A 72,089-nucleotide genomic window follows, 5' to 3' on the forward strand; every position below is an offset into this window, starting at 1 on the left:
CCACAGATTCACCACTCGTCCAATGCTTGTCCTTTCCTTATTCTTATCCTTGATTTCCTGCAACCCTCCATTGCTAGCCATGCCTTCAGCTGCCCAGGCACGAAGCTAGGATGATGAGGAATTTCTTCTTTCAGAGGTTTATGAGTCTTTTGAACTCTATAGCACTGCTGCTTCGATTCCCGGCTTGGGTCACTGCCTGTGTGGAGTTCGCACATTCTCCCCGTGTCTGCGTGGGTTTCCTCCGGGTGCTCCGATTTCCTCCCACAGTCTGAAAGACGTACTGGTTAGATGCATTGACCCGAACAGGCGCCGGAGTGTGGCAACTAGGGGAATTTCACATTAACTTCATTGCAGTGTTAATGTAAGCCTTACTTGGCCATGCTTAAATTGCCCCTTAGTGTCCTGAGATGCATGGGTTAGAGGGATTAATGGGTAAAATATGTAGGGATATGGGGGTAGGGCTTGGGTGGGATTGTGGTCGGTGCAGGCCCGATGGGCCGAATGGCCTCTTTCTGTACTGTAGGGCTTCTTCTTGTGACTAATAAATAAACTTTATTTTTACTTTACTTTACTTACTGTGTCATTGAATATATTTAAACCTAAATTGGAAAGATTTTTCATTGACACAGGAGTCAAGAGTTATGGGGGACAGGCAGGAAAGTGGAATTAAGGCCACAATCAGATCAGCCATGACCTTATTGAGTGGTGGATCGGACTCAAGGGCTCAGTGGCCTACTCCTGCTTCTGGTTCTTATCTCTGGAATTCCCTTCAATGGAAGGGGATTTCTAACCAGCTAATAAATTTATAGGCAAATTGCAGTCTTTTAGAGGACAAGGAATCAATAAAGAGTTAAATGATTATTGGGCAAGCAAACACAAACAGCTGTGAATGCAGTAAGTGAATCAAAACAAGTAATTATGATTTGAAAACATATATGCTAATATTTTAAATGCATTCCAATGCAATGTGCGCTTTAGTCAAGCACAGTTACCGAAAGCCATGGTGGTCGGAGTCAATAGTTTAAAGCCAAAGGTCTGGGAACAGGTTAGTCAGCAAGTCTTATCGGGTGGCATTCCTAAGAGGGGATGCATTATACAACATTGAGAATGGTTCCATTCATTGCCCAGACATGAAATAGATATGAACCTGGACGCAGGAACACATCATGGAATCATAGAATCACAGTACAGAAGGAGGCTACTCGGCCCACCGAGTCTGTACCGACCACATCCCACCCAGACCCGATTCCTGACCACATGTCTATTCAACTTGGCAGTGAGCCGGTGAGAACATCCATTGCAGTAGTGTCTGCCGTTACCAAGCGACAGGGAGTTAGTTAGTGCCAGAGAGGAGACTACGTCTGGAATCAGTTGAACGAACAAGATGTCACCATGCTATTAAGAATCTTATGATTGGCTGAGGTATTTGACAGAGATGTGTATTGATGTATAGCTGTTAAATTAAATTGATTTTAAGATAATGAAAGGCAGAATTATTGATTATGAAAAAGTATAATTGATCTGTATTTGACTCTGCAATCTAGATCTTTCGGAGAGGTTCTGTTGCTCTATCCTTAGAGCTATTTAACCCTTTGTGAGACTCTGGTCAGCTGTACATTTGTGTTGTATTGTCTTATGTTTTATGTTTAATAAATTTGTTACGACTTTTACACAGAGATATTTGCCTTGCGAGTTTTGAATTGTCTTAGTTTAAGACACAATTGGCCACCTCTTGAAATTTCCTCACAACACCTTCCTAAGCCTCTTCACCTCTTAACTCCTTCCTTAAAGAAACTCCTTAAAGTACCTCATTGACCAAGCTATTGTCACCTGTCCTAATATCTCCTTATGTGTCTTGGTGCCAACAATAAAAAATGCAAATGACGCATTACTTCAAGGACATCTTGAAGAGATGAGAAGTGAAGGGTGCTGTTCCTTCCTTCAGTTGTACAGACTAGCTTCTCATTCTCTGTTAATATGATCAATTTTCCTGTAACCCAGGGATTGCCTCAGCTCATTTCTTTCCATGTTCCCTGTGGTGATATTATTCAGAAGGATGGGGTCAGCTTCCAAGTGTATGCTGATGACCTCAGCTTCCTCTCCAGGTCCGCTTCATTGCTAAAACCATGTCTTCCACTTCCACCACAATATTCATTTCTATCTTGATCTTTCTTTACAGGACAAACCCTGCCTCATGCCTACAAGCCCACAAAACTAAGGTTCTCTCATGCCTTTATTTCTCGTCTCTTGCACCAATTCTCCTCAAACATTAATGCATCAGGACTGCTACAACCAGATTTATCAACATTCCCATCCCTGGGCAGCACGGTGACACAGTGGTTAGCATTGCTGCCTCACAGCGCCAGGGACCCGGGTTCAATTCCCAGCTTGGGTCACTGTCTGTTCGGAATCTGCATGTTCTCCCCATGTCTGCGTGGTTTTCCTCTGGATGCTCCAGTTACCCCCTACAGTCTGAAATATGTGCTGGTTAGGTGCATTGGCCATGCTAAATTCTCCCTCAATGTACCCAAACAGGTGCCAGAGTGTGGCAACTAGGGGAGTTTCACAGTAACATCATTGCAGTGTTAATGTAAGCCTACTTGTGACACTAATAAATAAACTAAACTGGTTCTCTATGCCCCACAAGTCAATTTCAACATCCTTGTTTTCATATCTTTTTGTAGTCGTGTCCAACTCTACCTCAGAGTTCTGTCCCAATCACACCTTAGAACTACCTTGGATCAAACCTTCCGTTACCTTTGCTAAGTCAATTCATTTGCCTCCAGCTTTGTCTGATAATGTACCTGTGAAGAGCCAAAGAGGACATTTTATACTAATATATGATGTCGCTCGCTGTTGTGCCACCAAACATTTGCTCTTCCCTTGGATTCCTTCACCAATGACAATGCTCATTAAGCCACAAGGCTCCAGCCCTCGGCAACACTCCACCCAGGATCATGGTTTTCCCATACAGTATTCCACTTTAAATTATTTTATCTCTTTTAAGTCAATTACCCTTTGACTCCTGTTATATAACATTCTTGAGTGCTATTTCCATATACTGTACAGCAAATGTTGTTTTGGTAAGTGTGTTTAACATTGGAGCGGCACGGTGGCACTGCTGCTTCACAGCTCCAGGGACCCAGGTTTGATTCCTGGCTTGGGCCACTGTCTGTGCAGAGTCTGCACATTCTCCCCGTGTCTGCATGGGTTTCCTCTGGGTGCTCCGGTTTCCTCCCACAGTCCAAAGATGTGTGGGTCAGGTTGCTTAGCCATGATAAACTGACCCTTAGTGTCAGGGAGATGAGCAGGGTAAATACGTGGGGTTATGGGTATAGGGTTTGGGTGGGATTGTTGTCGGTGCAGGCTCGATGGGCCAAATGGCCTCCTTCTGCACTGTAGGGATTCTATGATTCTATGATCAATTTGCCCATCTGTGCTAACTGCTTTCTTCCCTACATGGCAGTTGATTCTTTTTCTGTCCAGTTGTGGAAAGCTGCTCAATTCCAGTTAAATGGTTGAATTTCACAACTCCCTAATGCACATGATGGAGCTGTGGTGTGTCATGAAATCCATTGACCTGTGTGACCCTAGGTGTTACATTAGCAATCTGTGGAGATTGTAACATTTAAGGTACAGGATGTACCAATGCTTGCCACATTGGTTCTTGCCTAGTTAATGGAATGGGACCCACTCGGAGTCATTGGATAGGTCACCAGATCAATTCAAGGGTCAATGAACAGCTCTTCTTGAGGCAGTTGGTTTTTGGAAAGACTGCCAGCCAAGAAGCGTCACAGAGACAGGGACAGGCAGAGGCCCCAGTAAAGTTAAGTTAAAAATTTAAAGAGCTGCAGGGGGCGGACTTTAAGTAAAGAGGGCCATTAGAGCAAAGGTACGCCTTTCGAACAGTGGTGTTCTGCTTGGCATGGTCAGAGATCTGAAAGTGTGCTTGTAAGGTCATGCTGAGCATAAGCAGGAATCCATGGAAAAGGAGTCTCAGAAGGCAAGATTGAAACCTGTGAGGTGGACCATTGTTAAAGCTGTCCAAGGGGGAGCAACTTGTGGAGAATCTTCAAAAGTAGAGATTGGAAACCTTTGTGAGAATATCAAAGTTTCAGTGAGATTGTTTGACTCACAATGAGTCGAACATGTGGGTGACTTGAGAAATCCAAGGAATCTGCTTTGGTTACATCTGTCATTTACTCTTTAGTGAGATGAGTCTGACCACAGTTTGTCTGTTAATTCACACGTATCTCATACTTATCCTGTATATTAAAGTGCAAGATACATATTGTAAATTGTTTCATTATTCTGAACTTGTATAGTAAAGTTTGCCTGCATTTGTTCAAATCCCATGGAATCCTGTGGTTTTATTCCAAAGGCAGGTGTATTTAATCTCAAACATTATCTACTTTAAACAAAATGTTGTGGTTCCCTAACTGGATTCCACCTCCACAAGACCATAAGACATAGGAGCAGAATTAGGCCACTCAGCCCATCGAATCTGCTCTGCCATTCAATCATGGCTGATATTTTTCTCATCCCCATTCTCCTGCCTTTCCCCATGTTGTAGGGCAATATCAGGGATCGTGTCTTTTATATTTTAATTTATATGTCCGTTTACTTTTTATTTAATTTCAGTGCAATACATGCAGGGTTACATAGAGCAAGCCCAGACAACCAGGCCTCACCAGAGGGAAGGAAAAGGTTAACACAGACAGCTAGAGACCTGCTCTGCCGACAGATAACAATTAACACATGCTATCAACTTCTGATATGCAGGAGATCGTCCCGAATTATCATGACAGTGGGAGAACCAGCATTAAGACAGTCAGGCTTCATATAGTCAAGGGAGGGCATAGTCTTCTGTAAAACACAATCACCTGGCAGAGAGGGGGAATGGTTAACACATCGTTGTAAATCAGTTGGGCAAATACAACACTTTGAAATTATAATTGAGGAAACGGAACTGTCCAGAGAATTGATTAACAAAGTTGTATTGAATAATGCAGTCTGCATAACGAGATTAGAAGAACCATTTCCTATCCAACTCCAGGAATTAATATGCTCATATAAATCTTTGTGACTTGAAAAAGTATAATAGCCTGTACAAATCTACAAGGGTCAGAGAGGACTCGCAGGCAACCTGAGATTTTAGGCCAGAGTCCATCTCTCCCTCATGCATGTGAAATAAAAACTTTTCTTGAAGTTCGACACAGCGTCTCCAGAGCTCGACTCATTTTATTTCCCTCCTATACCACATAACCTCTGATCCCCTTATTAATCAAGAACTTATCTATCTCTGACTTAAAGACACTCAATGACCTGGCCTCTACAGCCTTCTGCGGCAAAGAGTTCCACAGATTCACCACTCTCTGGCTGAAGAAATTCCTCCTCATCTCTGTTTTAAAGGATTGTCCCTTTAGCCTGAGGTTGTGCCCTCCAGTTCTAGTTTTTCCTACTAGTGGAAACATCCTCTCCACATCCACTCTATCCAGGCCTTGCAGTGTCCTATAAGTTTCAATAGATCCCCCCTCATCCTTCTAAACTCCAACGAGTACAGACCAGAGTCTCAACCGTTCCTCATACGACAAGCTCTTCATTCCAGGGATCATTCTTGTGAACCTCCTCTGGACCCTTTCCAAGGCCAGCACATCCTTCCTTAGATACGGGGCCCAAAACTGCTCACAATATTCCAAATGGGGTCTGACCAGAGCCTTATACAGCCTCAGAAGTACATCCCTGCTCTTGTATTCTAGCCCTCTCGACATGAATGCTAACATTGCATTTGCCTTCCTAACTGCCGACTGAACCTGCACGTTAACCTTATGAGAATCTTGAGCAAGGACTCCCAAGTCCCTTTGAGTTTCTGATTTCCGAAGCATTACCCCATTTAGAAAATAGTCTATGCCTCCATTCATAGAGTCATCGAGTCATAGAGGTGTGCAGCATGGAAACAGGCCCTTCGGCCCAACTTGTCCATGCCGCCCTTTTTTTTTAAACCCCAAAGCTAGTCCCAATTGCCCGTCTTTGGCCCATATCCCTCTATACCCATCTTACATGTGTAACTGTCTAAATGCTTTCTAAATGACAAAATTGTATCTTCTCTACTACTGCCTCTGGCAGCTCGTTCCAGACTCTCACCACCCTTTGTGTGAAATAATTGCCCCTGTGGACCCTTTTGTATCTCTCCCCTCTCACCTTAAACCTATGCCCTCTAGTTTTAGACTCCCCTACCTTTGGGAAAAGATATTGACTATCTAGCTGATCTGTGCCCCTCATTATTTTATAGACCTCTATAAGATCACCCCTCAGCCTCCTACGCTCCAGTGTAAAAAGTCCCACCCTATCCAGCCTCCCTTTATAACTCAAGCCATCAAATTCTGGTAGCATCCTAGTAATTTTTTTCTGCACTCTTTCTAGTCTAATAATATCCTTTCTATAATAGGGTGACCAGAACTATACACAGCATGCCAAGTGTGGCCTTACCAATGTCTTGTACATCTTCAACAAGACGTCCCAAATCCTGTATTTAATGTTCTGACCAATGAAACCAAGCATGCTGAATGTCTTCTTCACCACTCTGTCCACCTGTGACTCCACTTTCAATGAGCTATGAACCTGTATCCTTAGATCTCTTTGTTCTATAACTCTCCCCAACGCCCTACCATTAACTGAATAAGTCCTGCCCTGGTTCAATCCACCAAAATGCATCACTCCGCATTTATCTAAAGTAAACTCCATCTGCCATTTGTCAGCTCAATTGATCAAGATCCCATTGCAATCCTAGATAACCTTCTTCACTGTCCACTATGCCACCAAACTTACTAACCATGCCTCCTATATTCTCATCCAAATCATTAATATAAATGACAAATAATAGCAGACCCAGAACTGATTCCTGAGGCACACCGCTGGTCACAGACCTCCAGTTTGAAAAACAATCCTCTACAATTGGCTTCTGTCATCAAGCCAATTCCCCCTTCCAAAGTGCATAACCTCACACTTTTCCACATTCTATTCTATTCTATTTATTTATTTATGCATTCTATTTATCACCCCTCAGGGTCTGGCAAAGGATCGTAACAAGTGTTAACCAACCAGGCTAATGCAGGCGATTGTAATGATGCAAAATTGTGACAATTGTCTCATCCTGCATTGATTGTTTGGTTAATACTTTTGTGGTTCTGTGATGCGTAGTAGACAGCAGTGAAACTAAACCACACACCTAAAATTAAACAGCTTCAATTGATCAATAACATTGGTTATTGATTTAAGTTTTCAATATTCAACAAGTAGTGCTCTTCAGAGTGGTGGCTCCATATAGCTGTTATTGTAAATGTTGTAAGAAGTCTCACAACACCAGGTGTTGTCAGATGTTTGAAACACGTAGTTAAATCTATACGCCTTTCTGCACGTAATTGATGATAACAATTGCTTGGCAATGGTGCCTTCATCTAAACTGCTTCCAGTCTTGAGGCATTAATTACAGGACAAGATTTGCCTTCCTTTGTGTGATTGAACTAACATGTACACATGCAGTGTGAGAAGCTGGGATCATTTTATACATTAATGTTAATGGAACATACTCTAAACTGTTCATGATCTGAAAACTGCTACTGGGGCATTGCAATGTGTATCAATCCGTTCACCCTGTTTTTAACAACTTTTGCCAGTGAAAGCCTCAGTGAGGCATCACTTCCCATTTTCCTGAGGCTTATTCTAATGGACAGGTTACGGTGAGGAGAACAAAAGGGTGTACAATAGATTCAAAGAGAACAATGGATTGGAAGTTTCGACAAACGCCTGGGGGAATTTAAACTGGAAGAGCATGTGGGGGCTAGTGCAGGTGGGGTGTTAAAACTGGGGAAAATGCAAGCACATTGGAAAACTAGCTCCAACCTGCTTTCTACTGCATATCATGTAAGATGCTCGGTTGCATGCACACAATTACACCCTCCCTATTGAGAGCAAGGTGAGAACACAGCACTAACTGAAGAGGCTGTAGCCGTATTCGCATAATTTTTCAATACTCAGTACTCACGACTATGATCTTACCCGACTGTGTGACAAGATATGTTTACAGTACTTGTGCTGAGGGGTTATTTCCACAACTTTAGAGGTTACTTTCAAATTTAAATGTTTATACCTCTGATTAAATAGAAATAGCAGTCGTTGCTTAGCAACTGAGGCCCTTAAGTTTTAATTTTAGCTGGATATTGCAGCTGGGGACAGAACACCAGAGAGTGAACATTTCTCAACAGAAGGAAGACTGGACAGGTAGCTACAAAGAGGTAGATGCCCTTAATAACCAGAGAATTTGGACAGAAATAATGTCTAAGGTGACTGAAGTTAAGAGAACAGAGACTAAAGTATTGTTTAGAAGAAATCAGGGAAAAGTAAATAATGTGTCCTGAGTTAAAGAGACAATTCCAGTAACCAACTTTAAAGTGGGACAGCAGACTTCAGAGATAAATCAAACCACTGATGCCATTTTACCAGAGTCTGGAAATCAAGTTAAAGCAATTGTAAGCAGTTTGTGCAGCAGTCAAGATAAAGAAATCTGAAAGGGACTAGTGTAAATCCTGAACGGGATTCACTATTAAAAGTAAAGTGGAAGCTTTGTTGAAAGAGCTATTTGGAAAACCTGGGCCACAAAGGGAAAATTGTGAGGAAAAAAGTGGAATGGAGTTTGGAAACTCTCATGTGACAATCATCTGGGGGGATTCTGAAGGGAAATCCACAGACACTAACTTGGGTTCAGGGTGGAGTGGCTCTGAAGCTATCTTAAGCTACAATGGTCTCATTGACACACATAATCATCTTGTGTGTCAATGAGACCATTGTAGCTTAAAATATACCTTGTAATCCATGTTAATCTTAAAATCTGTGTGTAATTGTTAAACTAAGGAGGAGAAAAGGCGTACTGTAAAATAATCCATTTTTTCATGTCTAATAAATATTTTCTTTGCTGTTGTTGGAGCTGTGGGACTGCAAATCAGATTATAAATTTGGGTTCCACAGGCACTCAGGAGAATTGCCTTGTGCTTTGCCTCCTCCTCTATTTCATTTGAACCCAAGGCGTTCGATGTATTCTGTCCACTCGTCCGCGGAGGAGTCAAATAGATCTGTCCATCCAGAGAGGAGCATCTTGTTAAGTACTCTTTTCTTTTCTCACCTTCACTCAATTTCCATGTAAGCTGGATACTCACAGTCCGAGGATAGTTCTTTTTTTCTTTGTTGCCAAATGTAAAGATGCTTGTTCACCTGTTTCGGGAAAACATGACTCATTTATTTACAGGTTAAAACTATACAGGGACTTGCAGCCTCGTGGTTGCAATCAGCTCCTGAGGTGACTCTGAATACAGAAGCCGGCGCTTACCAGAGTGATCCCCTCACCCTGCTCCCCGATTGATTCTCCAGGTTATGTGGCCCTTGTTCTGCAGCTTGATGTTTAAATGGACAATCACCACAAGAGGATTGTAAAATATTGATCAAACTAATGGACATGTTAACATGAAACTGTATTGCTTGTAAGGACGTAAAACTGTGCAAAATGGAAGTTTCAGTTCTGCAAACGGCAAGAGGGAGAATTATTATGAAAAACAACATGTAAGCTATATAAGACCCACTTGGAGTACTGTGCTCAGTTCTGGTCGCCTCACTATAGGAAGGATGTGGAAAAGATTGAAAGGGTGCAGAGGAGATTTACAAGGATGTTGCCTGGATTGAGTGGCATGCCTTATGAGGATAGGCTGAGGGAGCTCGGTCTTTTCTCCTTGGAGAGACGAAGGATGAGAGGAGACCTAATAGAGGTGTATAAGATGTTGAGAGGCATAGATCGGGTGGACTCTCAGAGGCTTTTTCCCAGGGTGGAAATGTCTGCTACGAGAGGACACAGGTTTAGGGTGCTGGGGGGTAGGTACAGGGGAGATGTTAGGGGTAAGTTTTTCACACAGAGGGTGGTGGGCGAGTGGAATCGGCTGCCGTCAGTGGTGGTGGAGGCGAACTCAATAGGGTCTTTTAAGAGACTCCTGGATGAATACATGGAGCGTAATAGGATGGAGGGTTATAGGTAGGTCTAGAAGGTAGGGATGTGTTCGGCACAACTTGTGGGCTGAAGGGCCTGTTTGTGCTGTAGTTTTTCCATGTTTCTATGTTTCTATGTATTTGTTTTACACAGGACATTTCAAATCTCAGAGTGTTAGGCTGGAGGTTTCAGTATCAGCCCATCAATACTGGCAACTAAGTGAGGGGTTGCTGATATTCTAAATAAAATACGAATAAATTAATTCCTCAAATGTTGACAACACAGGGTAGGCTAACTCTTAATTGTTTAACTGTATTAGAGGAGTGCATTACCGCCGTGCTTCATTTATTAAGGATACATAACCAGTGTCAGTTTTCAATTATTATCCATGTCGATTTACATGAACAAGCATGGATATTTTCTAGCTAGAACGCGAATATGAATCCTAAAGTTTATTTATTAGTCACAAATAAGGCTTACATTAACACTGCAATGAAGTACTGTGAAATTCCCCTAGTCGCCACAGTCCGGCGCCTGTTCGGGTCAATGCACCTAACCAGCAAGTCTTTCAACCTGTGGGAGTAAACCGGAGCACCCGGAGGAAACCCACGCAGACACGGGGAGAACGTGCAAACTCCACGCAGGCAGTGACCCAAGCAGGGAATCGAACCCGGGTCCCTGGCGCAGTGAAGCAGCAGTGTTAACTACTGTGCCACCATGCTGCCACTCAGACATCCTATTTGACAATTGTCCATCACTGATAAATGCTGGGGTCACTGGCAAGAGCTTCCATGATCCATGATCATTTCTTTAATAACCGTGTTCAGTTATTATTGATGATGATTTTAAAATTCATTCTATCAAAGCATTTAATACTCCACCCAAGCCATGAATTGATTTTAATAGTCACTAACAGTGAACTTTCTGCACTGCATAGCAACAGTTGCCACGTAACAATAATCGTTGCGCATCTTTGGTAATTCATTGTATGTGAGTCACTTTAAGATGCTTTTGAGAAATGTGTGCAGGTCCAACGTCAGTGCAAGTCTTTATTTTCCACTGCTCAGCATGATGTAAAATCAATATGAATTATTAAATTAAATTGCATTGACTCGTCTTTTGGAACGTAAGAAAGTGAAATGAAGATAACTCTGACCTGACAAGTGAATTTCTATTGGCCCTTACAGAAACCTGAAGAAAGACACGTTCATATTTTAACTGGTGTGAGATCATTTACTTACTTGTGTACCTGATTATTTCAATCTATTATTATACATTGTAGGCTCTAACTTTTAAATGTTATTTACAGCATTTAGTGTAGTATAATTAATTTATATCTGGTTAATTATAAATCATATGATAATGTAAAATTTATCTTCTCTTCTTCATTCATTCTTCAGATTTCTACAGTCCCCGAATGAGTGAATTCTACTCAAATTCTTTGGGGGTGATCTTACCAAACAGATTCTAAATGCCGAACGAGGGTGAAAATGGGAGAGAATTGCACTGACTTTTTGGGCAATCTCCCAGTCGCAATTGTATAGCACACAGTTAAGAAAAAAGAGCCCAGATGTGATTCTCTCCAGTAGAGGGAGGGGCAAAGCCTATTCTCACCAGAAGCAGGCTGCTGAGCTCTAGGGGTGCCATTGTGCAGACTTCCCCATCTCCCACCCGGGGGCTTGAATGGCCCCCATTCCCACTGGTGAGGCCATTGCGTCTGATCCTCGTTGGGGGGGACCATATGTGATCCTCGCCGGTGAGGACCTCGACCAATGAGCAGGTAAGGGCAATGAGCCCAGATTATTGCGTCCAGGAATCACTAATTATATGCAAATTAACTAATGAATCAGCGTGAAGTTGATTTCGCTGGCAAATTATTGCTGGTAACATCGCAAGAGGCAATAAACCAGGCGCGAACCCAAGTTTTCACTTCTCAATCAACCAGCGGTACAATCCAGTGAGATCACCCCCTTTGTTCAATTTCCAAACAAAGGATGATGTCAAATTGGAGGATTATTTCATATTTTTTCAGGGAACTTGTCTGTAATGTGTTTTCTCTCCCAGCGGAGGTCTCTGAAGGAACAGGTCTATTTAACCTGATTGAATCTAAGAAATCCCAGAAAGCAAGACAGACTCACTTGGCTCACTCATCCCACTACCAGCCATTATTGAGAGAAGATTGCAGACAGGCTTTGGGGAGTCAGGAACTGAATTATTCACCACAGCATTCCCAGTCTCTGACCTGCTCTTCTCACTGCCGTATTTACCTGACTGATCCAGTCCAGTTTCTGGTCAATAGTGAGCCCCCAGGATGTGGATGGCGGATGGTTCAGCAGAAGTAATGCCTTTGAACATCAAGAGAGGTGGTATAGATTCTTTCTCATTGGGCATGGTCACTGCCTGACACTCTGATGTGAATATTAGTTGCCACTTATCAACCCAAGCCTGAGTGTTGTCCAGGTCTTGCTGCATATCGGCTGCTTCGATATCTGAGGAGTTGCAAAACGTATTGAACATTCTAATCAAGCCATGAACATATCCACTTCGGACCTCATGATGGAAGATAGGTCATTGATGAAGCAGCTGAAGATGTTGTACCCAAGATATTGTCCAAACCAGTGGCGTGTTTTATTCCCGTTGCCATTTTAAATAGGGCTCCTTGATGTCACAAGCAGTCAAACACAGCTTTGATGTCAAGGAAAGTCACTCTCACTTTATCTTTGAAACACATCCCTTCTGTTCACGCTTGGACCAAAGTTGTACTGAGTTCCCTGGCAGAACTCAAACTGAGCTGGGTGGCACGGTGGCACAGTAGTTAGCACTGCTGCCTCACAGCGCCAGGGACCTGAGTTTGATTCCGGCCTTGGGCTACTGACTATGTGGAGTTTGTCTATGTTCTCCCCGTGCCTGCATGGGTTTCCTCCAGTTTCCTCCCACACTTCAAAAATGTGCGGGTTAGGTTGATTTTAGTTAGGTTAATTTTAGTTTCCCATCATTAACACTCTTTATTGTGCACCAAAGGAAAAGGCCACTCCTGTGTCTTACAATCAGGTAGTCTTCACTTTGTGACCTATAGGTCCTGTCCAGGTAAAGTTACAGGCTTGGAAACCCCCACAGCCTGTTTCCAATTGGTAAAACCTCCACTCACTCAATAAGGCAGCTTGCACTCCACAAAAGCCATGGGTATTTCTAATGCTGATTCCCTGTGGGCTTCGTGGTCATCATAACGCACTGGAGCAGCTTGGCTAGGGGTTTTGCTATTTCTGGAACACAAATCTTCAGTGTCATATTATCAGGGCCTACAGCTGTTTCTTGATTCACGTGGAGTGAATCAATTTGGCTGAATACTGGCATCTGTAATGCTGGAAAAGTCAGGAGACTGAGATGGATCATCTATTGACACTCCTGGCTGAAGGTGATTGCCAATGATTCAGCCCTGCTGTTTGCACTGATGTGCCAGGTTACCCATCATTTAGATTAGGGATATTTGTGGAGCCTCCTCCCCTCCTCCAGTTAGTTATTAAATGCCCACCATCAGTCAGGACTGGATGTAACAGGACTAACTGATCCTTTGGTTACAAAGGTTGTAAATGAGTTCTGTAAAAATCCCTGTTTTAGGAAAAAGAAAAAGAAGGCAAAAACCTGCTTGGCAGGGCAGGACTGGAACATTGCTGAAAAGAGAAACATGTTGCTGATACTTTTCATCTTGCACTCATCAGGACAAACACAAGAATGAAAAATTTCAAACAATTACAACAATTTATATTATAGGGGAAAAGGGTGCTGATTAGCTTGTTAGTCATCTCTGATTAGCTGAGGCATTGCCATGGAGAATGTACCAAGCTTCCCAAGCCAGGTCATTTCAAAAAGGTGCAATGCTTGAACGTATTCCTTCATTTTGCAGAGAACGAGTCCCTGCATATGAATATTTATCATTCCAGCAAGTGAGGGGTTAATGAGCCACATTCTGAGATTGGCTGATTCTGCTAACTTGGTTGCCAATGTAAACAATTTGGAAATAGCTACACTAACAATCAATTTAAGGTAATCAGTTGAGTTCATAATGTAGCTCATTATTCTTGCTGCACAAGGCAAATATTTATACGTTGGAACGTGTTCTCTGTAAACAAGCATAAAGGGGGGAATTTTCCCGCCAGTGGGCCGTGCAAAGGTCCATTGACCTTGGGTGGGATTTTCCAGTTTTGGGGCAAGCCCAACCAGAAAATCCCACCCAATATGTTTAAAGCCTTTTTGATTACCTAGGGGCTTTGGGGGGGAGGGGTGGGGCTAAAGTTTCCCACTATTCTTTCCATGGCAACAACTCACCCAATCAGAGTTGATTTACCAACCAATCAGGACCCTTTCCTCCTGTAGTATAAACTGTGGTGATTGTTGATAAATTGGCATTCTGTGTTTGTCCTGATGGGTGCAAGATGAAAAGATTTGGCAACATGTCTCCCTTTTCAGCAATTTTCAAGTTAAAAGGCCCACAACAGGATTTAAAGTAGCCGTGAGAAAGAAATTGGAAAATTGTTCTGACTGTTGAATGAAGGACTGTCTGAACAGTGTTTGTGAGCACCATCCACTGTGCTATGCACAGAGACTAATTTGTTTAACACTATTGTTCTGCCGTTTTAACTTTGTTCATTGTTTTCTCTAGGTGAAGACAAATGTGTATCATTTTTGAGAAACTTGCTTCATGTTTTTAGTTCCGAGTTGTTTGAAAATGTTTGATTTTTCCTTGGGCTCGAGAACTGGGAATATCACACAAAATGTGGTAATTTGAGTTATTGGCACATTGTAGCGATCAATAATCTGACGTTTGTGGGGGTTGGCAGTACACATAGACAGGCAACACATAGAAAGGTTATGGCACAGAAAGAGGCCATTCAGCCCATTGTACTTCCACTGAAAAATAAAAACATCCCTGCATGCCCACCAAAGACCAAATGTCCTCACATTGTTGGGCTTTATTGCATGTGGAGAATGGGTGGCACAATCCAGTTGAGTTTTGTACTGATGTGCAGAAAGGGATCATGGAGGCAGCGACATGGACAATGGAGTAGTGAGGTGAGGCCCAGCGATGGTTAGCTCCATGCAAATGGCGAGCCACGGGTGTCATTAGCAAAGCGGAAGATGCTTCAGCAGCATCATCAAATGTGTGAATGTGTATCAGAGTTTCTGGAGGCACTGCAGCCCTGTGGGCAAACAATGGAGGGGTCCATTCATTCTATGAGTGGTTCAATTTCTCTGTCATGTGAACACCATTGAAAGAGTGGTGATCCTCATGGAGAGACTCATGGAACATAGCACCAAGTGCAGGGGATTGCGCACAGGCCTCCATAGCATAGCCTCATCTATGAGGGATAATGAACGAGCTGAACCACTCCAGTGAACCCTTGGTGTGCAAGTCAGTCCCAAAGTGGGCAGTCTAAAGCCAAGGAGTGATCCCTGCCACAGTGCCCTGATCACTGAAAGCAGATCCCCGACCCCTTAGTCAGGGACACCAACACTGCATGTTGGTCTGATGACTGAGGTGGTTACTGCACAGAAGCAGGTCACCCTGGAAGTGCCAAGTCCCGCTAGGGCTAAAGTATTCCAAGAACACAGACCATTGCCATCTCAGGCAAGACAGGCAGCAGCCTGCCTCCAATTACAGGCACTGAGGGAGCACCTTGCAGAAATGACCATCCAAGAGCATGTCAATGCATGCATGTGCACTTGCAGTTTCACTAGGTGATAAAAATTTGTTAACTCTAGGAGAATCTAACAGTTAGTGAGAATTAAAGATTTTGACATTCAATATATAATAAATGACTCAATTTTGGCACATGTGACTGGAGGGTCAGTCCTCACACCATCACGTTTATTATCAATTTCCTACTTGTAATATATTTGCATGCCATGAATAATTATATTAAGACTTTTAGTAATTCCATCCTACCTTCAAGACAAAGGCACTTGGGAATCTCGCGGCACCCGGTTTATATTTATTTAGAGATGTCGTGCTATAGTCAACTTTGTACGGTTGTCCCTGAGGTCAGTGATTATCTTTGCTGGACTCTGCGGCGCAAGGGAGGGCAGACAGAGAATGGCGGCTTGCCTGGAGACTTGGGTGAGTCAGAGATGGTGGGAGATTTGGGGTGTGGAGTGAAATCGTTGGCAAGGAGGGGTGAAAGAGGAATCCAAGGAAGGACAGTGGGTAAGGTCGGGCATGGAGGAAAAGGCTTACCACCTGGATGTGGTGGGGAGAAAGGTGGTGGGAACAGTCAGTCAAGGTAAGAAGTGTCAGCACTGTCCAAATGTGCGTCCATCCCAGGGGTGTTGCCTTGCAGAATCTATACAGAGCTTTGAGTTCATCTACAACATTTCACTTATCCCCATTGAGAGAGGTCTTGGACAATGTCCTTCACAATGAAGGAAGGGCCAGCTGAGACTGCAGGTTCAGCTCTGTCTAACAGTGGCGGGTACAACACTGGACACTAACGTGAACATTCAGTAAAGAGAGAACACAAAAACACAACATTGCTTCTTCCACAATATCGAAATGTCCCAAACTCCCCCATCAATTCTGCAAATCAAGAGGTGTGCCAATACATTTAGCTCTCTGATTAAGCTTGCCTTAACAAGTAATGATGACACCCACATGAATAAAGAGAAGCCAATGTAATGTGAAATATTTGCCAGTGAAATTTAAATTTGAAAAACACCCGTGTTATTTTATGCTCTTGGTAAGTCTGTTGTTATTGGCAATGGGGTTGGGCAGGGACATTGTGGCCATGGTGCAGAATTTGTCCAGGAGGCTTTATTACAACCTACCCATATCTGCTGCATTGTCAGCTGAAAAAAATTCCACCTCCCCCAGATGTGGCTGTGGTGATGGTGGTGGAATGTTTTGTCGTGGGCATGATCGGAATTGAATTGCATGAGGATCTTTGTGGGGGTTTCAAAGACCTGAAGATTATAAGAGGAACCGAGTTTGATATTTTTTATTTATTTGAAGTTTTTTTTTTAAGAAGCTGAGAGATTCAAGCTGACATTGATTATTGATGGATGGGTTGGTCTTCTGTTGAAATGCAAAGTTTGCTCTTTCCACAAGAAGCTGTATGATTTTTTGTGGTGTCTCGTATCTGATCAACGTAACTTTTATATTGGAAATTTATCTGAAGTTTAAAGAGGTTGTTTGATGCTATAAGATCCATGAGAGTTAAAATAGTATTACTAACCTCAATGGAAATATATCCTGCCTGTTAATAATGATATAAAGGCACCAATCACTCATAAAGGATTGTGCAAACACATTGTGGATTCACTTATTAAGAGCAGAGACACGTGAACATGGAGAGAGAGCTCGATGCTATCAGGAGCAGAGCTGTGTGTGCTGTGTCCTGCTCCAGCCTGAAGTGAAATTGAAGCTGGATCACATGACACACTTCCCTTTAAGTGATGGCGTTTTGCTTTCCCTCAAAGGTATATTACAACAATATGGATTCCTTTGTCGGACGTTTAACGACTCCTAAGCGTGATAATATTTCTTTCGAATCCTGGTTGCATGGCCTATCTTATCTGGATTAACTATCATCTGACTCGTGTTACTTAAAACTGGTTTATTAAAACTGCATAAAAGAGAGGTTACAGAGTGGTTGAGTCTCTGATGAATACAAACTCTTTTGTCCATTCTACAAAGTCTCTAACGTAAGACTGCTGATGTCACTGTTGCATCAATACCAACTACACTCATTGCAATGACTATTCTATTAACTCATTACACTACATATCCATCAGGGTAATGTTAGCTTAACATCCTGTTTGAAACAATTTCACTCATAAAACATTGAAGTGTGGAGGTTAGCTGAATCTGTAGCTGTAGATCTGGGGTTTGGGGGATTGTGTGTACGTAATTTTCATCCCTGTCATTATTTTATTGTTACAAATGATCAGTTACAGATGTCAACACAACTGGATATTGGACCTTATTGTTCTAATCAAACTCTTTTAATTATAGACTGTGATCATTTGTAATTCTATCAACGCAAAATGACCACGGATCGATTACCTTGAAATGACATACCGAGTTTCTGAGTCTCCAGAAATTTTATTTTGATCCTTTTCATATTTCTGTTTGGATGCAGGCGATGTGAAAATGAAATCATTTCAACAGCTTCAGTGTTTGAATAAAGAGATTGTTGCGGACATCAACCACCCCAATGCTGAAATTGAGAATGTTCACAAAGGATTGGATTGGGTATATGGGCTGGTGGGAGCGATTGTTAGAATGGTTAGTGCTATGGTGAAAACAAGAATACACACAGTTCTTACGTTGTTTGTGAGATCTGCTATAATTTTGAGTTTTGATGGATGGTGTGTTTGTGGACAAGGATGCCAACTGGATAATACTATTGAATTGACTAAAATAACTATACAATTGATGTCCAGCTAACTCCTGGCAGAAAGAACAGAGAATAATTAGAGAAAGTGTGTGAACAAGGGTTTAGAACCATAGAATCCCTACAGTGCAGAAGGAAGCCTTTTGGCCCATCGAGTCTGCACCAACCACAATCCCACCCTGACCCTATCCCCATAACCCCATTTATTTACCCTAGCTAAGGGCAATTTAGCATGACCAATCAACCTAGCTGGCACATCTTTGGAGTGTGGGAGGAAACCGGAGCACCCGGAGGAAGCCCACACAGACTTGAGGAGGATGTGCAAACTCTACACAGACAGTGACCCAAAACCGGAATTGAACCCGGGTCCTGGTGCTGTGAGGTAGCAGTGCTAACCACTGTGCTACCATGGCGCCCATTAGTAAGTGAACAACGGTTTACATTACCTGTGTACCTTTATGTCCTGAGCTATCAATGGGATCAGCACATAATAGGGAAATCAAACTCTACTGAGCATGGCACACTTTGTGTAGATGGGTCAAAGACAAGAGTGTCTTCTTAAATTAAGGAACTGATTGAATGTTTTTAAGGCAAGGATAGATAGATTTTTGAACAGTAAAGGAATTAAGGGTTATGGTGAGCAGGTGGGTAAGTGGAGCTGAGTCCACGAAAAGATCAGCCATGATCTTATTGCATGGCAGAACAGGCTCGAGGGGCCAGATGGCCTACTCCTGCTCCTAGTTCTGATGTTCTTATGATGAAAATTGTGTGCAAGTCACTCATTTATGTCTCTGAGTGAAGCTGTTGATCAGGTCATTTGTGTTTCTAGTAAGAAAATAATGGCAATAGTTTGTGAGGGTAATGTATAGAGGGCAAGATATCAATGGTAAGAGGATGATTAGGAGAGATTGTGAAGAATGCAATGCACTTTGCTGGCTCTGTGCTATCATCTTTATGGATCTTTGAGGTATTATGATTTAGTGGTAGGATGCATGTAATTTCAAGATCAAAAGCAGAATTAATCTGAGATGTGAGTGACCCACTGTTTAATGAATCATCATACACAGGTAATCATGCTAATTGTGTTGCATGATATCTCATTCGAGACTTGAGCATTCATATTGAATTGTGAATAGTGATGTCTCAATAAACACTCGATTCTGCATTGTAATAGCTGCTGGTGTCCTCACTCTGAGGTTTATAATTAGGAAGGAAATTAGATCAAGGGAGCAGTCCAACAGCCAGTAGAAATTCTGAGGATAAAGCATGCCATTCTGACAAATAGTAGGAGCCAGGCGCAGACTGAGAACCGTGTCGTGAATCCCTGATTGTGCAGGGATAAAATATTTGCCTCTACTATGCTCCATCTGCAGTGTGCCACTCACTCCCTGTCGCCAACATGATGTGGAGTTGCCAGTGTTGGACGGGGGTGGGACACAGTAAGTAGTCTCACAACACCAGGTTAAAGTCCAACAGGTTTATTTGGTAGCATGAGCTTTCAGAGCACTGCTCCTTTAACCAACACCACTCACCAGAGTATGCAACCCTCTGAAGCAAGGCGGGTGCCCAACAATGTACCCTTAGAGGCATGAATGCCTTGAAAGAGCTTCTAAATTAGGTGTTCTCCCTGATAGCACTGACAGGGTGGAAGTTAGCAATGGACATGCTGGGCTAGCTAGTTTATCGGTTTTCACGTTTATCATTTTGATCTCGTTTCAAGCTCTGTCAATGTATTTCTTAGAGGAGATAGTCTTTGTTAAAGTGAGACACGTGTGACAAACAGCTTGGAGGTCAAAAGCATTTATTTTGCACTAACTGGCCTTTCTCCCACACAAAATGGGAGGAATAATAAATACCCACTTGCCAGCCCTTTCCTTTTCAAACCGCTGACTAATATGTAGCTTTGCTGGACCAACAGATCGGTAAAAAAGTAACTCTGGTTTTTTTTTTTTAATTGTCTTCGTGAAATGAGTTTGGCAAACTTTATTCTTTGGTTTACAAATGAATGGCATAGTGGCATAAATCAAGTTCAAACACATTGGGTTCATTTTAAATGTTGCAAATTGTGTCAAGTGGACATGTCACATTGGATTGGACACCATGGGGAAAGGTAATATATATGTGTGTGTGTGTGTGTGGGACTGATCCAATATTGGCCACTTCACACAATAGTCACAAGTTAAAATTACCTCCCGCCAATGCATCAACAATGCTTAATACAATCACAGCAAAAATTCATATCTGAAACAAAACATTTTTTATGAAGGCAATACTTACTTAAAATCAAATCTAAGAATAGTGCCAAGTTCATTATGTTCAATTTTGTTGCAATTATCTGTTGAATGGATTGCCCAGCTGAGTGTTAACACATTCAAGGTTTGGTAAACTGCTGCCGCTGTTATGGTTTAAACAGAAGCTGTATAAGTTCCATCATTACTGACCAGCATCTGTCATTGTCTCCTCCCATACTGCGACATGAGTAGTTGTGTCTGCACATTTCCCTGATGACGAGACAACATCTTTTTCTGGCCTCTTTCTTGAATCGCGTTTCATTTTCCAGTCATACCATGCTGCGTTTTCTTTCTGAAAATTGTAGTTTCAGCAAAAAACTGTTGCAGGTAAAATAGACTCGAGCAAAGTGGAAAAGTGGTTAGCTTTTCCCCAGTGTTTCTCTCAAAGCCAATGATCAATCATTCATAATGTTGACTACCACACTTGGATCAAATATTTGAAGGGTTACATCCAATAGATGTGCTCCATATTGTAGACTTTAGAACAATGTTATCCTAACAGGAGAGTTTGGTCATTTCCATTATTATTTGTTTATATTCTCTTCGGAAGTTGTGGTTTAAAACACCGTATATTATGGCGTTCAAGCAGCTGTTGAAATATGCCATGAAATAGCTGGCAATGAAGAGCTGCTCTGGTATCATGCTAGCCAAACGTGGATTAACCGCAACCGCCAGGCCAATAAAGTTCAATGGTGCCCAACAAACAGCGAAAAGCACAAACACCACAAACATTGTCAGAAAGTTCCTAAAGTCGTGGGGATTTATTTTAGATCGACTGTCAGGCTTAACACGCCTCCTAACTTGGATGACAAAGATCCAGATACGCAGGTAGCAGTAGGAGACGATGCTGATCGGCAGAATGAAATGGATGACCACCACGATGACTGTGTAGAAGGAACTGGCAGACTGGACGAATGTGCAGGAATAGATACGAGGATCATACTGAAGGGATTCCACGAAGAAATTGGGAACGATTGCTACACAAGTCAAGACCCAGACCAGGATCACGAAGCACGATGTACTCCTATTGCTGAAGATTTTGTCATACTTTGAACCATGGCAGATGTAACAGTATCTGTTGATTGCAATGCTGGTGATGTTAAAAATGGAACCAATCACACTCAGCCCCATGAGGAACCCACTAATTTGGCAGTGGATGTAGCCAAGAACCCATCCATTGCGAAATATTGCTATCAGGATGAGGGGATACGGGTAGATTGCTACGAGGAGGTCAGCGACGGCGAGGCTCACCACAAAGGCGTTACCTATGAAAGAGCACAGCTGGTTAGTTCAGAAGTGAATATCATTGTTGTCAATTACGATGCTTGCACTGGAGCTTATTAAACATGCAGCAGGTGGAGGAGGTCGATACTAAAACAATTCATTGATCATTTAGTCATTTTAAAGTCCAGTTCTAATTAGAGTTCATCTGGCTGCAGCGCTATTTCTAATACAACTGGCTCCGGATCCTCAATGTGATTGTTTTGCTCTCGTGTATCTGCTTTGGGCCAAATCCCAGAGAGCCAGATGAGAGGTTCCTGTTGAACCGGACTGCAGCAAGAATTCACTTGTTCAGAAGGGATGGGAGGAAAATAGTTGCGAAATATGCACAGAGGTGGTTGTGGTGTAGTGGTATTGTCACTCAGACTCAGGTAATGCTCTGGAGACCTGCACTGTTCAAATCCCACCACAGCAAAGGTGAAATTTGAATTCAATAAAAAAAATGAAATTAAAAGTCTAATGATTACCATGAAACGATTGTTGTACAAACCCACCACTAATGTCCTTGAGGGTAGGAAACCTGCTGTCCCTACCTGGTCTGTCCTACATGTGACTCCAGAATGTGGTTGACTCTGAAATGGCCTAACAAGCCATTTAGTTCAAGGGCAATTAGGGATGCCCACATCCCATAAACAAACATGTAGGCTGTGATTCTTCCATCCTGCTGTGCTAATTTTTTGGCGCAGCAGGCCATGAGAATCGCGCGGGAGTCGATGCGCGGGATTCGCACGAGAGTTCACACCCTACTAGCGTCTCCCAGTGCTGGATTTCCGGCACATTCCGCTCCGTGCCGGAAATTGGCGAGGAGAAGGGACTAGCATTTAAATGATGTTTTAAATATCATTTAAATGCTATTAGCGGGCTCGGGACTGAATTCTCAGGGGCTGCTAACCTCTCCCACCTCGTCAGAGTGTTTCACTCCAACGGGGATTACACTAGTTCCCCACCTTTGGGGAAGGAGTGGCCCGACTCTGCTGGACTGAAGAGGGGACAATCGGGGCCCCAGGGGGTCGGGGGCAGGGAGGTGATGCCCCCTGGGCTGGGGCACCCTGTCAATGCTAGCTTTTGCCTCCTGGCACTGCCAAAGGGACAAAATGCCCAGGAGGTGCCTTAGCACAGCCCATCGGGCATCCGGCAGTTCCAAGGGGTGGGGCATGTGGGGGTGGGGCCAAGGGGGGCGGGATCTGATGGGATGGGTCCCTGGGGGGGGGATCGATGGATATGTGAGGGATCCTGCTGCCACTCTGCCATTGGAATCGATGGGGGAAGGAGGGGATGGGGCAGGCTGGGGGGGGGGGGGGCGCGGGAATGTCTGCCGTGGGGAGGAGGGGATGTCTGCTGGGGTGGGAGGGGGGGGAGTCTGCACTGTGGGGGGTGGTGGGGGGGCTGGAGATGGGGGCGGGGGGATTTGGGGGGGCAGTACTGCAGGGGTCCCGGGCTGGCCAGGGATCGAGCTGGCCAACAAGTGGAAGGCTGACAGTCTGGGGCCACTGCGCTTGGGCAGAGGTCCACTGGTTTCAGCTTCCCAGGCGGGAATAGGTGCTGCCCTCTGAAATGTAATGATATTCATGCTGATGGCCTTTGCATTGCACAGACTGTGGGAGATCCTAGTCTAAGCTCCCACTGAAAAAAACCAAGTCAATTACTCCAGTTTTCCCGCGAATTCAACACTTCGAATTTTTTTGGGAGAATTCCGCTCGAAAAGTGAGTTAAAAGCTAAATACTGCGGATACTGGAATCTGAAGCAAAAACAGAAAATGCTGGAAAATCTCAGCAGATCTAACAGCATCTGTGGGGAGAGAATAGAACTGATGTTTCAAGTCCAGTTGACCCTTTGTCAGAGCTACGAACAAAGCAGAGATTTATACTATGAGGGTGGAGTGGGACAAAGGGAATGTAAATGAGGACACAGAAAGCTGAGAAAGGTGCTAAAAGTGTCCATTAATGATCAGAATGTGTGAATGGCAGAACAGAGGTACAGATGGTTAAGGGACTGCCTGGGGTTTATGGCAATTGACCTGAAGGGATTGGGGGGGGAGGGGGAGATGGAGAGCTGGAATGGAGAAGTGGAAAAATGGAAGTTAGAAGGATGATAAACTGGATGGATGAGGTGAAATAAAATAAAATAAAATAAATGGAAATGGGGTGAAGGTGAAGGGAAGAATCCATGCTCTGAAGTTGTTGAACTCAATGTTCAGTCCGGAAGGCTGTAAAGTGCCCATTCGGAAGATGAGGTGTTGTTCCTCCAGTTTGCATTGGTGATCGCTAAAACATTGCAAAAGGCCAAGGACGGGCATGTGGACAGGAGAGCAGGGTGGTGTGCTGAAGTGACAAGCGACAGGAAGGTCTGGGTCCTGCTTCTGGACGGACCGACGATGTGCAGCAAAGCGGTCACCCAATCTGCGCTTAGTCTCTCCGATGTAGAGTAGACCGCATTGGGATCAGTGAATGCAATAGACCAGATTGGAGGGGGTGCATGTGAAGCGCTGCTTCGCCTGAAAGGGATGTTTAGGACCTTGGATAGTGAACAGGGAGGAGGTAAAGGGGCAGCTTCTACGATTGCATGGGAAGGTGCCGTGGGCAGGGGGATGAAGTGTTGGGTGTGATGGAGGAGTGGACCAGGATGTCCTGGAGGGAACGGCCCCTGCAGAATGCTGACAGGGGGGGTGAGGGGAAGATGTGTTGAGTGGTGGCATCATGCTGGAATTGGTGGAAATGGCGGAGGACGGTCTATTGAATGTGGAGTCTGGTGGGGTGAAAAGTGAGGACAAAGGGGACCCTATCCTGGTTCTGGGAGGGAGGGGAGGGGGTGAGAGTGGCCCGGGGGATGGGTTGGACATGCTTTGTCATCCACAGTGGGTGGAAAACCACAATTGAGGAAGAAGGAAGACATATTGGCAGTGGTATTTTGGCAAGTGGCGTCATCAGAACAGATGCAGCAGAGATGAAGGAGTTGAGAGAATAGGATGGAGTCCTTACAGGATGTGGGGTGTGAAGAGCTGTAGTCAAGGTAGTTGTGGGAATCGGTGGACTTGTAATGGAAAATATGGGTGGCATTTTCCAGAAGTTTGCAGGTGGAAATAATAACGACATGAACCGATGTAGCCAACATATTCCTACTTCTATCTTCTGGATATATTTTTTACTGTCTCCTAATGATTCAATTTTAATATTTTAAACCACGACTAATTCAAAGCCACGATTGAACTGTACAATGTCTCCCTACAAATTAATTATCAGCATTTCCAATGACTGAATAAGTGATGTGTTTATGATCATTACTGGATTTTTGTAAATTATTTCTATGTTGCAGATGCTTACTATTTCTACTATTTCTATGTTGCAGGTCCTTCAGTTTATTGTCTCTGTGTAAAGTAAATTATCTTCTTGTTACATTTTATTCCCTTTTGGTGTTTAGGGAATCAGGATCAATTATTCTGCTAGCTTTACCATGGAAACCTTAGATTAATGGTCTCAGCTATCAATTCTCAGACATTTGAATTTAGCTAGCTTATTTAAAAAGGACTACTCTTCACCCCATTTATCTTGTTTACAAACCAGGCCAAACCTCTTTATCACTGCCAACATACACAAAGGTACTTTGGGCACAGCAAGTTCAAATCTGCACTACTGGTTTTAAAACCCAATCTGTAAACTGTTCTGTACACTGCTGTTAGCACGACCTGTGAAATTAATGACCTGTGCTTAGCTTGTGGAGACTGGACACCCAGGGTGGGATTTTCTGCTCTTGCGATGAAGGACATTGTGGTGGGTGGGACCAGAAATTTCAGAGTGTGGCCAAAAGTCAGTTTTCTGCTAGCATAAAAACGAGTCTGCTCCTGATTTTAATGGTGGGTCAGGTTGCCACATTGGGAACCGTATGTGCATGACTTTTCATCTCATGAATGCGCAAAAAACCAGCTCATTGGAATCACGCCCCCCACTCCAAATCTAATGGCCACACCACAGGTTAATTGGACTGGTGTGAATCATGATCAGATATGATGGATGTGAATCTATTGAACTGCCCTTTGAGGTTTATGCCCGCAATCTTCACCTATCTGGCACTGCATTGCACTCATGGCTGCTCTGACTCTGTGCCAAGGCAGAAGAAGGTTAACTTACCCTGATGCAGTGGATGAGGTCATTCATTCTTTCTCGGCATTGGATAGTGGTCTTCTTCTGAGGAAGGCAGTCGCCGGTGGCCCTGCCAACCTCCTCCCAAGCCTTGATGGTGAGGTTGGTGGACCTTCAGCTGCCATCACAAGGATAAAGGATCATCGACCCATCCTGGACTGCTGACTGCAGTGCCACCATTGTCTTGTCACTGAATTTTGGGGATCAGTGCTTATCTCTCCTCGGGGTCATCCCAGTGCTTGTCATGACAAGTCTTGGGCTTCAGAGAGCGAATGTGAATGTAAATGGCATCCAGAAATACCACCTGGTGAGGTAACGGTGGGGTGGACACTCCCAGACTATCACAGCACAAAATACAATGTGCTGCTCGCTAATACATCAATAATGAGGTGTAAAGTGGAGGATCTGGCATGGCATCCCACCCTGCCAACCGGCGTGAATCGTGCCAACTTCCCCGCCTGCGGCTGCACTTATAGTCTCCGGTGCAGAAAATTCTGTCACCACAATAATAGTGAGTAATGATTCTAGTAATTCACAGCTCCAAACAGGTAACCTCCTGCTTCTCAGGGCCAGACTGTTCCGACACCAGTGCCCATTAGGGATCCTCTGCTGACCTTCAGTTTGCACCTATAAATAAGCTCACTCCAATGCTGAAGGTAAAGCGAGGCCATAGGATCATAGAAATCTTACAGTGCAGAAAAAGGCCATTTGGCCCATCGAGTCTGCACCGACTCTCTGAAAGAGCATCCCACCCAGGCCCGCCCCCTGCCCCATTCCTATAACCCATATCGTGGGCAATCCACCCAAACCCACACATCTTTCGACAAAAAGGGGTAATTTAGCATGGCCAATCCACCTAACCTGCACATCTTTTGACTGTGGGAAGATGTTGGAGCATCATTCTGATGAGTTAATCCCAGAAATACACCAAGGATCAGTCTAACTCTGATTGGGGAGGGCTAACTGACAGAACTCAGTAATGGTACAGTGGGCAGAAAAGGGAGGAAGAAAAATTGCCTTATCATCTTTTAATATGTCTTGCATTCTATGGCTTAGGCCTTCTGGCCATAATGATGATGACAACTCTGTTTAAATGAATGGCTTCCCAATGAACTTATGACTGGAAAGAGTCTGTGTGTGTGTAGTATGGTGCACACATCTGAAGTAAGCTGTAGCCACGCAAGCTGCAGGCTGCCAATTTATTTTTTTCAGTTAGTTTCTAGTTAGAAGATGGTTCATCTGAGGCACTTTGGCCATGCTAAATTCTCCCTCAATGTACCCGAACAGGCACCAGAGTGTAGCGACTAGGGGATTTTGACAGCAACTTCATTGCAGCGTTAATGTAAGCCTACTGACACTAATAAATACATTTAAATAAACGTAAAAATATATTGTTGTTCCTTTACTGTCACTGGGTAAAAATTCTGGAACTCCCTTGCTTAAGGCATTTTGCGTATACCTACAGCACATGGACTGCAGCGCTTCAAGGAACGGGCTCACTGCCACACTCGAGGGTAGTTAGGGACGGGCAATGTCTAACCAGTGACATCCACATGCCATGAAAGAATGTTTCAAAAAGCACCATTGCAAAAGGCCCCAAGACAAAATTAGCCAGTTGATCCAAACAATCTCAGCAGAATGGCCGAAGGAGTTTGTGGAAATGAAATTTAGACTGTCACTATCTTCAGAGATAATGGAGAGAAAAATTGAAAACAAAGGAATTCTTTTAAATAGAGATGGATATATTGGGCTTAATGGCTTTGCTAAAACAGACTTGCAATTTACCCACGTTTTACTCCAGCAGGTCTTAAGTTGATGGAAGATAAATGGCATTTCTCCAGGGCTGTTACTAATCTTTCGCTGACGTTACAGTAAGAGATCAGGGATCTACCTGAGACTTTCAAGCACCCAAAAACATTATATTTATTTGATTCACAGTTGGACTGGTGACTTTCCTGATGCAAATTTGCTCTTACATTCTTTCATTGGCCAGCACTCATTTCACTTCATTGCTTGGGCACTAACATCAGAGTTGATGCGGTAAGCACTAATCTGGTAACTCGTACCTCAGAGGAACTCCTGCCTGACAGCCTGTCGGTGCACAACACTATGACAGATGTTATTGGGCTGAATGGATTTGAGTTCTTTCCCAAGCTATAGTGCAGATTTGGAAGGAAAATCATCATTTTTTTCTCACAAACAAGTAATAGCTTTTATCTAAAAATATCAAATATTGTCTTTGTAGTGGCATAGATCAATGAGATTAGTTTTCAGGAGTCTGCTGTCAGACAAATTGTCTTCCAAAATGTTTCCACAAGGCTCAGAAACATCAGAAATATAAATGAGCATAGGACTTTAGCTTAGGTTCTCCAAACTACAGTAACAAATCAAGTTACTTGGCCAGTGTCAAGAGAGTGTGATGCCTCATTGATTGATCCTGTGAGGCAGCCACAAGCTTTCAGGTTTAAGAACGTAAGAACTAGGAGCAGGAGTAGGCCATTTGGCCCCTCGGGCCTGCTCCGCTATTCCATGAGATCATGGCTGACCTTTTCGTGGACTCAGCTCCACTTACCTGCCCGCTCACCATAACCCTTCGTACTTTACTGTTCAAAAATCTATCTATTTTTGCCTTAAAAACATTCAACGGGGTAGCTTCAACAGCTTCACTGGGCAGGGAATTACACAGATTCACTTCCCTTTGGGTGAAGAAGTTCCTCCTCAACTCAGTCCTAAAGCTGCTCCTCCTTATTTTGAGGCCATGCCTCCTAGTTTCACCCGCCAATGGAAACAACTTCCCTGCTTCTATCTTATCTATTCCCTTCATAATCTTATATGTTTCTATAAGATCTACCCTCATTCTTCTGAATTCCCATGAGTACAGCCCCAGTCTACTCAGTCTCTCCTCATAAACCAACGCTCTCAACTCCAGAATTAACCTAATGAATCTCCTCTACACCCCCCCCAGTGCCAGTATATCCTTTCTCAAGTAAGGAGACCAAAATTGTACACAGTACTCCAGGTGTTGCCTCACCAGCACCTTATACAGCTGCAACATAACCTCCCTGTTTTTAAACTCCATCCCTCTAGCAATGAAGGACAAAATTCCACTTGCCTTCTTAATTACCTGCTGCACAAGTAAACCAACTTTTTGTGATTCATGTACAAGGACACCCAGGTCCCTCTGCACAGCAGCATGCTGCAATTTTTTACTATTTAAATAATAGTCCATTTTGCTGTTATTCCTACCAAAATGGATGACCGCACATTTACCAACATTGTACTCCATCTGCCAGACTCTTGCCCACTCACTTAGACTATCTATGTCCCTTTGCAGAGCAGACGTTCAGTGTCCTCTGCACACTTTGCTCTACTACTTATCTTAGTGTCATCTGCAAACTTGAACATACTATACTTGGTCCCCAACTCCAAATCATCTATGTAAATTGTTAACAATTGCAGTCCCAACACTGATCCCTGAGGCACACCACTAGTCACTGATCGCCAACCAGAAAAACACCCATTTACCCTCACTCTTTGCTTTCTGTTAGTTAACCAATCCTCTATCTGTGCTAATACATTCCCCATAACACCATGCACTTTTATCTTATGCAGCAGATTTTTGTGCGGCACCTTGTCGAATGCCTTCTGGAAATCCAGATACACCACATCCATAGGTTCCCCATTGTCCACCGCACTCGTAATGTCCTCAAAGAATTCCAGTAAATTAGTTAACCATGACCTGCCTTTCATGAACCCATGCTGTGTCTTCCCAATGAGACAATTTCTATCAAAATGTCTTGCTATTTCTTCCTTGATGATAGATTCAAGCATTTTCCCACTACAGAAGTTAAGCTAACCGGCCTATCATTATCCGTCTTTTATTTACCTCCTTTTTTAAACAGTGGCGTCACATTTACTGTTTTCCAATCTGCTGGAACCGCCCCAGAGTCCAGCGAATTTTGGTAAATTACCATGAGTGCATTTGCTATCTCCCCCACCATCTCTTTTAGTACCTTGGGATGCATTCCATCAGGACCAGGAGACTTGTCTACCTTTAGCCCCATTAGCTTGCCCAATACTGCTTCTTTAATGACAATGATCGTTCCTAGGTCCTCACCTGCCGTAACCTTCTTGTCATCAATTTTTGGCATGTTATTTGTGTCTTCCACTGTGAAGACTGACACAAAATTCCTGTTCAATGCCTCGGCCATTTCCTTATCCCCTGTTATTAAATCCCCCTTCTCATCCTCTAAAGGACCAATGTTTACTTTAGCCACTCGTTTTCGTTTTATATATTTGTAGAAACTTTTGCTATCTGTTTTATATTCTGAGCTAATTTACTCTCACAATCTATCTTACTTTTCTTTATAGCTTTTTTTGTGGCTTTCTGTTGACCTTTAAAGCTTTCTCGATCCTCTAGTTTCCCATTAATCTTTGCCTCTTTGTATGCATTTTCTTTCAATTTGATGTCTTCCTTTATTTCCTGAGATATCCATGGCTGAGTATCTCTTTTTCTACAGTCCTTCCTTATTACCGGTATATAGTTGAGCTGAGCACTGTGAAAAATTGCTTTGAAAGTCCTCCACTGTTCCTCAATTGTCCCACCATAAAGTTTTTATTCCCAGTCTGCCTTAGCCAACTCCCGACACATCCCATTGTAGTCTCCTTTGTTTAAGCACATGTCACTAGTATTGGATTTTACCTTTTCACGCTCTATCTGTACTTTAAATTCAACCATACTGTGATTGCTTGAACCCTGCATCCTGGGAGGACTCAGGAAAGTTGCAATTTCAATCTGTATTGCACTGTAGTTAGCATTAGTACAGAAATTGTAGCAATATCCAAGAAAGTTGCCATAAATTTAATTTATTACCTGAATCTCACTGTGCCAGACAACACCAGGCTCCCAGAATTCCTGGGTTGGAGAGGATGGGGAGGGCTAGGAATTTGAGGCAGTATCCAACGTCCCATCTCCATGTTCATATCCCTGCATCATCCTGATACCCCATCCCCCTTGACTCAACATCCCACCCCCACCTCCACCAACCTAGCACCACATGCCCATCATTGCACCAACAGCCCCAACCCCCCTCCCCCCATAAACAAAAATAAGTTTCTCTGATGTTCTGGGAAATTTTGTCCAATCTACTTATTAGATGCCCTAGTCAAGCTCACACCAATTGCTGAAACTCAAAGAAGGGTCCCTAGAGGCTTGTGGAAGAAAGTTGGTGGCCCATGGAGAGAATTGATTACACTTTCCCATTTCCTCTATCCCCTTGACGAAACTCAGGGGTGGACCAAATGTGGGTAGTTTTGCCTCCCACCAGAGAGAGATAAAGAGATCCAATTGAGTACCGTTTGGGTGGCACGGTAGCACAGTGGTTAGCACTGCTGCTTCACAGCTCCAGGGTCCCGGGTTCGATTCCTGGCTCGGGTCACTGTCTGTGTGGAGTTTGCACATTCTCCTCGTGTCTACGTGGGTTTCCTCCGGGTGCTCCGGTTTCCTCCCACAGTCCAAAGATGTGCGGGTTAGGTTGATTGGCCAGGTTAAAAATTGCCCCTTAGAGTCCTGAGATGCGTAGGTTAGAGGGATTAGCGGGTAAATATGTGGGGGTAGGGCCTGGGTGGGATTGTGGTTGGTGCAGACTCGATGAGCCGAATGGCCTCCTTCTGCACTGTAGGGATTTTTCTACTGATGGAGAACTTTAGCCATGTAAATACCCTTCCTTAGATTTGAGGTCATTTTCCCAGCTGATAGCTGGGACTAAGATACAGAAGAATGTTACTCCACTCCACAAGACTTGGTTGAGTGGACTCTCTGGAATTTGGGAAAGTGGGAATTAAACATCTCCTCTCATGTATAGCACCGAAAGTCCAAAGTAAGGTAAACTAGCACACAGGATTGTTAGACTGTAAGTGTGGGGCACTTACAAAGCAGCTGTAACCTCTTTTAGTTGATGATTGAAACTTATTCTCTGAAAACCTATTCTGAACTTTGTAATGTGAGGGATAAGCAGCAGAATCCAAGAGTTTAAAAGGAAGTATACCCCCCACCCCCACAGAAAGACAGGAGTAATGCAGACTCTTTGACAACTGATAACGGTGCTTGATGAGCTTAATGAAGTTGGTGTCATGCATATGGACTTCCAAAAGGTGTTTGTTAAAGTGCCAGCAGTTTGTCAGCAAAATTGCTTTATTGAACAAATACATCCACTTAGTGCAAGTTAATACTAAGTGTTAAGAATAATAGATTTGCAATAAGTGCAGTGAACTCCCTTTAATTCTAAGAAAATAGTTAATTGTGTATTCCAAATAAAACTTAAAGACGAGAGACAGAAGACTATCAATTGGGTGGCACAGTGGTTAGCACTGCTGCCTCACAGCACCAGGGACCTGGGTTCATTTCCAGCCTCAGGTCACTGTGTGGAGTTTGCACATTCTCCTTGTGTCTGCGTGCGTTTCCTCCGGGTGCTCCAGTTTCCTGACACTCCAAAGATGTGCGGGTTAGGAGGATTGACCATGCTCAATTGCCCCTTAGTGTCAGGGGAATTAGTAGGGTAAATGCATGGGGTTACGGGGATAGGGCTGGGTGGGATTGTGGTCGGTATAGATGCCATAGGCCAAATGGCCACCTTCTGCACTGTTGGGGTTCTATGGTTCTATACCAGAGGGAATCACTGATTCATGTCTATGTGAATAGCAGGTTTACCATTTCCTCCTCTGGGTTAATGTGACAGAATGGTCAGATAGCATCTGTCCTACTAAAGCTAGTTTCTGAACACTATTGCCATGGCGTTATAAGCCTGGATGGTATTAATTGAAATTAACAAAATTGAATCTCTTGAATTTTGTAAGTGAGAAAGAAGGTGCTAATAAATGCCTTGTGTACAAATATTTTTAAAAATGGCAAACTTTACTGGCAAGATAAATTGAGTACGTTGGATCAGTTTAGAATATAGTCCCCAGGAGTTGTTGGGTCATCTGAATGAAGTATTTAAAATAATGAAGTGAATCAACAAAGAGATGGGGAATGACTCACCCCTTTCTCAGTGTATTCCAAAGTAAGACAACATCCCTCTAAGTTTAGAACTGAATTCAAATCCAGGCAAAATATTTTCACACAGTGTAAGCGAATGTGGAATGTTAGGGCCTCAAAGGTCAGAGACATGGAAACAACTGATTCTGTACCATACGGCGAAAGGACAGGGAACTGGGATTAAACAGGTAAGAGACTGCAATGGCTAATATGGACTGAGTCAACTTCGTGACCCACATGTATTTGTCATTCTTGACAAGAATAACACATGAGATGACTGGGAGTAAGGGGAAAAAAGGTAGTTTCTAAGGGGGTCAGAATGCCACTTCATTTATTCATTCACAGGATTTGGACATTGCTGGCAAAACTAGAAGTTATTGTCCACTTAACCTCTCTTGAGAAGATGGTAATGAGTCACCTTCTTGAACCTCTGCAATCCATGGGGTGCAGGTACACCCACAATGCTGTTAGGAAGGGAGTGCCAGGATTTTGACCCAGTGATTGGTAAAAGAATTCCACATTAGGAAGGTGTATGACTTGATAGGGAACTTGCAAGTCCAACCTTGTTTCAATGTACCTCTTATCTTTGTCCTTCTAGATAAAGAGGTCACAGGTCTGGAAGGTGCTTTTTGGAAGGCACCTTGGTAACATTATGTGGTTTTTCTTTGTTCTTTCATACGGGTTTAGTTTAGGCAGGCATCATGATCGGCACAGGCTTGGAGGGCTGAAGGGCCTGTTCCTGTGCTGTACTTTTCTTTGATTTTTCTTTGCATCTTCTAAATGCCATTTATTGCAAGCCACGAGGAGCTGGTGGGAAAGGGGGTGAATGTTTAAAGTGGTGGATTGTGTGCTGATCAAACAGACTGCTTTATCCTGGACAGTGTTTTAGAGATGCACTCATACAGACAAGTGGAGTGCATTCCATCAGGAGATGATTTAAGCAGCCTTTGATCTCCTTTTGTAGCCATTGCATTTATTCAGCTGGTTCAGTTTAGGTTATTGACCTGTGGTGACACCAGTGTGTTGCTGGTGGAGGACTGACAGTGGTAATGCCATTGAAAGTTATGGGTAGGTGATTAGCCCTACATATAAACACAAGTAGATGGTGGCATAGTGGTTAGCACTGCTACCTCACGATGCCAGGGACCTGGCCTTGGGTGACTGTGCATACTCCACACAGATATTCCCCCTTGTCTGTGTGGGTTTCCTTTGGGTGCTCAGGTTTCCTCCCACAGTTCAAAGATGTGCAGGTTGGTGGATTGGCCATGCTAAATTGCCCTTTAGTGTCCAAAGATTTGTAGATTAGGTGGATTAACCATGGTAAATGCACGGGGTTACGGGGTAAGATGTTCATTCGGAGAGTCGGTGCAGATTTAATAGGCTGAATGGTCTCCTTCTGCACAGTAGGGATTCTATGGATAGTCAGGGTCAGTGAATTCATTCTCAGATGCCATATCCTTACTAGTTATGGCATGAATTTGATGGGCCAAATGCTTTCCTTCTGTGTCATGATTAGTCTATGCCTCTATCGCTAACTGAACCTCACATGCTACCTAATTCCCTGCACCCATTTCACCCACCGACACAATCATTATCAGACATGACTCATATCTCAGATCCATAGTCTCACCTCATTCTCACACACTTAGCACTGCAATTCTGTTCAGCCATGATGGGCTCATCACCCGAACACATTGCGCCACATTCAGGGGCACTTTGCTCTCTCTCATACAGAACAAGGTGGCCCACAATTGGAGAAGCCAACAGGGGACTATCTGGGTCCAGCTGCATGTCCTTGCCCTGATGGAGGAGATGGTGCTCACTGCTATTTAAATGGAAACGAAGATGATGGAGTGCTCATATCCATTTCATCTTTGACCTCTCATTTACAAGCCGCCGGTGGTTTTGAGGATGTACCTCTTGCTTTCTCCACTTACCCTCACCACCTCCTTGCACCTGTGTCTTTCTGATATCCAAGAACTGGAACCTAATCAGGCAGGGTTGTAAGGACAAGAAAGGGAAGAAGAGATTGGTGGTGAAGAAACACTGTTATTCAGTCTGAAGCTTGCAGTCAACAGCTCATAGACTGTAAAGAATATCTATAGGTGGGTTCTGCATGTGCTGAGACACTGGGCATGAGTAGCGTGCAGCTAAGACAGATGGAAAGTATTGTGCAGTTGTCAACATACTAGAGGGTGAGGTTGCATTAGAGTTCTGCTGCAGAGGACTCAGATGAGGATTTCAATGGGGCAGCCTGTAGAAAATGACTGATAGTCTTCAATGGTGACTGAATGTTTGATGGCACAGCAGAATATAAGCATCACGACTTTTTGTCAGTATAATGAGTAATGATGCTAGAACAGTGAGCATTGACCTGCATTAGGCATTGAGTTTGACCACATGCTAACTGTATACTGAGAAAGCAGAACACTTTGCAATTCTGAATATAGATGAGGCAACTGTAAAGCTACAAACAATGGCACTCTGCACATGGGGAAGGTCATTATCCTGACAAGATCACATCATTCTCTGCTGTATCCCCCTGTAAAGATTGGAGGCAATGTATTCCTCTCTGTTTGCAGACAGTGTGCCAGTCACCTTCCTTGTATAACAGTCGATGGTGAACTGGGAAATGTTGGCGATGTTCCTTAAGGAAGGAGGCAACTGTAAAAAAGTACATAACCACGGTCATCTTCACAGCCACTGGCAGTGCCACCCAGCTCCTTCTCTGAGGCTGCAGGTCTGCCCGTGACAACTGGCAGATTTCAGTGAAGGTTATCTTAGTGAAATGGAGGTATGTAATGCACTGTTCCTTGCTGAGGTTGAAGTTGGAGAGTTGCACCTTGAAGATCCCTGGTGGATATGGCATTCTCCTCAATGTCCTTGCCCAGCTTCTCCTCCCCTTCTTCCTCCCTCTGTGAGCAGCTTGTCCTCCTCTGTGTTGCCTCTGCTCAATCTCCCTGTCATGCTGCAGCTCAAGGAAAATGGTAACTACCGCACGAATGACTGGGAGTAACTAGCGGGCAGAAGAGTGGAGAGCGGGAAGGGGGCAGGAACGGGGTTCTGTTAAAGATATCCTGATAGAAATTCTTAATGACTTTTTTGTGATCTCAATTAGAAATGGTAGTTTCAAATTGCAGGAATGTTGATCCTTGTGGATAATTACTGTGACAAGGTCACGAGATTATTTCGATTAGGATACGAGAAAGTTGTTGCAATTATAGAGGGCCTTGGTGAGGCCACACCTAGAGTATTATGTGCAGTTCTGGTCTCCTTTTCTAAGGAAGGATGTTCTTGCTCTCGAGGGAGTGCAGCAAAGGTTTACCAGGCTGATTCCGGGGATGGCGGGACTGATGTATGAGGAGAGATTGACTAGGTTAGGATTGTTTTTGCTAGAGTTCAGATGAATGAGAGGGTATCTCATAGAGACTTATAAAATTCTAGCAGGACTAAACAGGGTAGATGCAGTGGGGATATTCCCGATGGTGGGGGAATCCAGAATCAGGGGTCACATTCTGAGGATTCAGGGTAGACCATTTAGGAGGTGTGGAGACATTTCTTCGCCCAAAGAGTGGTGAGCCTGTGGAATTCATTACCACAGGAAGTAGTTGATGCCGAAACATTGAATGTATTCAAGAGGCAGCTGGATATAGCACTTGGGGCAAATGGGATCAAAGGTTATGGGGAAAAAGCAGGATTAGGCTATTGAGTTGGATGATCAGCCATGATCGTAATGAATGGCAGAGCAGGCTCGAAGGGCCGAATGGCCTCCTCCTGCTCCTAGCTTCTATGTTTCTATGTTTCTATGAGAGGGAAAAAACAAACTTAAGGTGCAGCAAGGCTGCTACTTTTAAACTAAAGTAGAACAGTTTTAAGCTGCATCCTCAAGAGAAATTGACAGCACAACTCCTTGGGCAAACCCTAATCTAATTCTAGAATCCATAAAGCAAGCAATGTGTTCTGATCATAGGCTATCACACACCAGTCAGATGTCATTCCATGTAGGGTATGAGTCTGCGATCATGTTCCTCCACTGGCAGCAATGATGTTGCAACCACCTTTAATCGATGCTTTATGCAACCGTGACTTCCTGATTCAAAATGCGAGATTGCAGCATTATTAGTTTTTAAATCTACATTTTAAAATTTTACAGCTCTTAGTGTAGATTGATTCCTGCCAGGTACAGTACACTAGCACTCTAGGGAAGGCGATGGCCTAGTGGTATTATCGCCAGACTATTAATCCAAAAACTCAGCTAATGTTCTGGGGACCTGGGTTCGAATCCCGCCACAGGAGATGGTGGAATTTGAATTCAATAAAAAAAATCTGAAATTAAGAATCTACTGATAGCCGTGAAACCGTTGTCGATTGTCGGAAAAACCCATCTGGTTCACTAATGTCCTTTAGGGAAGGAAATCTGCCGTCCTTACCTGGTCTGGCCTACATGGGACTCATGATGTGGAGATGCCGGCGTTGGACTGGGGTAAGCACAGTAAGAAGTCTCACAACACCAGGTTAAAGTCCAACAGGTTTATTTGGTAGCAAATACCATAAGCTTTCGGAGCAATGCTCCTTCGTCAGATGGAGTGATCTGACGAAGGAGCATTGCTCCGAAAGCTTATGGTATTTGCTACCAAATAAACCTGTTGGACTTTAACCTGGTGTTGTGAGACTTCTTACTACATGGGACACCAGAGCCAGAGCAATAGAACATAGAAAAGCTGCAGCACAAACAGGCCCTTCGGCCCACAAGTTGCGCCGAACAATTTCCTTACCTTCTAGGCTCATCTATAAGCCTCTATCTTACTAACCTCCATGAACCTATCCAAAAGTCTCTTAAAAGACTCAATCGAGTCTACTGGCAGCCGATTCCACGCACCCACCACCCTCTGAGTGAAAAACTTACCCCTAACATCTCCTCTGTACCTACTCCCCAGCACCCTAAACCTGTGACCTCTTGTGGCAACCATTTCAGCCCTGGATAAAAGCCTCTGAGAATCCACTCTATCAATACCTCTCAACATCTTATACACCTCTATCAGGTCACCTCTTATCCTTCGCCTCTCCAAGGAGAATGGACCTAGCTCTCTCAACCTATCCTCATAAGGCATACCACTTAATCCCGGCAACATCTTCGTAAATCTCCTCTGCACCCGTTCTATGGCTTCCACATCCTTTCTGTAATGAGGCGACCAGAACTGGGCACAGTACTCCAGGTGGGGTCTGACCAGGGTCCTATACAGCTGCAGCATAATCTCTTGATTTCTGTGGTTGACTCTCAACAGTCCTCAAAGGGCAGCTAGGGATGGGCAATAAATGCTAGCCAGCCAACGACGCCCATGGCCCACAAATGAATAAAAAAAAACTCTGTCAGGTAGGCTGAGGTACAAAACTCAATGACCTTCTAACTGAAACTCATCGAGCCTGAAGTAAATAATCTGTAACTGTGTCAGAACGAGGAGATGTAATTATTTGATGAGAAAAGTATCTTCAAACAAACTAATAATTGTTTCATTTAAAATTTCATCACTAGAATGATCTCTCTTTAAGAATTGACATATTTGATGCAGATCATTTCTTGGTATTCCCCTTATCCTGTGAATAATCACAACATACCTTGGCAGGCTGACACTATAATTTGGCAAATAGCATTTTCTGTTGCAAAATCAAACCAAAATAGCGGAAAGAGCTATAAAGCTTGGATAAAATGATATAGCCACACATAATTGCCCACTTATTTTCCTTTCTCAAAAACTTTGATTTGATAATTACGTTTCTCAAAGGAAGAAGTTACACATCTTTTTTTAATTGCCTTTTCCGTTTTCATACAGACTGATGAAATGCACTCTCTTACTGATCTCACTTGAAATAAAGATTGAAATAAAAAATTGCTAAAGCGAAACATATACATTTCAATTAAAAATGGAATGATACCATTGTTAACAACAATCCGACACCCCATAAAATCCCATAAGATCATAAGATATAGCAGCAGAATTAGGCCTTTCAGCCCATGAGTCTGCTCCGCCATTCAATCATGGCTGATATGATTCTCATTCCCATTCTCCTGCTTTCTCCCTGTAACCCTTGATCCCCTTATTCATCAAGACCCTATCTATCTCTGTCTTAAAGACATTCAATGACCTGGCCTCCACAGCCCTCTGTGGCAATGAGTTCCACAGATTCACCACCCTCTGGCTGAAGAAATTCCTCCTCATCTCAGTGTTAAAGGAGTGTCCCTTCACCCTGATGTTGTGCCCTCAAGTTCTAGTCTCTCCCACTGGCGGAAACATCCTCTCCACGTCCATTCGAGCTACCGTACCTTCTTCCACTTTGCATGTTTTATCACCAGGCTCTCCTGCCCTCTCAGTAATCTGACTAGAAATCAAGGGCAAACCTGAAGCTATCCTGTAATCTGTGAAGTGCTTGGGAATATACTATTAAAGATTCAATGTAAATCTGTCTGCATGTTATCTGTCTCTTTTTTTAAAGACTTCTTTAAAACCTAAGTGCCTTGGAACTTTGTACTACATTAGAGACAAGCTGTTGTTGCAATGCCCATCATGTATCAAATTAGTACATGCAAATTATTCTTTTTGAAATGCAGTTATTGCTATTCAGAAGACAAACACAACAGTAACTTCAATGGGGTGAATTTTACAGTAGAAAAGGCAGCCTTGAGTTGATTGATTTTAAAAAAAGGTTTCCTGCAACAGTAATACACTTGACAAGCTGAGAGTAGGATCTCCACTCTGCAAGGAAATTAAGGCCCATCCTCGAGAGCTGCTGACCAATCGGTTTGTCCGGCAGCTAAGTCGTCCCAGCTGTGCCAGAATTTAGCAATGGCCACTGCTGAGGTGAAGATCCATGGATGCCCCTCTTACAGCTGACTCCTAGGTTCTTGGTCAGGGAGGAATCGAGGATATTACTTTGTGTTCTGGAAGTTGGATGCACACAGTGGGTACCCCCAGTGGAATCAGGCCACCCAGCAAAGAAGGTGGCTCTTTTCCTTCCTGCCTTTTAGCCCATGGCTCATGGAAGAAGCACCTGACTTCCTTCATTCCACTTTTCCCAGCCTCTCATATTATTGAGACAGAAGCAGAAACAATCCCGTAACTGGCCATTCATTGGTTGGTTAAGATCCTCAAGAGGCCCAAGGACAGGAGGGCTGGCCAACACATTACCTGCCCACTGCATTATGGGAGACAGCTTGGGGGTGGGTGGGAAGGCAGTAGTTAGCCACCAACTTATTCAACTACCCCCATCACCACCCCACCATCCCCAACAAGTACGTGAGTGCTTGTGTGTGGGGAGGACTGTGTGGTATCCATTCCAATTGCCTTTGAAAAGGTCTTAGTGAGCTGCCTTCCAGAATAGAATCCATGCAGTACAGAAGGAGGCCATTCAGCCCATCAAGCCTGCACTGACAACAATCCCACCCAATTAGCCCACCTAACCCCTGCTAATCCCCCTGACACGAAGGGGCAATTTAGCATGGCCAATCAAACTAGCCAGTATATCTTTAGACTGTTGAAGGTAACCGGAACATCTGGAGGAAACCCACACAGACATGGGGAAAACATGCAAACTCCACATAGGCAGTGACCCAAGGCTGGAATTGAATGCAGGTCCCTGATGCTGTGAGGCATCATTGCCAGGCACTGTGCCACCGTGCCGCCCAAAGCCACTACTTAGTTGCATTATACAATGGGGTGCCTGGGTTATTTCAGAAGACAGTTAAGACTCAATTACGTCGCTATGGGTCTGGAAACACAAGTAGACGAAAGGGGTGAGGACAGCAGATTGCTTTCCCTCAAGGGCATTGTCACCATTACTCGTCAGATTTGTCTAATTAACTACATTTAAATTTACCACCTGCTATGCTGGGGGTTTGAATTCATGTCTCCAGAATTAGTCTACGCCTCGGGATTAGTCCAGTAACATGAACAATGTGTTACCATATCCAATCGGCTTTAATGTTGACCTGATTTATGGATGGGTTGCTGCTTTACAAAAATGTTCTGTATTTACTGTAGTGACCTATCGGCTTCTTTCAATCAATCGTACATCAAACAGGTAATTCCATATACTTCGACTGCTGAACCGTTAGGTTACACGTGTCAGAATATTTCTTGAGCTAAAAACCTCAATTTCTATGGTTACCAATGCACTTTAGGACAGGATGTCCATTTCACGAAAGTAGTAAACTAATCAAAGAAAATGTTGTAAAGTCTAGTACATTGATGTGTCTGTTCAGGCATGTAGTTATAATAAGTGATGTAATGTCATAGTATCACTGTTAACATTGCTGCATACACTTTGAAATGATGATAATTTTATTCCAAATTATTACCATGCGCGTACACGCAAGGCTTCTTCTAACCTACCTCATCTAACCCTAGCAGCACAACCCTCCTTCCTCCCTTCATGTCTATACCCAACTTTCTCATAAATGCATATGTTATTCACTTAAATTGCTTCCTGTGGTAACAAGTTGCCTTGTAGGCTTCAGCAAAGATTGCAGTCTTCATGAGTAAGGAAATGAGGGCTGATTTGAAGGAGATTATACCTCTTCTGGGCTCTCACCTTTGTGGCCTGGGGCCACTACCAGTGCTGCCTCAGGACTATATTTGATGTTGTTCTGGTAAAGGGTGGTAACTGGGACTGAATGGGGGAATGATCTTGCCCTGCACCCAATGTTTGGCATTTACATGCTTTGGGAGAGGAAGGGGGAGGAACCAGTGGCGGAGGTGGGGGAGCGGATACTGGAAGAGAATTGAAGCCAGGGCCATGAGGTATGGTGGATCTTCTCCTCCGCTGCCATCCAGCCACATTTTGGTTGGGAATTCAAAGGTAAATCCAACTAATTGGAGTTTATAAATAACAATTTGCTTATACAGATTATTTACTGAACTTTTGTTTTGGTTGCCAACACTCGATACAATGCAATAGGCTTTTTGCATATTCCCCATTACCATGCAACAACATGCAAGAAACTCAATAACGTCCATGTCAGAGCATTTCACTTGCTCGGTGCTCCTGCCACTCGATGTCCTCTGCCCTCAAATCAGAACACACACTGTAAGCTCTACCACTCTGAGATCAACAGGAACAGCATTGTTATAGGAACTAACATCACTTCCAGACTCCCCTCAGGTTATGCACCATTCTTGGACATGTATTGCCATTCCTTGATCTCTACTTGGTCGATATCTTCAAATTCCTAACAGCATTGTGGGACACCTTGATAGCCTCAAGGAGAAGGCCGATCATCTTTGACAATGTTAGAAGTATATGTCCCTTTAAGAACAAACCAGGCCTTGTTTCTGAGTGAATTGAGAGCAGGTTGTTCCTTGAAGCTTGTATTTAAGAGTTGGGTTTTTCTCTAAGAGGAGAGTTGCTTCTGGATGGGGAGAAGATCCAGAAAGGGGAGAGTGGAAACTGATGTTTGTACTGAGCTGTAGTTTCACAATAAAACAGTTGTGAACCACTTGAAAGTCTTCTAATGCCAAATTTAGTAAATGGATATTCACCTGTTTAACAATCTTCTCCTGGGGCAACTAGGAATGTGCACTAAAGGTAGCTTAGCCAGTATTGCCCACATATTTCTTATCTTTAAAAAATGGGCACAGTTTCATTCAATAATTTTAAACTGTGCATTAATCTCAGACCAATTTAGGATCTGTGAAAAGCAATGTAATTGGAAGCAGCAAAGATCAGGAGATCAGCTGACAAGGGTTGTATTAGGTGGGAGGTGGCTCAAGGAGCCTGGATTGTGAGGCATTATGTGAAAAGTCGCAGAGCTGTATTTTCCTCTGATTTGTTTGTTTTGGTGGAAAGCAAAGGAAGGTTTTTATCTATTTTTTATCACTCACCTGAAAATAGACTAAACAAAATGTCATGTTCCAACTTTAAGGACAATTGAGAAAAGTGCAACAGAAGGGCAAAAGGGATATAAAGAAATACTGAGTACTAATCTCCTGTTCAGAACATGTCATTAGTCAACTTAGTGAAAAATGTTCATGGCACAGAGGGTTTGCTATTTTCACATCAGAGGAATATCAGCCACTGTTGTGTATCTGTTGATACAAAACAAAGCAGCCCAAAAGCACAGAAATCATAAAAGGTCATGTCAGACAGTGGCTGAAAATGTATCTGTGAAGAGGAAGACTCAAACTGAAATGGGAATCTGTGATTGAGGTATGTGAGAAACATTTTGTGAGGAGTATGCATGATACCTTCATTCAGGGGCAACCAAATGTCAAACGTCTCTTTGAATGAGAAGGAAGCATCAACCCCAAACTCCTCTTAATTATCAGCTAAAGCTCAGCCTTCAACACCATTATTCCTACAAAACCCATCTCCAAACTCTGTGGCCTGGGGTTCGGCTCCTCCCTCCTGAACTTCCTAACCCGCAGACCGCAATCAGTAAGGATAGGCAACAACACCTTCTCCACGATCATCCTCAACACCGGTGCCCCACAAGGCTGTGCCCTCAGCCCCTTACTATGCTCCTTACACACCAATGACTGGGTGGCCAAATTCCCCTCCATTTCGATTTTCCAGTTTGCTGATGACACCACCGTAATGGGTCAGATCTCAAACAATGATGAGATGGAGAATCTGGTGAACTGATGTACCAACAATAATCTCTCCCTCAATGTCACCAAAACAAAGGAGATAGTCATTGACTTCAGGAAGCATAGTGGAGAACATGCCTCAGTCTACATCAATGGGGACGAAGTAGAAAGGGTTGAGAGCTTCAAGTTTTTAGGTGTCCAGATCATGAACAATCTGTCCTGGTCCCCCCATGCCAACATTATAGTTAAGAAAGCCCACCAATGCCTATACTTTTTCAGGAGACTAAGGAAATTTGGTATCACCTCTACAACTCTCACCAACTTTTACAGATGCACCGTAGAAATCATTTTTTCCAGTTGTACCACAGCTTGATATGGCTCTGCCCAAGATCACAAGAAACTGCAAAGGATTGTGAATGAAGCCCCAGTCCATCATGCAAACCAGCCTCCCATCCATTGACTCTGTCTACACTTCCCGCTGCCTCAGAAAACCAGCCAGCATAATTAAAGACCCATGCACCTCTCTTCCACCTTCTTCTGTCAGGACAAACACAAAAGTCTGAGGTTACATAACCAACCGACTCAAGAACAGCTTCTTCTCTGCTGCCATCAGACTTTTGAAAAGACCTACCTTGCACTAAGTTGATCTTTCTCTACACCCTAGCTATGACTGTAACATTACATTCTGCACTTTTTCCTTTCTTTCTCTATGAACGGTATGCCTTGTCAGTATAACATGCAAGAAACAATACTTTTCACTGTATTGGAATACATGTGACAATAATAAATTATATCAAATCAAAAGGCTAAAATGTGAAATTATGGCCCAGTATTAGAGTAGAAAATTAATACAAGGTGTAAAGTGAACCAGATCCTTCATTTCAACAACACTTCAGATGCTTGAAATAACCTGGGGAAGTCCTATGGTGTGGTGGCGCAGTGGTTAGCACTGCTGCCTCACAGTGCCAAGGACCCAGGTTCAATTCCCAGCTTGGGTCGCTGTCTGTGTGGAGTCTGCAGATTCTCCCCGTGTCAGTGTGGGTTTCATTCGGGTGCTCTGGTTTCCTCCTACAGTCTGAAAGACGTGCTGGTTAGGTGCATCGGCCATGCTAAATTCTCCCTCAGTGTACCCCGAACAGGTGCCAGAGTGTGACGGCTAGGGGGATTTTCACAGTAACTTCATTGCAGTGTTAATGTAAGGCTTACTTGTAACAGTAATAAACCTCAGTACATTGTTTCTCAGAAAAAGTCAAAACTTACAACAGCATGTTATACAATGCTGAATAGGGAAGGACAGGATGGTGCGTGACTTGGAGGGGAAGCTGGAAATGATATTGGTTCAGACAGCATTGTTGTTCCTGTCGATCTCAGGGGATACAACTTAAGAGTGTGTGTGAATTTGAAGGCAGAGGATATCAAGTAACAGGAGAACTGAGCGAGCAAGTTGCTCTGACAGACATATTGTTGAGTTTCCTGCATTTTGCTATCCTTGAACCAGGATAAATTGCAGCAGCAGTGGGAATAGAGGCTGCTGACAATAGGATGCAGCAGTCACCAGCAGCAGACAAACTACTGCTGCCAGAAGTGGAGGAGATGAGGGTCTCACTCTTTGGTTCTTCCAGTGGGCTTTGCAAATGAGCATGGCAGTTTCGTACTGGACACATTTACAATCATGGAGCTCCAATTGCTTTACCTGTTTAGATGTGCACATGTTTTAGATGATGTATGGACATGTTCAATGTGTCACATGAATTTCTGTGTAAATTTTGCAATAGTGCACCATTCCTCAGAGCATTCTAATCGAGGGAATGATGACTGCTCAACCACTGGCAAAATTTGTGGGACACAGAAGATGCGCTACTCGTCTCCACATGTAAACACAGTGTATTTATAACTAAATTATCATTGCATTATTGTGTAAATATAAATCTTTTTATGCTGTTGTGATGCCTGGTGTTGCTGAAAAATAAATATTTGTTTCCTTGGCTTTGTTGACTTAGAATTGAAGCACCTTCATGTACTTTGAAATTTAAAATTCAATTTTAATTTGGGTTCAGAAAATCCTCATCTCTAAAAGCCTTCTGGTAAAATGTGGGACTGAAGTCAGATTTAAACCTGGGCCAGGCAGGAGTGACAGGTTCTCCTCCACTGAAAGACTTTAGTAAACCGGGTGGCCTCATAGGGCATCTGGCATCTTGCAGTGCCCGTTCTCCAGGTGACTGGAGATCAGTTGCACAGTTTCCCAACAAACGGTCCAATTGCCAGTCAAGGATCATAACAAATGCATTGTACAATATAATCAGACCGATCTCTATCCAATCTCCTTTTCCATCATTTTAATGAAAGCATCATCAAGGGAGAGAGGAAGAAAGGAGAAGGAGGTGGAGAGGGATTGAGTAAAAGGGAGGAAGAAGGAAATATATGGAAGGGGGAAGGAGGCGTTGAGGAAAGGGGGAAGAGAGAGAGAAGGGAAGAGGGAGAGGAGAATGATAAAGGAGACAGACAGACAAGGGGCAATTGAGGAGGGGGAGGATCATAGAGAGTAAAGGAGAGAGGGTGGAGGTGGTGAGGGACTGGGGGAGAGAAAGAGGGTGAGGAAGATAAGGAGAGGGAGGAAGGGAGGGAGAGAGAGAGAGAGGGAATGGGAGAAAAAAGTGTAGAGGGAGAGCGTGAGGAGGGATTGAGGAAAGAGGAGGAACAGGGAAGCATAGGGAGGGAGGAGGAAGAGGGAGAGAGGGAGCCCGAGAGAGGGAGGGATAGAGTAGGAAAGGGAGGGAGAGAGCGAGCCAGAGAGTGAGTGGGAAGAATAGAGAGAGAAAGAGAGTGGGGAGATGAAGGGGAAGGCAGGGAGCACGAGGGAAGGGGAAGGTGGAGGGGTAAGTGAGGGCAACAGATGGAGGGAGAGAGGGAAGGAGGGAGAGGGAGGGGGGTGAGAAAGGGGTGGCCTGCTAGTCGGAAAGGTGTGAGAGAGAGAGGGGGGTTAGTGGGGAGTAAAGGGATGGGGTTAACTGGTGACCCAGGACCTCGCTGTCTCTTCAACCCACAGCTTTAGGCTGAACGATACTAACTCCCGTCCCACAGCCTGGGGAAAATCCACCCTCTCCTCCCGTTACAAAGTTAAAGGAAAGAGGGGGGGAAAACTTGCCTGCTTTGCGCAGTTTCTTGTTTCTGAACACGGACACGATGACCAGTAAATTGCCCAGAATGTCCACCAGGATGGTGAAGATGAGGACGCTGGCCAGGGTGCTGATTACCCACAGCCTCCTGTCCGGGAGTCTCTCCGCTTCCCCAATGGAGAGATTCTTCGGCAAAATCCTGTTCCCATTCATCGCACGTCACATCATAGCAGGGGAAGCAGTGACAGAAATATCAATATATAAATGAATGGGGTGTTCTTTGCAGACACTCCGGCAGCAGCTGAAACTTGGGCGGTTGGGGTGATCCGCGGAGATGCTCTTTCACACAGTGGCGCCGCTACACTTCCCGCAACTCCTCTGCTCCACTTACTTTAACACGTCCCTCTGCCGACTCCTCTTCGCCGGCACTTTGTCAGGGACTGGGGGAGAGATGGTTCTGAATCAACTCCGTAACTGCGATTATATAACAAGAAAATCCTAATAATCAGACTGGGCTGGGAACAGAAATAACTGTTTTAACCACTCCTGTGCCACCAGGGAGAGAAACGTCATCAAGGGATACAGTGAAGTGTGAAGAACGTAAAGAATGTAACTGGACTTTTCCACAAAAGTCAACAGCTACACAGACGCACACATGCATATATATACATATGTGTGCATGTGTGTGATATATACATGTGTGATATATACATGTGTGATATCTAAATGTGTGACATATAAGTTTGTGTGATATTTAAATGTGTGATATATATATGCGTGTGTGGTATCTAAATGTGTGATATATATGTGTGTATCTAAATGTGTGATATATATGTGTGATCCATATATGTGTGATATTAAATGTGTGATATATATATATGTGTGATATTTAAATATGTGATATGTGTGTGATATCTAAATGAGTAAGATGCATGTGATATATATGTGAGTGTGATGTATATATGTATATGATAGATATGTATGTGTGATATATGTGTATATGGGATGGTGTTCTGGACCAATACATTGAGGAACCAACTGGAGAGTAGGCCATTTTAGACTGGGTATTGTGTAATGAGAAAGGAATAATTGGCAATCTAGTTGTGCGAAACCCTTTGGGGATGACTGACCATGACATGATAGAATTTTTCATCAAGATGGAGCATGATGTCGTTGATTCTGAGACTAGGGGTCCTGGGTCTTAATAAAGGAACTACAATGATATGAGGCACAAGTTGGCTATGATAGGTTGGGAAACGTTATTTAAAGGGATGGCGGGCAATGGCAACGGCAAACATTCAAGGAGCACATGGGTGGACTGCAACAATTGTTCATTCCTTTCTGGCGCAAGAGTAAAACTGGAAAGGTGGCCAAACCATGGTTTACAAAGGAAATTATAGATAGTATTAGATCCAAGAGAGAGGCATACACATTGGCCAGAAAAACAACAGACCTGAGGGTTGGGAGCAGTTTAGAATTCAACAAAGGAGGACCAAGGGACAGACGAAGAAGGGGACAATAGAATATGAGAGTAAACTTGTAGGGATCATAAAAACTGACTGTAAAAGTTTATATAGGTATGTGAAGAGAAAAGAATTGGTGAAGACAGATGTAAGTCCTTTACAGTCAGAAACAGGGGAACTTATAAGGGGGAACAAATAAATGACTGACCAACTGAATACATATTTTAGTTCTGTCTTCACAAAGGAAGACACAAATATGATACAGAAATGTTGGGGAACATAGGGCTTAGTGAGAGGGAGGAATTGAAGGAGATCAGTATTAGTAGAGAAATAGTTTTGGGGAAACAGATGGGATTGAAGACTGATAAATCCTCAAGGTCTGATAATCTACATCTACTAAAGTACTAAAGGAAGTGGCCTGAGAAATAATGGGTGCATTGGTGGTCATTTTCCAAGATTCTATTGACTCGGGAACAGTTCCTACAAGATTGGAGAGTAGCTAATGTAACACCAATATTTAAAAAGGCTGGTAGAGAGAAAACAAGGAATTATAGACCAGTAAGCCCAATGTCAGTATTGGGGAGAATTCTAGAATTTGTTGTCAAAGATTTCATAGCAAAACACTTGGAAAATAGGGACACGATTGGACAGTCAGCATGGATTTATGAAAGGGAAATCATGCTTGAAAAATCCTAACATCGGTAGTGGGGAAAATCCTCAAATCCATTATCAAGGACTTTATAGTGGTGTATTTAGAAAGCAGTGGCAGGATCAGACGGAGTCAGCATGGATTTATGAAGAGGAAATCATGCTTGACAAATCTGATGGAATTCTTTGAAGATGTAACTAGTAGAATTGACAAGGGGGAGCCAGTTGATGTGGTATATTTGGACTTTCAGAAAGCATTTGACAAAGTCCCACATAAGAGATTATTGTGCAAGATTAAAGTGCATGGGATTGGGAGAAGTGTATTGAGATGGATAGAAAATGGGTTGGAAGAGAGAAAACAAAAAATAGGAATTAATGGATCCTTTTCAAATTGGCAGGCAGTAACCAGTGGGGTGCTACAGGAATCGGTGCTGGGAACCCAGTTATTCATAATATATATTAATGATTTAGGTGAGGGAACAAAACGTAACATCTCAAAGTTTGCAGACAATACCAAGTTGGGTGGAAGGGTGAACTTTGACAAGGATGCAGAGATCCTTCAGAATAATCTGGACAGGTTGGATGAGTGCGCTAATCAATGGCAGTTGCAGTATAATTTATTCGCTTTGGAAGCAAAAACAAGAAGGCAGATTACTACCTGAATGGCTGTAAATTGGGAGAGGGGAGTGTGCAGCGGGACCTGGGTGTCCTTGTGCACCAGTCACTGAAGGTAAGTATGCAGGTGCAGCAGGCGGTAAAGAAGGCAAGTAGCATGTTGGCCTTCATTGCAAGAGGTTTCGAGTACAGGAGCAGGGATGTGTTGTTGCAATTATACAGGGCCCTGGTGAGGCCACACCTAGAATATTGTGTGCAGTTTCGTTCTCCTTTTCTTTGGAAGGATATTCTTGCTCTCATGGGAGTGTAGCGAAGGTTTACCAGGCTGATTCCGGGGATGGCGGGACTGATGTATGAGGAGAGATTGAGTCAGTTAGGATTGTTTTCGCTGGAGTTCAGATGAATGAGGGGGGATCTCATAGAGACTTATAAAATTCTAACAGATCTAGACAGGGTAGATGCACGAAGGATTTTCCTGATGGTGGGGGAGTCCAGAACCAGGGGTCACAGTCTGAGGATTCGGGGTAGTCCATTTAGGATGGAAATGAGGAGACATTTCTTCACCCATAGAGCGGTGAGCCTGTGGAATTCATTACCACAGGAAGTAGTTGATGCCAAAACATTGAATGTATTCAAGAGGTGGCTATATATAGCTCTTGGGGCAAATAGGATCAAAGGTTATGGAGAGAAAGCAGGAATAGGCTATTGAGTTGGACGATCAGTCATGATCGTGATGAATGGCACTCGAAGGGCCAAATGGCCTCCTCCTGCTCCTGTCTTCTATGCTTCTAAGTAACTGGAATTCTTTGAGGATGTGACCAGTATATTTGATGAGAGGGAGTCAGCAGATGTGGACTTCCAGAAGGCTTTCAACAAAATCCCACATAAGAATTTAGCATGTAAAATTAAAGCGCATGGGATTGGGGATAGTGTATTGTGATGGATAGAAAACTGGTTGGTAGACAGGAAAAAAAGAATAGGACTAAATGGATCTTTTTCCAACTTTTTCCAGGCAGTGACTAGTGGGGTACCGCAGGAATCAGGGAATCAGTGTTCGTATTAGTGATTTAGATGAGGGAACTAAATGAATTATCTCAAAATTTGTAGATTACAGAGAGCTGGGTGGGAGGATGAGCTGTGAGGAGGATGCAAAGATCCTTCATGTGATTTAGACAGGTTGAGTGAATGAACAAATGAATGGCAGATGCAGTATAATTTGGATAAATGTGAGGTTATCCACTTTGGTAACAAAAACGGGAAGGCAGATTACTATCTGAAAGACCATAAATTAGGAGAGAGGAATGTGCAATGAGACCTGGGTCACTGAAGGTGAGCATGCAGGTGCAACAGGCAGTAAAAAGACAAATGGTATGTTGGTCTTCACAGCGAGAGGATTTGAGTACTGGAGCAGGAATGTCTTGCTGCAATTACAGTAAGAGTTTTAACAACACCAGGTTAAAGTCCAACAGGTTTATTTGGTAGCAAATGCCATTAGCTTTCGGAGCACTGCTCCTTCGTCAGATGGAGTGGATATCTGCTCTCAAACAGGGCACAGAGACACAAAATCAAGTTACAGAATACTGATTAGAATGCGAATCTCTACAGCCAACCAGGTCTTAAAGATACAGACAATGTGAGTGGAGGGAGCATTAAGCACAGGTTAAAGAGATGTGTATTGTCTCCAGACAGGACAGCCAGTGAGATTCTGCAAGCCCAGGATGCAAGCTGTAGGGGTTATTGATAGTGTGACATGAACCCAGGATCCCGGTTTAGGCCGTCCTCATGTGTGCGGAACTTGGCTATCAGTTTCTGCTCAGCGGCTCTGCGCTGTCGTGTGTCGTGAAGGCCGCCTTGGAGAACACTTACTCGAAGATCAGAGGCTGAATGCCCGTGACCGCTGAAGTGCTCCCCCACAGGAAGAGAACAGTCTTGCCTGGTGATTGTTGAGCGATTGTTGATCCACATCATGACTACCATCGTTGCTGCAATTATACAGGGCCTTGGTGAGGCCACACCTGGAATATTATGTGCAATTTTGGTCTCCTTATCCAAGGAAGGATGTTCTTGCTCTAGGGGGAGTACAGAGAAGGTTTACCAGACTGATTCCTGGGATGGCAGGACTGAAGTATGAGAGAGATTGAGTCGGTTAGGATTTTATTTGCTGGAGTTCAGAAGAATAAGGGGGGGATCTCGTGGAACCTATAAAATTTTAACAGGACTAGACAGGGTAGATGCAAGAAGGATGTTCCCAATGGTGTGGGTGTCCAGAACCATGGATCACATCTGAAGATAGAGTAGACGGTTTAGGACAGAGATGAGGAGAAATTTCTTCACATAGAGAGTGGTCAGCCTGTGGAATTCGCTATCACAGGAAGTAGTTGAGGCCAAAACATTGTATGTTTTCAAGCAGTAGTTAGATAAAGCACTTGGTGTGAAGGGGATCAAAGGATATGGGGGTAATGTGGGATCAGGCTATTGAGCTGGATGATCAGCCGTAGTCATGATCAATGGTGGAGCAGGCTCGAAGGACTGAACAGCTCCTCCTGCTCCTATTTTCTATGTTTCTATGTTTCTATATGTGTGTGTGATAAATATGTATGTGATATATATATATATATGTGTGTGTGTGTGTGTGATATGCATGTGTGATATATATATAAATGTGTATGTTTATATATGCATGTGATGGGTATATGCATGTGATACATGTATCTGCTGCCCTGTTCTTCTAGATGGTACTGGTCATGGGTTTAGCAGGTGCTGTCTGAGGAGCCTTGGTGAGTTCCAGCAGTGTGTTTTGTAGATGGTACACATCTTTTAGATGGCTACAAAGAAAATTGGATGGGCATTTGGGGGGTTTCAAACAGAAATGCTGACTAAATATCTCCGAACATCCTAGCACCCTGTCACTCTGTGATCATTGTGCAATTTGAGACCAGGTGTTCGAAACAAGACTCAAAGAACATCGGCCTACTGGAGGCAAAGTTGTGAGACCGTCAGTGTTAGAGGGAGTGAATGTTTGTATTTGGGTTGCTAATCAAGTGGGTTTCTTTGTCCTGGATGTTGTCGAGCTTCTCAAGTGTTGCTGGAGTTGTGTTCATCCAGGCAAGTGGGGAGTATTCCATCACAATCCAGACTTGTGCCTTGTGGATTGTGGACAGGCTTTGGGGAGTCAGGAGGTGAGTGACTCGCTGCAGGTTTCCTAGCCTCTGACTTGGTCTTGTAGCCACAGTTAATGGGCATCCTATATCATACATTCAGGACATTATCTCCTGGCTTAAAGCTTTACAGTGTCCGATGTATTTCACTTTAGCTCATGGATTCCAATTAATGTTAATTGCAATGGAGACACTGACAGTCCAAAACCAAAAAGGTAGCTGAGAGACTAATGATAGCTGGCAGGTTAGTAACCTCTCCTGTAATTTTAATTAACTTTTAAGTCACCAAATTCCTATTTAAAGTTATGAAAATTCCTTGTTTCCAGTATTTAACACACATCCCATGCGTGAGAGAAGAATGGGGTTAATTTATAGTACCAATGTCACCAATACTTGCTAACAAGCCTTTACTCTTCCTTTGCACTATCTAAAAATGTCTGATTCTAATTGCCGATTTGACCATATGTCTGCTCAGAGATGTACTGGATTCATCTAGATGCCCCTGAGGAACAATCATCGGATCAATTCACGAGGAAGTTCTCATAAAATTGTCCTGTGCTTATCGGGACATATGGGCCTGAGCCAGTTAACTACAGGGTTATTTCAGTGGAACCATAATACATTCCCACTGTCAGCATCTGTAATTGCACACATCTGTAATTCTCCTCTGAGAGAGCACATGCCTCAAATACTTTGGTGAAAAAACATCCTGCTTCAGTTTATGAAGGGACCAGCAATTTGGACACATTCCCCGAGCAGTTTATTGATGTGTAATCCATGTAGTGTCAAGTCAAAGTGATGTGAGAGAATCTTACTGAGATGCTGTTTCACATTACTGCACTTCTGTTATATCAGGACATGACGCCAGATCTCGACTATTAATTCTATAGTGTTGAGAAAGAAATTGTATCCAACTGAAATCCCATAATACTCGCAGAGATAGAATGGGCCTGATTTTACGATTGTGATGTATTTATTGCTGTTGGAAATTTTAAAAATTAAAAACGTTTAAAATGAATTTTCTGTACTTTTCCTTCCTGCCTCTTTTTTCTCTCTCTTAATCCAATTTTTGTTTCCCTCTCTTTATTTCTCCTTCAGTATCTGATTTACCATTGAGTTTGTTCACTTTTTCTCAGCCCTTCCGTTCTTAATTGCACAATTGTTCAATCTGACTGATTAAGAATGTTGCCTGCAATCTTATCACCAGAAGCATGCGAAAGGAAGAGCTGACTGATGCCTGTGCTGTGAGCGTACAGCTTCAAGTCTCTTGCTCAATGCTCAGCTAATTTTCAAATCTTGCCAAAGACGATCTTTATCAGTGAGGCCTTTGTCCTGAACTCAACACCAGCAAATTTATCATCTGCCTGCCACTTCCCAGCTCTCAGCTTTGAGTTTTCTGCTGATAATCCTTCTGATTTCCATCTCACCTAGAATTCCGCAGCTAGTATCCAATTCCATTTTAAGTCCTGCTCACCTGTCAACACAACCCACACTCTTGTCATTGATTTCAAAGCCCTCATCTTGATTTAGCGAACCCTCAATAGGATCACTCCATCCCAACTCTATGAGATCTTTAAAAGTTAGGTGCCAGCTCATATGCTTTGGCCTTCTGAGTCTTGACTACTGTGCTACTTCTCAATCGCCACCATTTCCTGCATGACCCCCACCCTTCCCAATTCTTCACATTGGTGGCAAAGCATTCAGGTTTCCTCTTCAAATCTTCTTCAAGCCCCACCTGCTTTGCTATGACCTTCTTGACTTTTAAAAGTCTTCTCAAAATGTCCTCTTTTGTACCATCGCTCAACTCCTCACCATCTCGCAATTTCTATTCACTGATTTACCCTTCCTTGAAGTATCTGAGGACATTTTGCTACATTAAAGGTATGATGCAATTGTAAAATTATGTTACCTTTATTGTACCTTTAAGACAGTCAAAACGAAAGCATGAAAGTGCTAGCAGGGCAGCAACACGCTGTTCTTTGGCTTCAAGCCTTTCTGCCTTTATCCTATGAACTATAATTTCATTTGATTTTGAATTGATTTGATTTATAATTGTCACATGTATTAGCATACAGTGAAAAGTGTTGTTTCTTGCGCATTATACAGACAAAGCATACCGTTCATAGAGAAGGAATCGAGGGAGTGCAGAATGTAGTCTTAAGTCATAGCTAGGGTGTAGAGAAAGATCAACTTAAAGCAAGGTAAGTCCCATTCAAAAGTCTGACAGCAGCAGGGAAGAAGCTGTTCTTGAGTCGGTTGGTACATGACCTCAGACTTTTGTATCTTTTTCCCGACGGAAGAGTCATAGAGTCATAAAGGTTTGCAACGTGGAAACAGGCCCACCTTGTCCATGCCACCCATTTTTTTTTAAACCCCTAAGCTAATCCCAATTGCCCACATTTGGCCCATATCCCTCTATACCCAACGTACCCATGTATCGAAATGCTTTTTAAAAGACAAAATTGTACCTGCCTCTACGACTACCTCTGGCAGCTTGTTCCAGACACTCACCACCATCTGTGTGAAAAAATTGCCCCTCTGAACACTTTTGTATCTCTCCCGTCTCACCTTAAACCTATGCCCTAAAGGTGGAAGAGAGAATGTCCGGGGTGCATGGGGTCCTTAATTATGTTGGCTGCTTTTCTGAGGCAGCGGGAAGTGTAGACAGAGTCAATGGATGGGAGGCTACATGATGGATTGGTCTACATTCACGACCTTTTGTAGTTCCTTGCGGTCTTGGGCGGAGCAGGAGCCATAATAATATGAGGTTCGTAATTTTTTTAAAGGCATTGAAATGTACATAGCTATATTTGTCAGGTATCTCTTTAAGTCATTATCCGTCTAATCCTTTAATATATAACAACATCAAATAAACATTATAATATGTAAGATAAAGGCAAAATACTGTGGATGCTGGAACCTGAAACAAAAGCAGAAATTGCTGGAGAAACCCAGCAGGTCTGACAGCAAATGTGGAGAAAAAATAGAGCCAATGTTTCGAGCCTGGATAACCCTTCATCAGAGCGGTCAATGTTCCAAATCTGGATGATTCTTTGTCAGTGCTATTATAATATGTAACTGAGATTTTCTATCATAAAACCATAGTGCGAAACTCTTTGCTGGAGATTGGGATCCCACCACTGGGATCCTCTGTGGGTCATGAACTGCTCATGAAGAAAGGTCCCGGCAATCCCCTCCACCCACGAAACCACTGGGAAGCAATCAAGTTTTACCTGGTGCTCTCTCCTTGTGGCACTAGCCCTCCCAACGTGGGCCAAATGTGGCAGGTGGCAGGTGGCCCTCAATTGGGCCAATACTTGGCTTAATTGGCTGCCTGATAGGCAGCCACACCATGAATGTCATGGTGCTTCCGTCCCGATGTCTTCCTTTGCCACTTGTCAGCCCTCCAACTCCTCGCCCCCATCTCTAGTGGATCAGGGAAATTCAGCCCAAAGACCCATTACAAGGAGGTCTCTCAATCCATCAAACCCATGCTAGTTCTCTGTAGCGCAATCCAGTCAGTCTCATTCTCCCTTCTACCCCTATACTCTGCGAGTATACTTTGCTAATGTCTCCACCCAACTTCCTTTTGAAGTCATTGCACAATCATGCACAGAAGAAAATATATAGCTGGTTGTTTTGATCTGAAATGCGCTGCTTACGAGGGCATTGGGAGCAGATTCAATAATAACTTTCGAAAGGGAATTAGATATATTCTTGAAAAGTTTAAAGATTAAGTTTATTTATTCTTGTCACAAGTAGGCTTACATTAACACTGCAGTGAAGTTACTGTGAAGATCCCCTGGTCACCGCACTTTGGCACCTGTTCGGGTACACTGAGGGAGAATTTAGCCCGACCAATACACCTAACCAGCATGTCTTTCAGACTATGGGAGGAAACCCATGCAGACATGGGGAGAACGTGTAGACTCAGCGCAGACAGTGACCCAAGTTGGGAATCAAACCCAGGTCCCTGGCGCTGTGAGGCAGCAGTGCTAACCACTGTGCCACCCCAAAAGAAAAAGATATCAAAAAATAGCAGGAGTGGGTTTAACAAGTACCTCTTTCAAAGAACTGACACAGGCACGCTGTGTCGAATAGCCTTCTCCTTTTGCTATAGCGTTCGATGAAAATAAAGTTTGATTTGAATTTCCTTTGAATTCTCTGGTTTTGTAACTATGAAGATATCGGTTATTTTGGCAATGACTGCATAACAATGAAAGCACAGAACAGCAAGCCTGCTGGAGTTTGTGAAAAAAAATAACATTGTTACTCAACTTAACTGCTTTGAGGTGAAAGGTGATGCTTTCTGATGGATTTGAAAGGATCCTGAAATCCTGTGACTGGAGCCAAGTCTGGGGCTGGCTTCACTGAGTAAATATACTATCAATTCATTTAAAAGAAGCTGACAAGATAATAGGCAATTTGGAATTGTATACAGAGCTTTCAACTGTTTTTTTTTGCCTGTTCCACCTTCTCCTTCCTCTGTATCTACTGGCAGTCAACTCATAATACTTGCTCCCTTCAGAATTGGTAGAACTTTTAATCTTTAAGAAAAGTGATCATTTTGTTATTGTTTATTTAGGTTCAACAGAGCAAATGGGTGATCAATCATCTATAAATCATCCTCACAGGGATGATCTGCTGTTCCCATTCTTCATCTCCTCCGGATCACAAAGACATGCTTCCCTTCCAACTTGCTAGTTAACAGAAGCAGTCTCTTTTGCCAGCTTCCAATTTCAGGGCAGCTTTCTATGCCCACTCCCTACCCCAGGGATGTTGTCATCAATTGTGGTGCTTTTAATATCTCAGAAATTGGTACAAATGAGACACAGATTGTGAAAATGGGCTGAGATGAACCAAGATAACTTACCGTAGATTCTGCCTCCGTCACAGGAACATAGGAACAGGCGTAGGCCATTCAGCCCCTCGAGCCCACTCCTCCATTCAATAAAATCGTGGCTGAACTGTGCCATGTACCTGCCCGAGGCCCATATTCCTTGATACCCCTGTTCAATAAAAATCTGTCTATCTCAGACTTAACCCGAACAATTGAACCAGCATCTACCTCCAATGGGGATTAGAGTAGCTGCTGGAACCTCCCATAAGAGAGGCTTCATAAAAATAAGGAATAATTTGTTCAGCAATCACATTGATCACATTGTAAACAGTGCGGTCCAGCCTGCACTGTTCACACTTATTCCTTGTTGTACTCATATAACTTCAGAGTCCATTGATACAAGGATTGCCAATTGAATGTCAAAGCATTTCAGAGGACCAGCTGCGTTTATCGTATATTTTCAACATGATTTGTTCCTCTGAATATACCTTTATGTGCTCTCCTCTATTTCTCTGTGTGAATGAAACTTAGAGGATGAGATTCCCCTTTGGCAAGCGTTCTGCCGGTTTAGACACAGGTGCCGGAATCCTACCATCCTGCCCGCCACGGGAATCTGAGCGGACGAGGGGCGGACAATGGGAAAGTCCATTGACCTCGGGTGGGGTTTTGTGGTTTCAGGTCAAGCAAGGCCATAAAATCCCGCCCAATGGTTTTACGGCTTCACCAGTCCCAAAACCGTAAAATCCCGCCTAAAGTCAACGGACCTTCCCATTGCCGGCCCTTGCCTGCTCAGATACCTCTGGCAGGGGAGGGGGGAGGGGTGGGGGGGGGGGGAGGGGGAGGCAGTAAAATTCCGGCAAAAATGTGTCACTGTGAGAAACCTTTTTTACTTGGCTTACTTGGAGGAAGATATGGAGGAAGATTAATGCGAGCATGCTGGCAAAACAACCCTGCGCAGTTAAACAAAAACTGTGCCTTGTGACGAAAATAACATAACTTTATTCAAGCCAGCATAAAGTCAGGACTAAATCAGTGGCCCCTTGGTTATTATTAGTCGCTAACAAGCAAGCTAATGGTTTCACAGATCCATTTTATATTAAGATGTAGTGCAGAAGAAGCTGTGATATTGGAAAGTGAATAATGAAAGTTGTGAGCTCACCAAATTGCACTGTTTACATTAGCTGCTCATACGGGAGTGGCATGGTGGCACAGTGGTTAGCATTGCTGCCTCACAGTGCCAGGGACCTGGGTTCGATTCCTGGCTCGGGTGACGATCTGTGTGGACTCTGCACATTCTCCCCGTGTCTGCATGGGTTTCCTCCGGGTGCTCCGGTTTCCTCCCACAGGCCAAAGATGTGCAGGATAGGTGGATTGGCCATGCTGAATTGCCCCTTAGTGTCAGCGGGACTAGCTAGAGTAAATGCATGCGGTTAGGGGATAGGGCTTGGGTGGGATTGTGGTCGGTGCAGATTCGATGGGCTGAATGGCCTCCTTCAGCACTGTAGCATCCTATGATTCTATGAACTGCTCTGTATTGATCATGATTGGCGAATTAATGCCAGAGGGACAAAGCTAGGGAACTGAACCCCTCAAACCTGCTCCATAATTCAATTAATTCATGGTTGAGATGCACTTGAAATCTATTTATCCACCTTTATTCCATATCCCTTGATATTGTCCAACAAAAATTCATTATTAATCTCTGTGGTGCAATTGATTAGCACGAGCCCCTTCATTCTTGGGGCACGGTAGTACAGTGGTTAGCACCGATGCCCCATTGTGCTCGGGACTCAGGTACCATTCCAGTCTTGGGTGACTGCCCATGTGGAGTTTGCACATTCTCCCCGTGTCTGCGTGGGTTTCCTCCGGACATTCTGGTTTCCTCCCACCGTCCAAAGATGTGTGGCTTAGGTGGATTGACCATGCTAAATTGCATGGGGTTATGGGGATAGGGTGGAGGGGAGGACCTCGGTAAGATGCTCTGCTGAAGAGTTGGTGCAAAGTTGATGGGCTGGTTGGCTTCCTTCTGCACTGTAGGGATTCTATGAAAAATCTGTCTAAATTATTAACCTTAGTAATGCCAATAGCTTAGTAATTGGTAAATGGGCCTAAATGTCTGGCCTCCTTTCTGAACTTGGATATTAACACATTTTTTGCTAAAACATAATGTAAACTGATAAATGAACCATAATGAAATGAGACTTCAAGGGTTGTCTAACTGTAATTTTGCAGATGTAAATTTCTGGCAATTACTGATAAGATACTTGAGTCTCTTAGTTCAGGTGCAGATGAAGATCTACTCTAATCTGCCTTAATTAGTTAAAAAGTCTACCTTTAATTTGTGACGAAGGGAGGATACCATATAAGGGGTAGGTCTCTGGCCACCTGGTGCTGGCAGAGAGACTGAACTTTTGGCAGTGCCGATTACATACTAATGTGCATCCTGTATGTGATTTCCATTTAAAGTAATGGTCAAATACACATATGTACTTCTAATATTCCCTGGAAATACAGCAAGCTGTCCAGCAGCTGTATGATGTCTGACAGTTGCTCTATGTAAGAAAGCTAACCTACAAAGAACAGTACAGCACAAGAACAGGCCCTTCGGCCCTCCAAGCATGCCCCGATCATGTTGTCCCTCTATTCCCCGTCTGTTCATATGTCTATCCAGATAAGTCTTAAATGTTGCTCACGTGTCGGCCTCAACCACCTCATTTGGCAGTGCATTCCAGGCTCCCACCACTCTCTGTGTAAAAAATCTCCCCCGCACATCTCTACTGAACTTTTCCCCCCTTACCTTGAACTTGTACTCCCTTGTAATTATCATTTCTGCCCCGGGAAAAAACTTCCAACTGTTCACTCTATCTGTACCCCTCACAACTTTATAAACTTCTATCAGGGCGCCCCTCAGTCTCCGTCTTTCTAAGGAGAACAATCCCAGTTTATTCAATCTCTCCTCATAGCTAATACCCTTCATACCAGGCAACATCCTGGTAAACCTTTTCTGTACCCTCTCCAAAGCCTCCACACCCTTCTGGTAGAGTGGTGATCAGAATTGGACACAGTATTCCAAATGTGGCCTCACCAATATTTTATATATCTGTAACATAATTTGCCAACTTTTATACTTGATTCCCTGTCCGATGAAGACAATCATGCCATATGCTTTCTTCACCACCTTTTCCGTCTGTGCTGCCACTTTTAAGGATCTGTGGATCTGTACTCCCAGACATCTCTGTGTGTCTATGCTCCTGATGGTTCTGCCATTTATTTTATAGCTCCCACCTGAATTGGATCTACCAAAATGTATCACCTAGCATTTGTCCGGATTAAATTCAATTTCTTGGCCCAATTTTCCAGCCTATCTATATCCTGCTGCATTCTCTGACAACCTTCATCACTATCTGCAACTCCGCCAATCTTAGTATCATCCACAAACTTGCTAATATTGCTAAACTTGCTAAAAACCACATTTCATTTCAACTGCATTAAAAGTGTGTGAAAATCTATTTACTGTATCATTTGGGATAGTGATAGCAAAAAAAAGGTTATTCTGAAAGTGTGGAAGACAAAAACAATATTGCTTTTTTAATTCATGGCTAATGGAATTAATATATACATTGCACGGAAAGGACCCACTTCAGCATTAATAGTAAAATTGATCATTTGTTTTGAAATATCACAGATATTTCTGGAACAGTTAGAGAATGGTGAAATATAAGAGAGACTAGAGACTGGGCTATAAATTATCTTATAAACGATGCTATTAAATGATGGCTAAGTGTTGACTTTCCTGGTGTGCTTTTCTGTTGGGAACAACCAGGCACTTGTTTTGTTGGCGTTCTACCTGTTGGGCTATTTGTCTTTTCGTTTTTGCTGATGCATTTTTAAAAAATTCATTCAAGCATCCTGTATAATCGATCTTGCTGTCATGTTGCATTACTTGGTTATCTTTCCATTTTGATATCACTGACATGATTGTTTCACATTTTGATAGAATGTATATTACGTTTGTTGCCAAGAAAGGAAAAACGCTTAAAATTAAAATCTTTTAAAAATGTATTAAGATCTTAGAGAGTCAATTGCCACGATTTTGGGCCCTCAATTTGTGCAAGCACAAATGGCAGCATGGGCGCAAAATCTTCGGAACTTGGAAAACAAGTACATTGCTGGCGAGATCTCGTTTTCCAAATCTTCCCTTCTATCTGCAAGTGGCGTAACAAATTTCCAGCCAGGAATGTCATGGAGGTATGTAGCACAGAAAAAAACCATTCAGCCCATCATGTTTGAGCCAGTCAAAGACAAACCACTTAATTATTCTAATCCCCTTTCCCAGCACTTTGCCCATAGCCTTGTATGCCTTGGCATCGCAAGTGTACAACTAATTTAATCTTAAATGCTATGAGAGTCTCTGCCTCCAACACCCTTTCAGGCAGTGAGTTCCAAACACCCACCACCCTTTGGATGAAAATGTGTTTTCGCCATCCCCTTTAAACTTTCTGCTCCTCACCTTAAATCTATGGCCCTCGTTGATCCCTCCACCAAAGGGAAAGGTTTCTCCTTATCAACTCCATCTATGTCCCTCATAATTTTATACATCTCAGTCACGCCCCCCTCAATCTCCTCTGCTCCAAGGAAAACAACCCCAGTCTATCCAATCTCTCTTCATAACCAAAGCTTCCAAGCCCAGGCAACATCCTGGTAAATCTCCTCTGCACCCTTTCCAATGTTATCGCACCCCTCCTATAATGTGGATTCCAGAACTGCACACTATACTGTCGCTGTGGCCTAACCAATGTTTCATATACTTCCAGCATAACCTCCCTGCTCTTAAACGCTAAAAAGCTGGAGCTTTGATATGAAGATTTTTAAACTGGCACCAAAGATTGTGGACATATATTTGTCATAATTCGAGCTTGAAATTCCTCAATCTGTTTCGCTGGGTTGCCAGATTTGGGCAAACTACACGGAAAAAGTCCAATGCAACCTGCTGATGTCTACTTGATATTAGGACTTTAATGAAAGTTCCCATGACATCAAGCAGAAGTTAAACATAATGGGTGGAATTTTCCACTCGCTGCAGAGAGTACTGCCTGAGGTGAGAAAACCGGCGTTGCAGCTCATAGTTGGGTTTTTCTCTCCAGATCATTTAACACACTGTGCAGAAAATATCTGGAAGCATGGCCCATGGCGTCTCTCTGGTGGGGCAAGGCCAGAAAAAACAGGCGGTCAGGAATCCTGAGAGTGGGACGTCTTTTTAAAAAAGCCCCAATCTCTGATATAAAATAAAGGAACCCCCCCCTCTCCTCCCCCAACCCCAAGGACATGGGGGACTCCCCTCCAGCCCACAGGGGCTCCCCAGTGTGCCAGAGGGCAGCAGTCAGGGCAGCAGGGATCCAGGGGGCATTTCAATCAATTCTAATATAATTAGCAGGCATTTCGTCCCCCACATTTGGAATTCTCCCTCAGCGACGTGACATCACCTTGGTGAGGTTTACAACTGCTTTTCAACAAAGTGACCCCAGCAAAGGGAACACACTGGGGTCCATGGGTAAGTACAGCCCCTGAGGAGGTGAGGGACATTCCCAGGCAGCATGCTGGCATTGCCCACAGCACTACTCCTGGCACTCAGGCAGTGACCCCTGGATCTCTGCCACCCTGACCACTGCCCCCGGCACAGTGGGGAGCCCCTTTGGAGGGCGGGGGAGTCACCCTATTGGTTGGGATGGTTCCCCTTCTGCATGTGGGCCGGAGGGGAGTCCCCCATGTCTGTGGGGTGGGAGGGGGGGCGGGGGGGTTCCTTTATTTTATATCAGAGATCGGGGCTTTTTAAAAAAGACGTCCCAATCTCGGGATTCCTGACCGCCAGCCTTGCCCCGCCAGAGAGACGCCATGGGCCATGCCTCCAGATATTTTCTGCACAGAGTGTTAAATAACCTGGAGAGAAAAACCCGACTGTGCAGCCTCTGAGCCGCAACGCCGGTTTTCTCACCTCAGGCAGCACTCTGTGCAGCGAATGGAAAATTCCACCCATTATGTTTAACTTCTGCTTGATGTCATGGGAACTTTCATTAAAGTCCTGATATCAAGTAGACATCACTCAGTGGAGTTTTCAGCAGGTTGCATTGGACTTTTTCCGTGTAGTTTGCCCAAATCTGGCAACCCAGCAAAACAGATTAAGGAATTTCAAGCTCGAATTACGGCAAATATATGTCCACAATCTTTGGTGTCAGTTTAAAAATCTTCACATCAAAGCTCCACCCACAAAACTGCTGCCATCCTGAATCAAATGTCCACTAATTGCCTCCATTTATGGACCTTTGAGACAGTTCCTAAAACTAAAGATCCTTTGGGTGCAAGGGCACACTAATAGACTCTTTAAAAAGATAAATTTATCAAAATATTTTAATTTCCGGAAAGATAAGCTAATGTACGCCACTGGAACTAGTAAATGTACTGTGTTTTTAAAGTCATTCTTGTTTATTTAAAATCGGGTAGTTCAGATGTGATGGATTAGACAGTCTTATTAGGAATGCTTATTTTTCATTCAACCCATTTGCTGTTTTTTAATAAAATCCCAGCACATTGCTACTCTCAATATAGCAAGGAACGTTTTTTTAACCATAAAAAATAAACAATTACACTCTAAAAAGCTACCTCATTAGGTTGAAATATGTACAGTTAAAGTGAATATTGAGGTCATGGAAGATTTTAGATTTGTGATTATGAAAATGCATTGGAAAGAAGACTTGAACCATAACTTCACTTTAGAAAACTAACCAAATCTTGAGCGCAGTTTGCGCCCAGAATGCCAATTGCATTCGAAACAGCAGAATTATAGAATAAGCAATATTAATGGTAACAAAAACAGAAAATGCTGGAAAATCTCAGCAGGTCTGACAGCATCTGTGGAGAGAGAATAGAGCCAACATTTCATGTCTGGATAACCCTTCGTCAGCGCCGTTCTGACGAAGGGTCATCCAGATCTGAAATGTTGGTCCTATTCTCTCTCCACAGATGCTGTCAGACCTGCTGAGACTTTCCTGCATTTTCTGTTTTTGTTTCAGATTCCAGCATCCGCAGTATTTTGCTTTTAATATTAATAGTAATTCTGAGAAGTAAGAGAAAAATAAATTCTGACTTCAAGCAATGGAAGGACTGAAGGGAACCCAACAATGAGGAAGAAAGAACCCCTGGAGGAAGAATTACTGTAGCTTCAAAAGAAGTAAGAAGTTTAACAACACCAGGTTAAAGTCCAACAGGTTTATTTGGTAGCAAAAGCCACACAAGCTTTCGGAGCTCTTAGCCCCTTCTTCAGGTGAGTGGGAATTCTGTTCACAAACAGAGCTTATAAAGACACAGACTCAATTTACATGAATAATGGTTGGAATGCGAATACTTACAACTAATCAAGTCTTTAAGAAACGAAACAATGTGAGTGGAGAGAGCATCAAGACAGGCTAAAAAGATGTGTATTGTCTCCAGACAAGACAGCCAGTGAAACTCTGCAGGTCCACGCAACTGTGGGAGTTACAAATAGTGTGACATGAACCCAATATCCCGGTTGAGGCCGTCCTCGTGTGTGCGGAACTTGGCTATCAGTTTCTGCTCAGCGACTCTGCGCTGTCGTGTGTCGCGAAGGCCGCCTTGGAGAACGCGTACCCGAATATCAGAGGCCGAATGCCCGTGACCGCTGAAGTGCTCCCCAACAGGAAGAGAACAGTCTTGCCTGGTGATTGTCGAGCGGTGTTCATTCATCCGTTGTCGCAGCGTCTGCATAGTTTCCCCAATGTACCATGCCTCGGGACATCCTTTCTTGCAGCGTATCAGGTAGACAACGTTGGCCGAATTGCAAGAGTATGTACCGTGTACCTGGTGGATGGTGTTCTCACGTGAGATGATGGCATCTGTGTCGATGATCCGGCACGTCTTGCAGAGGTTGCTGTGGCAGGGTTGTGTGGTGTCATGGTCACTGTTCTCCTGAAGGCTGGGTAGTTTGCTGCGGACAATGGTCTTGTAACAACCGCACAACCTCAAACAGACCATTGTCCGCAGCAAACTACCCAGCCTTCAGGAGAACAGTGACCATGACACCACACAACCCTGCCACAGCAACCTCTGCAAGACGTGCCGGATCATCGACACAGATGCCATCATCTCACGTGAGAACACCATCCACCAGGTACACGGTACATACTCTTGCAATTCGGCCAATGTTGTCTACCTGATACGCTGCAAGAAAGGATGTCCCGAGGCATGGTACATTGGGGAAACTATGCAGACGCTGCGACAACGGATGAATGAACACCGCTCGACAGTCACCAGGCAAGACTGTTCTCTTCCTGTTGGGGAGCACTTCAGCGGTCACGGGCATTCGGCCTCTGATATTCGGGTACGCGTTCTCCAAGGCGGCCTTCGCGACACACGACAGCGCAGAGTCGCTGAGCAGAAACTGATAGCCAAGTTCCACACACACGAGGACGGCCTCAACCGGGATATTGGGTTCATGTCACACTATTTGTAACTCCCACAGTTGCGTGGACCTGCAGAGTTTCACTGGCTGTCTTGTCTGGAGACAATACACATCTTTTTAGCCTGTCTTGATGCTCTCTCCACTCACATTGTTTCGTTTCTTAAAGACTTGATTAGTTGTAAGTATTCGCATTCCAACCATTATTCATGTAAATTGAGTCTGTGTCTTTATAAGCTCTGTTTGTGAACAGAATTCCCACTCACCTGAAGAAGGGGCTAAGAGCTCCGAAAGCTTGTGTGGCTTTTGCTACCAAATAAACCTGTTGGACTTTAACCTGGTGTTGTTAAACTTCTTACTGTGTTTACCCCAGTCCAACGCCGGCATCTCCACATCGTTTCAAAAGAAGGCAGCCATTTTCATCATATAGTGTTCCATTACCATTAAAAAAACATCCAGTGGATAAAAGGTGTTTTGCAGTGTTTATTATCATTGACTTATTTCAACTTGAGTTCTTGTACCCAAAACGGCCACCTCATTGCCAATCAGCACTTCACATGGCTTACACACTGAGAATGTTGCTGTTCCTGTGCATCAGGTTTGCTGCCTGTGTTAATGGAGTATTTGCAATGACAGGATTTTGAAATTGAATCATTAATCATGAAAGGATTCACCGAAAAGTCCCTTGTGTTGAATAAACGGAAACAGTGGAGTAAGTCATCCACTGTGATGAGTGCTTGTCAATACATTGTATAAAAGAGTAGACTGCATTGGGATACCTTTGAACTTGTATAATCTTAGAAATTATACTTGAAACTTGTACATCTGATGTGCTAAGTGTAATTTTAGAAGATGTAAATTTTAAACTTATAGCCATACCACTCAAGATTTTGATTTTGATTTGATTTATTATTGTCACATGTATAAGTATACAATGAAAAGCATTGTTTCTTGCGTGCTATACAGACAAAGCATACCATTCATAGAGAAGGAAAGGGGAGAGCGCAGAATGTAGTGTTACAGTCATAGCCAGGGGTAGAGAAAGATCGACTTAGTGCAAAGTGGGGCCATTCAAAAGTCTGACAGCAGCAGGGAAGAAGCTCTTCTTGAGTTGATTGGTACGTGACCTCAGACTTTTGTATCTTTTTCCCGACGGAAGAAGGTGGAAGAGAGAATGTCCGGGGTGTGTGGGGTCCTTAATTATGCTGGCTGTTTTTCCGAGGCAGTAGGAAGTGTAGGCAGAGTCAATGGATGGGAGGCTGGTTTGCGTGATGGATTGGGCTACATTCATGACCTTTTGTAGATCCTTGTGGTCTTGGGCAGAGCAGGAGCCATACCAAGCTGTGATACAACCAGAAAGAATGCTTTCTATGGTGCACCTGTAAAAGTTGGTGAGAGTCGTAGTGGGCATGCCAAATTTCCCAGGTGCACCGTGAGCGCCCAGAATCTGCGCAATTCACAGTTTGAATTATGAGGACAGAAATTCCTGTTGCTGATATGAACAAAAAGGTGTTTGACATTCTGGAATGATATTTTTGTTGCTTTGAAATAAGTGGATCAATGGTTGGAATTGAAAAGGCTTGATGGGTCGAATGGCCCCCTTCTGCACTGTAGAGATTCTATGATTCTATAAATATTCTCGAAAAATGTAAGGTATTCATTTGCTAAAATAGGATTTTCACTGAATCAGAGAGGACAATTTTAACTTCACTGACTTGATGAGATCAGATACAATGTTGGTTTCTTAATAGCTCTTCTGTGAAGTCAATGGGTTAGTATTGGGTGGAAGATAAGAATGGTATTTCATCCAATCTCATGTGTTCCCCAGCCAATACGTTAGGTTAAAATTCCCTAAAGTTTTCAAAAAGCACACCATTCAGTCCATTGTTGGCTCTCTAAAAAAGCAATCTATCCAGATCCTCTCCACTGTCCTTTCGGAGACCACTTTTTTTTTCATTTCAAAAGAATGGTCCAGTGGGCACATGAGCAGCGCAGGCTTGGAGGGCCGAAGGGCCTGTTCCTGTGCTGTATTGTTCTTTGTTCTTTGTTTATCAACTTCCATTTCAGACTTGACACAATAGCAGCTCTCTTGCCTCTGACTCAGAATCTAATAGCCTCGAGCCCCACTCCAGACATTTGAGCTCATGATCCAGACTGACTCTTCAATCTGGTATGGAGGGAGTGCTGCACTGCCAGATATGCCATCTTTCAGCAGAGACGTTGATCATGTGTTACAACACTTTACAAAGATGATCAGGAATGTTTCTTGTTGTCCTGGCCAGCATTTGTCTCTGAGACAACAGTATCAAAAACAGATTATCTGGCCATTTATCTCATTCTTAATTCTAGGATTTTGCTGTGCCAAATAGGCTACTGCATCTCCTTACACTACAACTGTGGCTGCACTTCAGAGCATGATGGTGCAATGGTTAGCACTGCTGCCTCACAGCACCAGGGACCTGGGTTCAATTCCTGGCTTGGGTCACTGTCTGTACAGAGTTTGCACATTCTCCCTGTATCTGCATGGGTTTCCTCTGGATGCTGCAGTTCCCTTTCACAGTCCAAAAGACGTGCTGGTTAGGTGCATTGCTAAATTCTCCCTCAGTGTACCCGAACAGGTGCCGAGTGTAGCGACTAGGGGATTTTCACAGTAAATTCATTGCAGTGTTAATGTAAGCCTACTTGTGACACTAATAAATAAGCTTATGTATTTTAATGGTTGTGAATTGCATAGGTTGTCAAAATCATCAACGGAACTATATACTGTTCTTTCTATTCCTGCTACCACCACCATTTTTGACAGTGCATTCAACAAGTCGCTGTCAGAAGGTATCTCCCAACCTGACCCTTCATTCTAGCTAAATAATAATAATCATAAACATCAAACAAAACAAGAAACATAATGGGAACATTCAGCAGGACAAGCAGCATTCATGGGAAAGCGAAAAACGTTTGTGTTTCGGGTGTGTTAATGCTTTGTCATGAAAAGTCTGGGCCCTTGTAGCATCTCTGTCCAGCAGGCTGACTCAATCTTATGCACCTTTTATCAACAAGCATGTCTTTCCTCAGCAAGGCTAAAGAATAGCCTGGAGCCAGTCTTAGAAAACGCTCAAGGAATTTCTTCAGGCTGACAAAAGAAAGCAAGGGAAGAGAACGCAAGCATTTCCACCTGTGGGAGGGTTTAAAACGAAGGGGTCATTAATATAAGACATGATGTGGAGATGCTGGTGTTGGACTGAGGTGGACAAGGCGAGAGGTCGCACGACACCAGGTTAAATTCCAACAGGTTTATTTGAAATCACAAGCTTTCGGAGCGCTGCAACAAAGAGGAGGAAGTCTTTTCCCCAGAGAATGTGAAACCAGCTCCCACAGCGAGTGGGTGGAGGTGAATAACAGAGATGCACTGAAAAGGAAGCTGCATAAACATGCAAGGGAGAAATATAGAACATAGAACAGTACAGCACAGAACAGGCCCTTCGGCCCACGATGTTGTGCCGAGCTTTATCTGAAACCAAGATCAAGCTATCCCACTCCCTATCATCCTGGTGTGCTCCATGTGCCTATCCAATAACCGCTTAAATGTTCCTAAAGTGTCTGACTCCACTATCACTGCAGGCAGTCCATTCCACACCCCAACCACTCTCTGCGTAAAGAACCTACCTCTGATATCCTTCCTATATCTCCCACCATGAACCCTATAGTTATGCCCCCTTGTAATAGCTCCATCCACCTGAGGAAATAGTCTTTGAACGTTCACTCTATCTATCCCCTTCATCATTTTATAAACCCATATTTTATAAATATGTGGGGGTTACAGGAATAGGGCCTGGGTGGGATTGTGTCGGTGCAGACTCGATGGGCCGAATGGCCTCCTTCTGCACTGTAGGGATTTTATCTAGGGATTCTATAAAAGGAACACAAGGGGTGCATTCTTACCAGCTGCTCACGCCACACTTCCGCTGCAGCGGAGAATTTGGCACTCAGACAATTCACCATTCATTGCAGCGGGATGGGAAAATCCCACCGGTATGAACGTCCGTAACATTCCGGCCAAGGATATGTTAACAGGTCGTGATGAAGAGGAGTGGGGGGAGCCGCACGTGGAGCATAAACACTGGCACGGAACAGTGTAAATTACCTGTTTCTGTGCTATTCAATGCAAGTCTGCGCACAAAATACATCTTGTTAAATTAAGTGGATTCAAGCATTTGGAATTGCCTACTCCTGCTCCTAATTCTTATGTTCAAGTACAGTTCACACCCAGGATGAGAGGAAGCACTGAAATAGATCATAGTTTCCAGACCAAGGGACCATAAATGTAAATCTGGAGTGCCCTCAGCTGGAGTGTGGTAGCAACTGTAAATTTATATCTTGACATTAAGATCATCAGTTCAGGGGAGATTCACTGATGGTGTCAAGCAGATTGTATCACAACAACAACTTGCATTGGTAAAGCACCTATAATGTGGATAAACATCCGAAGGCACTTCAGAGACAAACAAAATTTGACACAGAACCACAAAAGATGACATTGTGGCAAATGTCCAAAACCTTGGCCAAAAAGGTATGCTTTAAGGAGTTGCTCTCAGAAGAACAGAGCAATTTAGAAAGGGAATTCAAGGATCCTGGAGATGAAGGGTTTTTTTCTTATGAAGAGCGATTGAGCAGTTTAAGCTGATAAAAGGTATTGACAAAGTAGGAGTAGAGCAGATGCTCCCTCTTGTGGGAGAATCTAGAACAAGAGGTTATGGTTTTAGGATAAGGGGTGGCAGATTTAAAACAGAGATGAGGAGAAACAAGTTCTCTCAAAGGGTTACGAGTCTGTGGAATTCCAGAGAGCAGTGGATGCCAGGAGATTGAGTAAATTTAAGGAGGAGACAGACAGGTTTTTAATGGGTTGAAGGGTAATGGAGAAAGAGAAGGAAAGCGGAATTGAGGGCGAGACTCGATCAGCCATGATCATATTGAATAGCAGCGCAGGCTCAAGGGGCTGAATTGCCTACTCCTGCTCCTAATTCTTATGTTCCTATTTTCAAAATACAAAGCGTTGAGAATAAGAGTTGGGCGGCACAGTGGCACAGCGGTTAGCACTGCTGTTTCACAGTGCCAGGGACCCGGGTTCGATTCCCGATTTAGGTCACTGTCTGTGCGGAGTCTGCATGGGTTTCCTCCGGGTGCTCCGGTTTCCTCCCACAGTCCGAAAGATGTACTGGTTAAGTGCATCGGCCATGCTAAATTCTCCCTCAATGTACCCCAAACAGGCGCCGGAGTGTGGCGACTTGGGGATTTTCACAGTAATTTCATTGCAATGTTAATGTAAGCCTACTTCTGACACTAATGATAAACTTTAAACAGCAAGTTTCTCACACACACACACACTCACATTCACTCTCCCTCGCTAAAGAGACCTCAGGGAAAAACAACAAGCTAACAGGCTATGCCTGTTATTCAAATCAGAAATTAAAGTTGGCTGGGCAAAGGATCGTCACTTGCCAAGAGAAAATTTGCTTAACCTTGATCTTTGCATAATACGCAGTGTGATGTTTTGGTTTGATTTATTATTGTCACATGTATTAACATACAGTGAAAAGTATTGTTTCTTGCGTGCTATATAGACAAAACATACCGTTCATAGAGAAGGAAACGAGAGAGTGCAGAATGTAATATTACAGTCATAGCTAGGGTGTAGAGAACAATTAACTTAATGCAAGGTTAGTCCATTCAAAAGTCTGACAGCAGCAGGAAAGAAGCTGTTCTTGAGTCGGTTGGTACGTGACCTCATACTTTTGTATCTTTTTCTCGAAGGAAGAAGGTGGAAGAGAGAATGTCCAGGGTGTCTGGGGTCCTTAATTATGCTGGCCCCTTTGCCGAGGCAGCGGGAAGTGTAGACAGAGTCAATGGATGGGAGGCTGGTTTGCTTGATGGATTGGGCTACATTCACGACCTTTTGTAGTTCCTTGCGGTCTTGGGCAGAGCAGGAGCCATACCAAGCTGTGATACAAACGGAAAGAATGCTTTCTATGGTGCATCTGTAAAG

The 72,089-nt window shown here is 43.6% G+C and overlaps 1 protein-coding gene across 1 annotated transcript; it reads right to left on the minus strand.

The window, feature by feature from the left end:
• Positions 1-21,203: 21,203 nt before the first annotated feature.
• mtnr1al (melatonin receptor type 1A like) lies at positions 21,204-53,259 on the minus strand. The gene is made up of 3 exons (XM_078231563.1): positions 53,214-53,259; positions 46,888-47,025; positions 21,204-21,973 (listed from the first exon to the last, which is right to left on the minus strand). Exons 1-3 carry the CDS (start codon positions 53,257-53,259, stop codon positions 21,204-21,206), a joined length of 954 nt encoding a protein of 317 aa, XP_078087689.1.
• Positions 53,260-72,089: the final 18,830 nt, after the last annotated feature.

This window comes from Mustelus asterias, chromosome 16 (genome assembly GCF_964213995.1).
Source record: "Mustelus asterias chromosome 16, sMusAst1.hap1.1, whole genome shotgun sequence".
NCBI lineage: Eukaryota > Metazoa > Chordata > Chondrichthyes > Carcharhiniformes > Triakidae > Mustelus > Mustelus asterias.

Excerpts from the sequence above, each read along its gene's own strand:
- mtnr1al (XM_078231563.1), bottom strand. The coding sequence starts at position 53,259 with ATGATTGTTCCTCAGGGGCATCTAGATGAATCCAGTACATCTCTGA. Across the intron at positions 47,026-53,213 it reads TGAATCCAGTACATCTCTGA|CGGAGAGACTCCCGGACAGG; the intron begins GCAGACATATGG and ends CCATTGGGGAAG. Across the intron at positions 21,974-46,887 it reads CAAGAAACTGCGCAAAGCAG|GTAACGCCTTTGTGGTGAGC; the intron begins GCAAGTTTTCCC and ends GCTCTTTCATAG.